This window comes from Notolepis coatsorum, assembly GCF_963971535.1.
Source record: "Notolepis coatsorum genome assembly, chromosome: 1".
NCBI lineage: Eukaryota > Metazoa > Chordata > Actinopteri > Aulopiformes > Paralepididae > Notolepis > Notolepis coatsorum.
The window spans coordinates 23,045,775-23,103,274 of record NC_140165.1 but is presented as its reverse complement, the minus strand read 5'-3'; the positions used below and the strand labels follow the sequence as shown (position 1 = coordinate 23,103,274).

At 48.4% G+C, this 57,500-nt stretch overlaps 1 protein-coding gene across 1 annotated transcript; it reads left to right on the top strand.

The window, feature by feature from the left end:
* Window positions 1-5,767: 5,767 nt before the first annotated feature.
* LOC311226900 (uncharacterized protein) lies at window positions 5,768-36,859 on the top strand (the record flags this gene model as incomplete). The annotated part of the gene is made up of 4 exons (XM_084312365.1): window positions 5,768-5,795; window positions 28,965-29,801; window positions 30,844-31,649; window positions 36,782-36,859. The coding sequence occupies 4 exons, from the start codon at window positions 5,768-5,770 to the stop codon at window positions 36,857-36,859; spliced, it is 1,749 nt and encodes a 582-aa protein (XP_084168491.1).
* Window positions 36,860-57,500: the final 20,641 nt, after the last annotated feature.

Sequence of the window (57,500 nt, the reverse complement as noted above, 5' to 3'; positions counted from 1 at the left end):
TCGTCAAGGACGCCACAGCGTTAGCGATCTGTTGTTGAGCATGTTTTTCCATTGGGTTTATCTTATCGGGGGGGAAACCCTTGTGAGCACGGGGAGAACATGCAAACTCCACACAGAAAGGCCTGGGAGATACCCCACCTGGGTACCTGGCATCATGGAAACCTGGTCCCCAAGCGGGAATCGAACCCTGGACCTTCTTGCTGTGAGGCGACAGTGTTAACCACTACCCCACTGTGCCTTGAGTCGGATCAGTGATTACAGGTGTTTTCTAGCATCAGATGTTGTTTGTAGGGTTAGGGCTGTTTGTAGGCCTGTTTGAAATGTGAGACGGAGGTTATTGCTCTGATGTGGAATGGGATCTCATTGCAAATGTTGGTGTATGTGTAACGGTTGTCACATCGTCACCTTAAACTTCGATGCCCGAGGGAGTTTCGAACCCGGGTCTCCCACGTTGCGGGCAACAGCACAGACCGCTATAGTACCAAGAGGTGAATTCACTGCTTTGTAACGTGTCTATCTGTCTTTTGAGGATGAGAGTGAGTTTAACCCATAGTACCGCTACTCACCCCAGCCATTCGTGACTGCGCTTCACGATAGCATCTGTTACACTCAGCCTCCTTAAACTCACTCCACTCCACCCAAGGCATCCGGGTCAGTCGGCACCATTGTAACGGTTGTGACAACGTCACCTCAAACGTCAATGCCCGAGGGAGTTTCGAACCTGGGTCTCCCACGCCGCGTGCAACATCACAGACCGTTATACCAAGAGGTGAATTCACTGCTTTGTAACGTGTCTTTCTGTCTTTTGAGGATGAGAGTGAGTTTAACCCATAGTACCGCTACTCACCCCAGCCCTTCGTGACTGCGCTTCACGATACCATCCGTTACATATGTGTGGAAAAATTATCTTAGTCCATAATTATTTTTATAAGCTGGTACTGGAATGAGTGCCTCATTTGTGAATCACAAAATGAAGAATCTCTTTCATTGTGTTGCCATTAGGGGGCGCCAAACCCCTTTGCAGGGAAATTCCTCAAGCAACAGAGGTAATTATTAAGTGGTATGGCATCATGGAACTACTACACTGTACTACGCAGTAATACATCTACTACAGGGTATAACAAAGTAGTACATGGTACTACATGATACAGGGTATTACGTGGTACTATTGTACTACATTGTACTGTAGGGTAAGATACTACAGGACACTGTAAGGTATTACATGGTACTACATTGTACTGTAGGGCAGGATACTACAGGATACTGTACGGTATTACATGGTACTACATTGTACTGTAGGGTACTACGAACATTGTACTGTAGGGTACAACAAACTTCCCACCACAGTTAGGACAGCCAAAACCCGTCCAATCTTTCGCGGTCGACTAAAAACACACTTCTTCAATCATTATAGGCATTTTTTTTTTTTTTAATAAATCAAAATTCTCTAACCGTAACTAACCTTACTGTCATGCCCTTGTCCTAATATACTAACATACAGTGTAGCACTCAACACTTTGATGAACATTGTTACTCAGCTGATAGAGTTGTACCCGTCCTGCTGTCTTGTTGTACAAAACTTGTAAGTCGCTTTGGATAAAAGCGTCAGCTACTGTAAATGACTAAATGTTAATGTAGGGTAGGATACTACAGGATACTGTAAGGTATTACATGGTACTACATTGTACTGTAAGGTAGGGTAGGCCTACTACAGGATACTACAAGGTATTATGGGTCAGGGATGCTAATTGCTAGGCAACAGCTTGGTTTTATAGGGTCAGTCAAAAATGGACAGAGAGCAGCATAAGAGGGAGTCTGGAGTTAAAAGGGCACTTCACCAAAAAACACTGCAGATTTATTTTGCACATAACGTGCATAGTGTGCAAAACTGTTTAGAGTTTTTGGATGTGCGTGAGATTACGTGCAAAAATAAAATCGGCATAATTCTTTGACGAAGTAGCCCCTTTAACACAATTCAAGGGTTAAGATGATTCGTGTCCTGTTCTCTCTCTCTTCCTTGATGTTACGAGGGGAAGTAAAGGAGCTGCTTTCTGGGTGTAGCTGATAACAACCTCATAACATACCTGAGTCACACCTTTGTTCCTGTTTTGTAGTTTCCTACTGTGGCCTCATGCTCGAGCTCACCAGTATTCTACAGTATTTCATCTTTTTTTGTATCCACTTTTTCTCCTCTTTTTCTATTTGTCTCCTATCCCAATTTTGCTGTGCCAATTCTCCCCTCCCCTGTCTTGAACGTTGCTCACATATGCCCCCCACAGGCCGGTCGTAGGGAGGATAGAAGCCTTACATCACATCATGTCCCCTCCGATACATGTGGAGGCAGCCTGTCACATCTTTTCACCTGCCAGCGCGGACTCTCATTTGGCGAGGTGTAACGTGTGGGAGGCTCACACTACCCCCGCCATTTCCTGTCTCTGCTGTGCAGGCGTCCCCCAACCGACCTGTAGGAGTCGCTGTCCACAACGTCCAGATCACCACCCATCGACTTCCACCCGCCAATTCTGCCAATTGAGTTAGTATGACGACCGGCCCAAGCTGGAGGCAACGCCGACAGCCGGAGTCGAACCCGGTGTCTCTTGCGTTGGTGACGAGCGCAATGTCTGCTGCGCCACCCAGCCGCCCAGTATTTCATCTTTTGAACTTCTTAAATGAACACTTGAATGAATTGTAGGCCTATTATATCCTTTGGAGACTCTCATTTAGATTAGATGAAAATATATTGTTATTATACAGCACAAGTACAGTACAACAAAAATAAGTTTTGCAGCACAAATTTAACAGTAACGTGCAATAGTAATATACAATGTACAGGTGATTAAACTGGTTGTAAGATCTATAAAAGAGTACTACTGAGTGTAGTGCTAATCAGATGTATGTACAGAGTTGTAATATTAATATGTACAGTAACCCTACCCCCCCCCCCCCTATAGTTGTGATTGTTTTGAAGCTCAAAACGCTACATGCAACTGGGCAAAACAGCATTCTACCATGAGTAACGTGGGTTTTGGGATGTTATGTAAGAACCCGAACCTGTTTGTGTGGACTAGATGCTAAGTGCTGACGGGAACGAGGAGAGAAGGGCTGACACAGCGTTTCAGACACTTTTAACAGGCACATGTTGACGTTTTATGATCACAGTCATTAGCTTTTCTCTCCGTGTTTCTCTTCTCTTGATCTTCTCCGTCTTCTGTCTGCCTTCCAGCCCTTTCCTGGACACACACACACACACACACACACACACACACACACACACACACACACACACACACACACACACACACACACACACACACACACACACACACACACACATACACACACACACACACACACACACACACACACACACACACACACACACGCACACACACACACACACACACACACACACACACACACACACACACACACACACACACACACACACACACACACACACACACACACACACAGAACACACACACACAGAATACAACACACACACACAGAGAGAACACAACAGACACACAAACACGCTGCACAAACGCAAACACGCGTTACACGGGCCAGGAATCGTACCTCATTCTCGGAAAAAACTATCCCGAGGTTACTGGCGCACGCACACGTGTGTACGGTAGACGCATCTGTGGACTTGACCCCTATTGAAATCACATGTCAGTGAACGGAGGAACCGCACGACAATTACCGGCAACTCGCGTGGATCTTCTGACGAGTTTCCGCGTCAGAACGGATGGCGAGGAAGAGGGTGTTCCAGATACGGGAAGGTATTTCCATGGAAAAGAAGTAATCTGTGTCCGTGGACCATATGACCGTCGGATCAGTGGAAAGTTGCAGCATGGAACTCAGAAATGAGCTTTAACAGCCGTCTGGCTCCGTAGTATTGTTCCTTTAACTTGTCAAAGCAGGTGAGATGTCTTTTTCTTTTCTCGCGCGGGGGGCGGGTGCTCACTGAAACATAGAATAGACATTTACTATTTGCTGCTTGCCGGGGGCCCACCTGTAGAAGGTTCACAACCCCATTTTAAAGATTCCCGAACCCTTAGTTTTAAAGGAATGCGCCAACGTTATGGGACAAGAAGATAGATACCAATGTCCTCTCTGTGTGTTTAGTAGAAAGGAAAGCTATCTGGCTGCAAGCGAGCCTATAGCTTAGCACAAATGAATGCAAAGCTGATACGGACCACTAGCCTAGCTTAAATCAAATCAAAGCAAATGTATTTGTAAAGCCTGCAATCACACGTTAATGTCCTCATGGGCTGGACAAGTATTCTCTAAACAAGTCAAGAAGAAACATCACAATAAATCAAGAACAAAAAAAAACATTATGAAATCCAAAACAACACTCTCATAAATCTCTGGGAGAGGTGTTTAATTAGTTAGTTTAATTAGCCTAGCCACTGAATGCACATAATTGGTATCTGTGTTCTTGTCTGACTCTGGAGAAGACGGTGAGGGCATTTCCCATAACAATATTTACTGTAGAAGTCTCCCATTTAACATACATTCTGCATCATCTGTCCTCCATCACGTCAATGGACCTTTTCAAACATGACAACATTCTAAATGGGCAAAAGAGTTTTTTTTTGTGTTTGCTAATACAATAGCTGACAGGAAACCTGGGCTAACCCGCTAGCTCTTACCTAGCATTGTAATTCCATTGAAGAAATTGGCTATCTAAGTCTATTTATCTCTCAAAAGACTCACCTCCCCCTCCCAGATGTCCATGTTCCAAGGATTCAAACAGGCGACCTCCCCATCACAAGCCTGCTTCCCTGACCTCTAGGCTACCACTGCCCTGTAGCTGATCACTGTACTGTGTCACTTACATCACTCCCCCTGCACATGTAGCCGGTGTGATCTTGTTGCGTTGTGTTTAGTCGATTCGACCCCTGTTAAGGGATCGCCCAGAGTGGGAGTTGAACCCCGATCTCCCGCGTCGCGGGCGGCATCACAGACCACTATACCAAGAAGTGAATTCACTTCTTGCTTCCGGGTCTGGATGCCTCTGGGGAGTGAGTTTACTTGCAGTACCGCTTACCATCCACAGCCACTGAACTACTTGTACCATCGTGACTGTGGATATACTGCGGTACCTCCGTTACACACACACACACACACACACCCACACACACACACACACCCACACACACACACACACACACACACACACACGCACGCACGCACACACACACACACACGCACGCACGCACGCACACACACACACACACACACACACACACACACACACACACACACACACACACACACACACACACACACACACACACACACACACACACACACACACACACACACACACACACACACACACACATTTTAGGTGATTGCTGTCTCAGGTCTCGTCGCTGTGTTGTTATATTGTTGTGGAGCTGTCGGGCCCTGTTTGAAGCACGCCATTTGGCCCGGAATCAACAGCCTCGGAATCAACCCCTCCCCCCAATGTGAATGGCTTAAGTTCTATTGAATTATGTTGAATTTAATTGGATTCTTCTATTCAGCGTATCCGATGGCCGTGGGGCTTCCCCTCAGTCATGTTGGGGAGGGAGGTCGCCATATGAGAAGAGTGAGTGCTGTTATATTGTGTTCCTCACGGGGCACTACGCCATCTGACCATAGGCGTAGATTTAGGGGGGGGGGGGGGGGGGGGGGGGGGGGGTTGTAGGGGACATGTCCCCCACAATATTGAGAAGAGGAAAAGTTGTCCCCCTCAAAAATTATAGCTAATATGAAAGACGACTCCCTCCCCGAAAGAGGTACAAAATAAGGGGGTGAAAACATCTCTATATCCTTCTCACCTGTACCTATGTTCTACAATTTCAGGCGGCCCTACAGAGGGCCGTACCATTGCAACGTGCAGACGTGCCTCTCGTCAATTTCCTGGGACCCCCTGCTTAAAGTCCCCCCCCCCCCCCATGTTGAAAGCTTATACAGGGGCTCATACAGAACCAAGCATTTCACCGTAAAGTACATGTATTTTATTGTGACAACTAATAAACAAACTTGAAACTTGAAACTTGAAACTTGAACGTACGCCCTTGCTGTCTAGACTATATCTTCTATGTTCTCACAGCGCCACCCAGAGGCTCCCGGGTCGAATCTGTAACAAGGTGCCTGATCCCCATCACTCACCCTGTGAACCCGGTTGCAGTGATGAGTAAAGTGTTGTGTTTTCTGAATTCACCTCTACTGCGAGCGCTTGTTGTGAGCCTGCAGGTCTACTGTGCAGATATATAGGAACTACTTTATCTGCGACCAGCAGCTCTAGAGCTTGCTCCGCTGGTTGGTTGGTTAGTTGGTTGGCCCCAGTCTCCACTTACTGGCGGCCACAGTTTTCACCCTAGGAGGCTGGCATGGAGGTTTAGTGTTTGTGTGTGTGTGTGTGTGTGTGTGTGTGTGTGTGTGTGTGTGTGTGTGTGTGTGTGTGTGTGTGTGTGTGTGTGTGTGTGTGTGTGTGTGTGTGTGTGTGTGTGTGTGTGTGTGTGTGTGTGTGTGTGTGTGTGTGTGTGTGTGTGTGTGTGTGTGTGTGTGTGTGTGTGTGTGTGTGTGTGTGAATTGTGGATTCACGCGTGTTAACCATTTCACTACCACACTACCAAATGGTTAACCCTTTGACTGCGACAATCAACTCGGCAGTCAACTCCACCAAAGTGCGAAAAAAGAGGGAACCAGAGACCCCTAAAAACGCACAGCACAGGCGGGACCACGTGTGACACATCACCCCGTGGCACACAGCCACACACCCCAGCTAACCCACCGAAAGGCGGGACGCAGGGGAGGTCCCAGACGTCAGAACCGCCAGGGAGACAGAACCCCCAGTCATGTCCATGAGGTAAAACCTAACGAAGGGACCCGGGGAGGACCAGGAGGCCGCAGCACAGATGTCCTCCACCGAGGCCCCCCCTAAAAAGGCGAGTGGAGTGCGCCCTGACACCCCCAGGAGGGGCCAGCCCAGCCAACGTGTAGCAAAGGGCAATGCCCTCGCACAACCAATGTGACAGGTGCTGCTTGGACAGTGCCTTACCAGCGCGAGGGCCACCGTAACAAACAAAAAGTTGATCGGCAGCCCTGAGATCCCGAGTCCGACTGAGGTAAACCCTCAAGCACGGACAGGACATGACAGGTGAAGGCTCGCCTCTAACTCACCAGCGTGAGGAGGCGGATGAAACGCCTAAATCACAATATCCCTGGAGCGAAAAGAGCTCCGGATATTCTTTGGCACGAAGACTGGATTAGGCCTCAGAGTTGCACCGCTATTGGCAAGAATAGACAAGCACTCAGGCCGCACCGAGAGAGCACACAGCTCACCCACGCGCTTAACGGAGGTGATGGCCAGTAGGAACGCAGTCTTGAAGACAGCTGCTCCAACAACGCCTGCTCATGAGGCTCAAACGGGGTCTCAGACAACCGGCCGAGGACCAGTTGGAGGTCCCACTCGGAGACAGAGAACGTTCCACCGGCTTGAGACGCCGAGCGCCAAGCAGGAACGTCCCACGGAGGGTGGCTGAACAACGTTCCGCCCCCACACTCGACCATACGCCACTCCCCAGCGTAAGCCGCGGTAGAGGACGGAGCGCGCGCGTACCGGATAGCGTCAACCACAGAATGGTCAAGACGCATCCCCACCAGATTCACACTGACAGCAGCCAAGCCTAGAGGCTGCCGCAGAACAGGAAGGCAGAACAGAGTTCCGCGTGCCTGAGAGAGTGCCCGCGGTGACCACGGAACAGGCCACGGTGGGGCCAGACAGAGCTGAATCAGGGCCGGGGACCACACAGCTGAGCCCCGGCCCGGCACAACCAGGACCATGTCCCGCGCTCCCAACGTACCCGCCCCAACAGCTGAGCTATCAGGTGTAAGGGGGGGAAAGCGTACAGAATCCTGGACGGCCACGGAATCGGTCCCAGACCTGCCCGACTATGTCTGTACGTAATCCCCACTCGTCAGGGTGAGGACCGTCCCGCGACATCACACCTGCGCCCACATTCACCCTGCCGGGGATGTGGAGAGCCCTCAGGCTGCGCAGATGGAGAAACGCCCATAGCCAGCTCGACTGCCGCCCGGTGCAGACGGGGGGAGCGTACTCCTCCCTGTCTGTCGATATACGATGCTGATGTCGTGTTGCCCGTCCTGATCAAAACAGGACCAGAAGGACTGCCTTCAATTCCAACACATTGAATGTAGCACAGACCGGGCAGCATGGTCTTGCCAGCTGCCCCCTACTGCGTTGGCCCGACACGTCCCCCCCCCCCAGTGAGGGAGGCGTCGGTGAAGACCGTGACATGTGACAGCCTGCTGCCCATGGGTGAGGGTGAGGTCCCCCAGTACGGACATGGGAACCTTAGCCGCTTCCACTTGCCTCTCACCAGGTCTATTTCCATACTGGAAAACCACCTCTGCATCCTCCTCATGAAGAGGAGGCCAAGAGGGACCACAGAGTGAGCAGATGCCATCATACCGAGCAGGCGCATCATGGACAGCGCCATAACCGTCCTAGGACGGAACCTCCCGAGCGTGCCGAGAACACCCACTCGCCGCCGCTCTGAGAGGGATGCCCATATAGACCTTGAGCTTAGAATAAGAACTCCACCCGTTGACTGGGAAGAGGAGTACTCTACTTACAGTCTACAGCAAAACCCAGGCTGGTGAGGAATTCCACCACCTGCCTGGTATGAGACCTGACAATCTACCCTGACCGGCCAAGGACCAGAACGTCGTCCAGGGCAGAATACACTTCGTAACCCCCGACGACGCAGAGGCCCCAGTGCGGTCTCCACGCACTTGGTGAAGATGCGGGGAGCCAGAGAATAGCCGCATACACTAAACCCTGCAAAGTAAGCGTAGGTAAGCCCTAGGATGGAAGATCGGGATGAGAATACGCATCCTACAGGTCTATGGAGGAGAACCAGGCCCCCACCTGACAGCGTTCAACAGGTGGGAGACGGTCAAAATGCTGAACCTTCCATGGGACAGGTCCAGCATGGGTCTGACACCCCCCCTCCCGATTTCTCTGGCACCAGAGAATACCGGGAGGAAACGCCATGCATCACATCCTCCTTTGGGACCACGACGATGGCTTGCTTCGCCCACATAGATTGGATCTTGTTGGCCAGAGCTGTCACTGCTGGTGACCCTGACAATAGGGTCTGTACCAAACCTGAAAACGGGTGGGGTTGTGTAAACACAAGTCCCCGCCTCAGCGTTCTCTCCATCCACCTCGACATATGGCACTGCTGTAGCCATATGTGATGATAATCCCAAGCGCACCCGCCGCCACTTGGCGCTGGTCCGCCAGAAACCATAGATAGGCGGCCCGGTCGGGAGTGGGAGGCACTGACATGATACCCGGCCTGGCGAAGGCGAGGTCGGGGGAACCCGCGCTGTTTGCCTCAAGAGGTCTCGAGCCCCCCTGCTGACAACCTTTGTAGTTGACAGACGTAACACCAGGCTCACCAAACACAGACGCAGAACGTGTGGCGTGGGAGCCGCTTGACAGCACAACATTCTCACGGACAGACCCAGTTTCAGCCATCCACTGGGTGTCAGCCCCTGTCCCCATGAGAAGCGAAACGTGGGGCCGCTTGCGCTTCATTGAAGGCACGCAACCCGCAACCAAAGGAAACAAATCAGAGCCCTTATCCCACTGGTGTTGGGGGGAATGAGGGACCGGAGAGCGAGCTGGACACAGCTAGACGGCGACGGTTTTTTAGGGCGTGCTCATCTAATGTAGCCGATCCCTCGGCCTTGCGGTCACCTGTTGACGTTGTGCCCAGGGGACCTCAGGCGGGGGAAACATGGCCGCTGGTTGAGGGCCTCGCACCACAGCCGCTGGCGAGGCCGTGCTCTCACCTCTGGCTGCGCGGTGTGAGGCGGTGTGGGGCCTAGGTCAAATACTGCCCGCGCTCCTGCAGAAAGACCAAAGTCCCTCTGCGGAGAGGGGAGCCCTGAGGAGGGAAAAAACATCTCACCCCCTCAAAGGGAGACTGATCCAACCAAGATGTCTGTAAACAAGCATCCTAGCCCTCCCTGCGGTTATAGCTTGCGGCTAGGTCAAAGCTAATAACGTCAAAACCTTGCGCGATGTTTCGAAGTCGGCTGGCCTTCAAGGCCCCGCCACAGACACCATTTTTGACAGAAAAAACAGCAATTCGAACAATGTTACTAGTCGCTGCTAATTCTATACCGTGGCGGTATAGGCTTAACAGCCCACCTTCCGGGCCGACTCACCTCATGGCGTCGGCCGGGCAGGGCACCGTTCCAACATGCTTCACAAGCACGGAGCACCAGTGGTGGTTGCAACAAAAAACGACTACTAGTGAAGCACTGCCTCACTAGTAGGAATGCAGCAACCTCCACTGTGGTGTGCACCCATGAAGGGGTAAATGAATAAATGAACGAAAACTCCACCAACACACTGTAGAATGGGCTAGCCTACACACAATGTCAAGGGGATGCAGACCAGAGAAACACCAGTCCTGCACACAATTCATAGATTCACAAAAAGCACACCAGCCCTAGGCCTCAGCCCATCCACCCATGAAAAGGTAAACAAGCCCCCGTCAAAACTCCCAACAGTAGACACCGATTGACCGTCAGCATGAATGGTTAACAGGAGGGAAGACAGCTCTCGGCGGGGAATCAAAGGAACAGTAACCCAGCATCGTAGCATTAGCATTAGCCGCGCGCTCCAGGATAGACGGGAAAACGACAACGTTTACCCAGATATCCTGCCCCTTGCGCCAATACACAACTCGGTTGTCTCACGGGACAACGAGCAGTATCACAAATGCCAGCATTGATGCCTAGTGGCGCAGGCCCTACCTGTGCGCGACCTAGCACGACAGCTAGCCGCCGCGCGACGTCCCTCGATCCGCTGTCAGAAGACGAGGAAACCCCAGGACAGGCCCGATGCGCTGTTAGAATGTGCAGAGAAGATTCCAGCGGCTGGCAAATCTCCGGCGAAAACCCAACATTGTTCAATTTCCTTCTGCATTTCATAACTACTAGTTCATGGAGTGCACTGCAGCGTCCATTATGGAAACAAAAAAGAGGAAGGGTGAGTGTGACCATGTCCGGTGTCTTATAGGGGGACACTGGAGCGGGGCCTGGTCAAGTGCATGGGTGCATTGTTTTCGTTAATGAAGTACAGTAGGTACTGGAGATAAAGATATATCTCATATGTCCTTCTGTAGTGTGGTAGTGAAAGGTTAACCTTCTGTAGTGTGGTAGTGAGAGGTTAACAGTCTGTAGTGTGGTAGTGAAAGGTTAACAGTCTGTACTGTGGTAGTGAAAGGTTAACCTTCTGTAGTGTGGTAGTGAAAAGTTAACCTTCTGTAGTGTGGTAGTGAACGGTTAACAGTCTGTAGTGTGGTAGTGAAAGGTTAACCTTCTGTAGTGTGGTAGTGAAAGGTTAACCTTCTGTAGTGTGGTAGTGAAAGGGTTAACCATGTGTTGTGTGGTAGTGAAAGGTTAACCTTCTGTAGTGTAGTAATGAAAGGTTAACAGTCTGTAGTGTGGTAGTGAAAGGCTAACAGTCTGTAGTGTGGTAGTGAAAGGTTAACAGTCTGTAGTGTGGTAGTGAAAGGTTAACAGTCTGTAGTGTGGTAGTGAAAGGTTAACAGTCTGTAGTGTGGTAGTGAAAGGTTAACAGTCTGTAGTGTGGTAGTGAAAGGCTAACAGTCTGTAGTGTGGTAGTGAAAGGTTAACAGTCTGTAGTGTGGTAGTGAAAGGTTAACAGTCTGTAGTGTGGTAGTGAAAGGTTAACAGTCTGTAGTGTGGTAGTGAAAGGTTAACAGTCTGTAGTGTGGTAGTGAAAGGTTAATCTTCTGTAGTGTGGTAGTGAAAGGGTTAACCATTTGTTGTGTGGTAGTGAAAGGTTAACCGTCTGTAGTGTGGTAGTGAAAGGTTAACCGTCTGTAGTGTGGTAGTGAAAGGTTAACAGTCTGTAGTGTGGTAGTGAAAGGTTAACAGTATGTTGTGTGGTAGTGAAAGGCTAACAGTCTGTAGTGTGGTAGTGAAAGGTTAAAAGTCTGTATTGTGGTAGTGAAAGGCTAACAGTCTGTAATGTGGTAGTGAAAGGTTAACAGTCTGTAGTGTGGTAGTGAAAGGCTAACAGTCTGTAGTGTGGTAGTGAAAGGTTAAAAGTCTGTATTGTGGTAGTGAAAGGCTAACAGTCTGTAGTGTGGTAGTGAAAGGTTAACAGTCTGTAGTGTGGTAGTGAAAGGTTAACCGTCTGTAGTGTGGTAGTGAAAGGTTAATAGTCTGTATTGTGGTAGTGAAAGGTTAACAGTCTGTATTGTGGTAGTGAAAGGTTAACAGTCTGTATTGTGGTAGTGAAAGGTTAATAGTCTGTAGTGTGGTAGTGAAAGGTTAACCGTCTGTAGTGTGGTAGTGAAAGGTTAATAGTCTGTATTGTGGTAGTGAAAGGCTAACAGTCTGTAGTGTGGTAGTGAAAGGTTAACAGTCTGTAGTGTGGTAGTGAAAGGTTAACCGTCTGTAGTGTGGTAGTGAAAGGTTAATAGTCTGTATTGTGGTAGTGAAAGGTTAACAGTCTGTATTGTGGTAGTGAAAGGTTAACAGTCTGTATTGTGGTAGTGAAAGGTTAATAGTCTGTAGTGTGGTAGTGAAAGGTTAACCGTCTGTAGTGTGGTAGTGAAAGGTTAATAGTCTGTATTGTGGTAGTGAAAGGCTAACAGTCTGTATTGTGGTAGTGAAAGGTAGTGAAAGGTTAACAGTCTGTATTGTGGTAGTGGAAGGCTAACAGTCTGTAGTGTGGTAGTGAAAGGTTAACAGTCTGTAGTGTGGTAGTGAAAGGTTAACCGTCTGTAGTGTGGTAGTGAAAGGTTAATAGTCTGTATTGTGGTAGTGAAAGGTAGTGAAAGGTTAACAGTCTGTATTGTGGTAGTGGAAGGCTAACAGTCTGTAGTGTGGTAGTGAAAGGTTAACCGTCTGTAGTGTGGTAGTGAAAGGGTTAACCATTTGTCGTGTGGTAGTGAAAGGGTTAACCATTTGTAGTGTGGCTCACTGTCGTGGCACTTTGTGTGCGATCGGTTCCAACTATGCTGAGAGAACGCTTCGCATCTATGACAATGTAGTGTCCTGGTTAATCTGTCTGGGAGCACTGCGAGGAGCGGAACGACTCTGTTTAGATGTTCAATCTCTTTGGGCCAAACTGACTCACCGCCGGGTGCTGAGACAACGCCTTGGAGCAGAGTCCCGTGGCTCCAGAGTTTTGGCCTCGAAATGCAAACAGGGGCCAAAAAGGACACCACAAGAAGATTATTGTATTGTCAATGTACACAAGGCAATAGTCTCGTCTTTTCACACATCCCTCCTACTGTACTTACACATACACACAGTCCCCCACACATGCATTTCATCAGAGAGGTCAGAGCACAGGGTCGCCTGCAATGCAGTGCCCCTGCCCTGGACCAGTGCCTTGCTCAAGGGCAGGATGGTGGGCACGTAGATGTAATAACCAGCCACCCTTCAGTCACCAGTCGGAATACGCCCTCCTGTCGGGAGACGGGTATCGAACCAGCAACCTCTTTACCTCTAGGCCATTCTGCGGCTACCCATTTCCAACACAAGACCACGGTCCTCCAGAATTTCTGATCATGATTCATGCTGTCACTTGGCTGTTAGGGGGCTGCGGGGAGGCGTTATGGAACACGTACGTCAGATAGGAGGGACGTTGACCCCAACAAATATTAAATAAATGCTGCGCTTTACCGGGGGGCGGCACGGTAGTGGTTAACCGGGTCGTCTCACAGCTAAGGTCCTGGGTTCGATTCCCGCTTGGGGACCAGGTTGCCGTGTTGCCAGTTACCCAGGTCTCGGGCCTCTCTGTGTGGAGTTTGCATGTTCTCCCCCTGGCTCGCAAGGGTTTCCCCTCCCGATAAGATAAACCCAATGGAAAAACATGCACAACAGATCGCTAACGCTGTCGCGTCCCTGACGAAGATGGACAGGAGCACTTGGATTGGTCCCCGGGTGATAGGAAGTGCAGAGAACATTTCATCAGCGACTCAGTGCATGTGTGTTTGTGTGTGTGTGTTCCTGTGGGTCGCCCATCGCATTTGTGTGTTAAATCTGCATGACAAATAAAGACTTCTTCTCTTCTCTTCTTCTTCATAAGGGGGACGTTGACCCAAAAAAGAAGCACTGCGCTTCACCTACAGATTAAAAACACCATTAAAAAGGTCTTTCCGGGGGCGATGCGATCTGGACACTGACTACACCCCGCCTCATCTCCACATGTCCACAGACGCCGTCCCCCACGGCAACCCAACGTGGACACAACAAAGACAAGGACAGCCACGGAAAATCCCCATTCGTTGCGAATCTCAAAAGGGGGGGTGCGGACTATCTCACGGTATAAAAAGTTTAATTCGTCAAGCCGGCAAAAACAATGTGTGCATTGCCAGGGCAACGGCTCAGCGGGGGGGGTACCCGGGGCCCCGTCGTGGACCGTTTGTTTGGAGGGGTGAGAGATTGTGGACAGCCGGTGTCGAGACTCCCGGGCGAAGAACCAGCTGATCGCAAGCTGTGAATCATCATTCCCTTCACACTGGTTAGGTATTCCCCTTACTGGGAGCTGGGATACAGGCCCATGGTTGTGTTTCCTATGGGTGTGTGTGTGTGTGTGTGTGTGTGTGTGTGTGTGTGTGTGTGTGTGTGTGTGTGTGTGTGTGTGTGTGTGTGTGTGTGTGTGTGTGTGTGTGTGTGTGCGTGCGTGTGTGTGTGTGTGTGTGTGTGTGTGTGTGTGTGTGTGTGTGTGTGTGTGTGTGTGTGTGTGTGTGTGTGTGCGTGTGTGTGTGTGTGTGTGTGTGTGTGTGTGTGTGTGTTTCCTATGGGTGTGTGTGTGTGTGTGTGTGTGTGTGTGTGTGTGTGTGTGTGTGTGTGTGTGCGTGTGTGTGCAAGACAGAGAGAGAGGTCCATGACCATGAGATATGATATGTAACCCTATGTATGATTGTATGATTGTGTGTATGTGTGTTATTGTGTGTGTGTACGCACATATACTGTACATGTGTGTGTGTGTGTGTGTGTGTGTGTGCATGTGTTAGAGAGAGAGAGAGAGAGAGATAAAGAGAGAGAGAGAGAGAGAGAGAGAGAGAGAGAGAGAGAGAGAGAGAGAGAGAGAGAGAGAGAGAGAGAGAGAGAGAGAGAGAGAGAGAGAGAGAGAGAGAGAGAGAGAGAGAGAGAGAGAGAGAGAGAGAGAGAAGAGAGAGAGAGAGAGAGTATGTCGTGAGTGTGTAACACAGGGATGTCTGATGCCTCGTGTATGAAAACGAAGCCCCTTGGAAACGTTCCTAATAACACAATAATATTTGGCCACCGTCCTGACGTGACAATCTATCACCAGCAGCTTTTTTGCACAGAAGCCAGTGTGAGGTCCCTTCCAGTTTGCCGATAAACAGATGTTTTTTCCGCCTGTTTGCAGAGTAAACATGCGTACGCTGCTCTATGAAATACACAGCCTTTTCACGTGACTTAAAGGCCCAATCCGGGGGCCGTATATCAACCTGGAATGTTTCCACTTTGCATTCTTGAAGAGTTTGATCTATACAGTAGATGGTGAAAAGATCTGTTTTGCTCCAAATATTACCAACATAAACACATATTTTACTCTCACAAATTACGGCAAATCAAATAAACTCTTATTTACCTGTTGTCTTGTTTCGATCCTTTAGAGAATCTTCCAACCTCATTGTCGGGTCACCTGTGAGAAACACACCTGCCATACACTATGGGCTAGATCCACAAACAATGGATTGCACGGAGCAAGTTGCACCTTTACTTACAATTCATTATGAATTGAAAATGGGGGACCCTGATGTAAACAAGACGAAAGTCTTTCTCTGGTCTGCATCCCCTTAACAATTGTGTGTATTGAGCCGTACTGTATTGTACCCATTCTGCAATCTGTTAATACAATTTTCATTCAATCAATCACCGTGCAGACTGATTGATTGAATGAAAATCTAGTTTTTGTGTGTGTGTGTGTGTTTACACACGTGTGTGTGTGTGAAATTGTACAGTTATATTTAATATTGACTATTTGAAGTTATAAAACAGAAAAAGCTGCTCCAGTCCAACTGACATATGACATATGACTGACATACAGACGTAACCCGTTGACCATATTCACACGGTGGCCATTTCGCTCTTATGTCATGCTCAGGCTCGGACTCCTTTCCATCCTATTCGCGGTGGAAAGAAATCCCGACCTGAGCGTGACATGGCCACCATGTGAATATGGTCAATAGAGACATTTCATGGAAGCCAGCATTTCCTCAATGGAATGCTGTGTAACACAATCTCAATAGAGACCTCGCGATCGACCTCAATAGATCGAAACGGAGAGAGACCTCTCAGGAGAACCAGAACTGCAGCATCCTCACAGTGGAGCGTCATGGAATAAGACTTCGAGAGAGAGAGACCCAACAGATCTAAAATGGAGACCTCTCAGGGAAGGCTGGCGTGGGGTATCCCCGCGGAGGGGGAGACTTTGGCGGCTGTTTCTTGTTTCTTTGCCCCAGCTATATGGCTGCTCCATCTGCGAGAAGATCTATGTAAAATCAGTGCCATAAAACATCCACTTTTCGCAGTCGCACCACCAACACTCTGGAACAAGCTCCCACTCAACTTGAAATCTGCAAGCACTCTACGGACCTTTAAGGCCTTGCTCAAAACCCACCTCAGAACAATCCATGAGCTAGTTTTGTATTCTAGTATGACTGGTGTAATATGTCTGTCGGTTCTCTATCTGCTTTGTTGGCCTGCATGTATTTTTTTCTGTTTTCGTCTTTTTTGTTTCTCTTCCTTTCTTTACAGGGTAAGTCGAAGCTTGAAAGGCTAGTGAAATCAGCGATGAAGGTGACCGGAAATACCAAGTATCCGTCACTCCAATCTATCTTCGAGAAAGTAGTGGTCAGCCAGGCACAGAGAATCTTACAGGACCCTTCTCATAGTCTTTATCCCGAATATGAAGTTCTTCCCTCAGGGAGACGGTTCAGAGCAAGTAGGTATAAGAGCAACGCTACAAGCTCTCCTTCCTTCCTACATCCATCGCTCTCCTAAATAATACTAGAGGTTGATTTCTTTCCAAGTCTTAATCTGTTGTAATTTAATTAGGGCAGGGTGCAATATGAAGCTTCTTGAAGCTTTTGAAATGAGTTTACCTACGTATGTATTATGGTTGCACGTCTCTATGTATTGTCATATTTTTCTGAGTCCTTTCTACTAACTGAGTGAATGAATGATTGTTATATATCTTTCTTCTTGTTTACACGGTCATTGCAGAATGATGCAGCACTGTTGTTCCAAGTACATTTTCACCTCGGGACAATAAGTTTATTCTTATCTTATCTTATCCTAGATACATTTTGAAACAACCGTCGAGAGGTTTCCCGGGTTGAGGGATTTAGTTTCAGCTAGATGAGCTACCGCGTGTAAAACCGACGCCATGACATCTGCGATCGTCGACGTTGTGCTTCCTGTCTGTCCAAGTGGAACCAACGATCGCTTAGATGCTCTGATAAAAGGTCAGAAGGTGTGGTACCGACGAATGGTATAAGCTAGATCTGTGGTTCTCAAGGTGAGTCCCGGGGAACTCCGGGGGTTCTTGGGCGTGTTGTCGGGGATCCCCGCGAAATGGGGACTAGTTTAACCCTTCAGGTGTATGTTATTTGTAATAAATTACACTTTATTTGTATAGCGGGGCGTTGGGCGTATTGTATTGTATATTGGGGGTGACAGTGGCTCAGGAGGTAGAGCAGTCGTCTGGTAATCCGGAGGTTCTCGGTTCGATTCCCGCTCCTCCGGGCAGCGTGTCGAAGTGTACTTGAGCAAGACACTTAACCCCTAATTGCTCCCGATGAGCAGGTTGGCACCTTGCATGGTTGCCTCTGCCGTCGGTGTGTGAATGTGTGAGTGAATGGGTAAAATGTGAGGAAACAAATTGTAAAGCGCTTTGGATAAAAGTGGAAAAAAAAGAGAGAAAAAAATTCAGCCATTTATAGCACCTTTCATACAGAAATTGCAGCTCAAAGTGCTGTATGTAGCTTTTAATGACCAGTCGATGCCTTAAAAGGTTTGAGAACTGCACAAGCTGCGGGAGAGATCCATCTGATCCAATCTAAGTCTAAACGTCTGGGGGGTTTTGCTTTAGGAAACCAAGAGATTCATTTGCCTTTTGCCCCCATAAATAACATTGTCACGGTTCAGGAATTCAGGTTTTGATTCTTGGAACGATCTGGTGTTTATGTCGACGCCCAGAGAGAGAGAGAGAGACAGAGACAGAGACAGAGAGAGAGAGAGAGAGAGAGAGAGAGAGAGAGAGAGAGAGAGAGAGAGAGAGAGAGAGAGAGAGAGAGAGAGAGAGAGAGAGAGAGAGAGAGAGAGAGAGAGAATGCCTGAAGAACCCAACCCCCACTGCTGTCCTATCCTTCATATTGAACTGGCAAAGTTAATCTCTGTTCTCAATTACGGTAAATTGAAATTGAATTGGTAAAACAAGAAGGGAAAAAGAAAAGGAAAATAATCTCTCTCTCTCTCTCTCTCTCTTTACAAAGCCTGTCTGACCCGAAGGTTTAGCACATTGTGCTGGTGAAGTGTATACTCTGCACGGGTCGGACATGGGCCTCCTCCTGCACCTCACACAGTGAAGGATGTAAACAAAATTCCCCAGTTCTGAGGGCATTCGCCTTAAATTAATAATGTCTGTGCAATATTCTTGCTATTTGTGCGCTGGACACTGTTTGTATTACATGTGTTGAGCAGCCTGAAAGGAAGTATAGAAAGTCACGCCTCACTGCTGACATCGACACATATCACAACCTCTTGTTAACATTCTCCAAAACCATTACTAATGCCAAAGCTTCTTTCTTTCACCATAGGATCGAGGCCTCTGCCAAGAATCTTCGCAAACTGCATGCTACCATGTCCTCCCTCCTCACTCCCCCCCCACCCCCCCCTTCATCATCTTTCTCTGCCGAAGACTTTGCGATCTTCTTTGAGGAAAAAGTGGAGAACATCCGCAGCTCCTTCTCCCAACCCCACCCATTCCAATGCTGAATCGAGAACCTCATCCTTCACTCTGTCATCTTTCTCTCTCATTACAGAAGCCGAGACCCTGACACTGGTAACGTCGAACCGTCCGACTACATGCCAGCTGGACCGGCTACCTTCCCCACTCCTCCAGACCATAGCACCAGACATCCTCCCATTCCTAACTGCAACCATCAACTCCTCACTCAACTCGGGGTGGTCCCCACCTCCCTAAAACAAGCCAGAGTCACGCCCCTCATAAAAAAACCATCCCTGAACCCTACCGTCATAGGCAACTACCGTCCTGTCTCTCTTCTCTCCTTCCTTTCTAAAACACTTGAACGTGCTGTATCCAACCAACTTACTGCTTATCTCTTACAGAATGACCTCCTAGACCCTAATCAGTCAGGCTTCAGAACTGGTCACTCCACAGAGACAGCCCTCATTGCGGTCACAGAGGCACTTCACTTAGCAAAAGCGAAAGGCCTCTCCTCTGTCCTGATTCTCCTAGATCTATCTGCAGCCTTCGACACAGTCAACCACCAGATCCTCCTCGCGGCCCTCGCAGGAATGGGAGTGGCTGGCTATGCGCTGACATGGTTGTCATCATACCTCAATGACCGCTCCTACCAAGTGTCATGGAGAGGGACCCTGTCGGCCACCCGCCCCCTGCGGACGGGTGTCCCCCAGGGCTCGGTTTTAGGACCCCTTCTCTTCTCCCTCTACACTAAATCACTGGGTAACATTATCACGTCTCATGGCTTCTCCTACCACTGTTATGCCGACGATACTCAACTCTTCCTCTCCTTCCCTCCCTCAGATATCCACGTCTCTGAGCGGATCTCGGCCTGTCTGTCCGACATCTCCGCCTGGATGACGACCAACCACCTCAAACTGAACCTAAGCAAAACAGAATTGCTCCACCTGCCGGCCAAATCCTCCCCCCTGACCGACCTTTCCATCACAGTCGAGAATGCAGCTGTGACCGCGTCCCCCGACCGCCAAGAACCTTGGTGTTGTCCTCGACGACCAGTTGAACTTCTCTGCTCACATCGCAGCGACAACCAGAACCTGCCGATTCCTCCTGAGCAACGTCAGAAGGATCCGCCCCTTCCTGACAAAAGAATCCACCCAACTCCTCGTCCAATCAACAGTCATCTCCCGCCTCGACTACTGCAACGCACTGCTCGCTGGCCTCCCGGCCACTGCCACTAAGCCTCTTCAACTCATTCAGAACGCAGCGGCCCGCCTGATCTCAAACCTACCGAAGTCGGCCCATGTCACCCCACTTCTTAGGGACCTGCACTGGCTCCCCATTGCTGCACGAATCCGCTTCAAGGCCCTCGACCTAGCATACCGTGCGCAAAGGGAACTGCTCCCGCCTACCTCCGGTCAATGGTCTCTAACTACACACCCTCAAGACCCCTACGCTCTGCTTCTTCTGGCCGCCTCAGACCTACTCCTATCCAAGCTCCGGGAGGGTCATCAAAGAGAAGTCGCCTATTCTCAGTCCTTGCCCCACAATGGTGGAATGAACTACCCACCCCAGTTAGGACAGCCGAAACACGTCCAATCTTTCGCCGTCGACTAAAGACGCACTTCTTCAACCATTATCTGAATAAAAAAAAAAAAAAAAAAAAAAAAAATAATAATAATATCTAACCCTAACTAACCATACTGTCATGCACTTGTCCTAATAAACTAACCTACACTGTAGCACTCAACACTTTGGCGAACATTGTTACTCAGCTGATAGAGTTGTGCCCTTCCTGATGGCTTGTCGTACAGAACTTGTAAGTCGCTTTGGATAAAAGCGTCAGCTAAATGACTAAATGTAAATGTAAATGATGTGTTACATTTGTGTTGATGTGGCTGTATGCAGTGCATGAAGCTACATGTTTACAGGATGATGTGACAGGATGAGGATGATGTGACAGGAAGGAGTGACAGGATGATGTGACAGGAAGTGACAGGATGATGTGACAGGATGATGTGACAGGATGATGTGACAGGAAGGAGTGACAGGATGATGTGACAGGAAGGCGTTATTTCTAACCTAGCAGCATTTCTGGCAAGACGCTCTCTGATTGGCCGACGCCTGTTTCTACACTGGTTAAGCTTAGGCACTCTTTCGAAGTAGGTTAAGGTTAGAGTTTGTCTTAGAGCGTGACGGCAAGTTCTTTCGACGGTTAAGCTTAGGCACTCTTTCGAAGTTGGTTAAGGTTAGAGTTTGTCTTAGAGCATGGCGATAGAACGCCAGGTAGTTTGCAGGCTGTTTGACGTGGAAATGGGAAAAGACACAGCTCGTCACGCGATTGGGCAAACGCGTCAGTGGCCAATCAGAGAGCGTCAGTCAGTGCCAATCAGAGAGCGTCTGCCAGAAATGCGGCTAGGTTTAGAAATAACGCAACAGGAAGGAGTGACAGGATGATGTGACAGGGGTACACAGACGGATGTCTTAAATGTCCCATATTTCACACCTTTCCAGTGTTTTATTTGAAGCCATGACACCCGTAAGAAGATATTTCTGTGGTTTTAAGCACCAAAAATCATCTCAATATAATTTTACATCTCCCCTTTATAGGCTATGTGTCCACTAAAAGCCTTTTTTTCAAGGCGGACCGCTTTGAAAAGCAAAAATATGCATGCCCAGACAGTGGCGGCTTGTCCACTAGGGGCGCTGGAGCGCCGCCCCCCCTGGTTGAGAGCATTGAGAAAGTAGGAGAAGAAGAACTTGTTTTTTTTTATTTTAGATATTTTGAAGGCTTGAAGCCCTAAAAATAAACTAAACATGTTTAAAATGAATAATAATTACTATTGAAATGCACAATAACGTTAATATAGCAAGTATAAATCATTGTTTTTTGCATGCTATTCTATCTCCTCCCCCCCGTTTGTGATTGACGTCAGTCTATTAGAAACTACCTCCGAATCCGGGGCGCTTTACAAAACACATTGACGCATTGATTGATTGGCAAGCGGCCAATCGTAATGAATCTAGTAAATACATTTTAGCCTCTCAATGGTCATAAATATGATCTGGGGGGCGGGCTTTGGGGGGCTGTCGGGTCGCGGTTCCAGGCGCTCCAAGCAAGCACTCTGTGCTCACGCCCCCCTCCACACTCTGTGTTCACTCGTCAGTCGTCACCTGGTAGCTGGATGCAGCTAACGACGGTATGGACTTTTTACTGGAGTTTCTTTTTGAGTGGATTTAAAAGAAGTGGATTATGGCTTGTTCAACAACAATAACAACACAACAAGCCTTGTTGTGGACTGGACAGCTGAGAGAGAGAGACCTGGGCGTGCGTGTTTGTGTAGGGCTATTTAAAACGTGGCTGCATTGACTGACTGTGATCATATAATCATATATTGATTGATGGCAATGGTGATAGTTGTACTCTACCTTGACTACCTACTTAAATATTCGCCAATGCGTGCCTCTGTACATGTTTGCAAAATGTTTGGTATAGCGCCCCCCCTGGAGAAGAATTCACCAGCCGCCACTGTGCCCAGAGAGTTTCCAGAGCGTCTCGCAACTCCCGTGGCTCCGCCACTTGCTCGATGTTGATTGGTCGGTCGAAAAAAGTTACATTGATGAGCGGACGCTCCTCTCCAAAAGTTGAACTATTTTCAACTTTATGCACTGGGAGCTCTCCGCCCAAAAAGGCTAGCCGCCGAGAGCGCTAAAACATGAGGCGCGGCGCTGGGAAAAGGAGCGCGCCTGTCGCGTCTGTAGCATAGAAATGAATGACAGAAAGGAGCTGACAACTCATAAAAAGCTGGCTGTTGATACGGGCCCTTAAGCTAAGCTTCTCTCTGGAGACCTACCATGAACAGGCTGATTTGTGTCTGAAAGGCCCATTATATCACACTGTACCTCATCATTCTCTTCAGTCTTGTACCTCAAATGAGTTTGATTGATTGATTGATTGAAAACTTTATTAACAGATTGCAGAATGGGTACAATACAGTACAGCTCAATACACACAATTGTTAAGAGGATGCAGACCTGAGAAAGACTTTCGTCTTGTTTACATCAGGGTCCCCCATTTTCAATTCATCAGGACATATATGACATACATGACATACAGATAGTCAGTACTGCTACATCTATACATTTATGACATACCAGATTTGCAAATACAGTACTGTTTGTGATACAGAAGGAGTCAAGAAAAGGGAGTATATACATTTGACGTAGAAACTGTACATTGGAGGAGGTTGGGTGGGGGGGGGGGTTGGGTACATTGGGATATTGACAACCATACTGGGTAATTTACATTGGAGGTGGTTGGGGGGGGGGGGGGGTAGACACACTGTATAAACAAGCAAAACTGTACATTGAGGGGGGGGGGAGGAGACACTGTACAAACAAACAAAATTGTACATTGGACTATTGACAAAACCATACTAGGTAAATGACTGTACATTGGAGGGGGTTGGGTTAGGATATTTACAGGGGCCAGTTTTGAATTGCAGTCTCCCGTAGGTGTCCCTTGAGAGAGGTTTTGAAAGTGGGTAGTGATCCACATTCCTTTACAGCTTTGGGTAGGGCGTTCCACATTGATGTGGCATAATTGCGAAACGTGTTTAGTCCCTTATTTGAGCCGAATCTGGGTTTAACATGATTTGTGGAGCTCCCTCTGGTGTTGTGATCGTGGTATTCACTGACCTTTGGGAAGTATTTTGACATGTACATGGGCACCTTGGTCGTGTAGTGTATCTTGTAGACCAGGCCCATTGCAAGTTGCTGTACTCTGTCGTCAGTTTGTCTTCATCCATAGAAAAAACAACCAAGGATGAGTTTGGGAAGGGGCAGAAGGAAGCACAGCTCATCTAGTCCCGCCCCTTTCTTACAATATCATAACATTTCAAATACAACTCTCTGCATAACTCTCTGCATATCTGCATTTCCACTTGTCCATTCCGTAAAGCTACCCCACAAGCTCAAATGCAATTAAATTAAATGAGTGAAAAGAGCGGTGCGGACAGTAGGACATTTTAAGTTAAGCGTCACCCTTAAATCACAGTACATCACAGTGCACCAATACAGTGATTCCTATAAAGATCCACACGCTGATTAAAGATCACCACACTGAACAACATGGCCGTTTCCACGCAAAACATTGTATATGCTATTTTTTTTTTTTTTATTATCTTTTTCCCCCTCCATTTTCCTCCGATTTTCTCCCATCCCAATGTTAGTCGTATGCCAATTCCCAGTCCCTTCCTGGTCGCTGCGCACTTACCCCCCACAGTCAGATCATCTGGGAGAGTGGAGGCTACCACGTGCTTCCTCCGACACACGTCCAGCCAATCACCGCTTCTTTTCACCTGGCAGCGCGGATTCTCATCGAGAGGGCGTAGCGTGTGGGAGGACCACACTATCCCCCTCAAGTCCTATCCGCGCTTAGCAGGCGCCCCGACCGAACTGTAGGAGTCGCTGTTTACAACGACCCGGACCCACCCCGCCAGCTTCTCCCACCCTCTAATACAGCCAATTGTATTAGTGCAGACGGCCAGCCAAGCTGGTGACAACCCCGGAGCTGTGAGCTGGATTCGAACAGGCAAATCCAGCTCACAGCTCCGGGGTTGGTGACGAACGCAATCTCCGCTCGGCCACCTAACCGCAGGACATCCCTACTATTTACCATGTTAGCACAAGGGATTTATCATATAATATCTTCTGCGATGTGAGTGGTGTAGCTTGTGGCCAGACAGCCGTTGTGTGGTAAGTTGATTTGTGCGCTAAAGCAGGAGGAGGAAGAAAACAGACAGGTTGCCACAAGGTAGAAATACAGCTGTAGAAAATCAAAGGCGAAGCACCTGTTAAAACGAAAACGATCGATCAAGGGGGTACTTGGCAGAAAGATTTACTAAGAAGAGAACCACTGGCCTAGAGGTAGAGAGAAGGCTGACTAGTAAACGTAATGTTGGTGGTTTGAACCCTGGTGTTGACAGGAGGGTGTATTCCAGTAGCGAGCAAGTAACTGAAGGGTGGCTGGTGTTAAATCTATGTTGCCCAGTGCCTACCATCTCTGCCACAGTGCCCTTGAGCAAAGCACTAAACCCCCAAAGCGATATTCCAGGGGCGCTGCACTGCAGACAACCTGCACTCTGACCTCTCTGCAGAAAGGGATTGTGTGTAACTAAGAGGGAATTTAATTTCCACGGTTCATAGGAAATGCTATGAAATTCACTGTGCAACTTTTCTCAACTTTTCTCTTTTCTCATGAGAATACATTACTTCTCCACTTCCCTCTCCTCTCCTCTCGTCTCCTCTCCTCTCGTCTCCTCTCCTCTCCTCTCCTCTCCTCTCCTCTCCTCTCCTCTCCTCTCCTCTCCTCTCCTCTCCTCTCCTCTCCTCTCCTCTCCTCTCCTCTCCTCCCCTCCACTCTCCTCTCCTCTCTCCCCTCCCCTCCCCTCTCCTCTCCTCTCCTCTCCTCTCCTCTCCTCTCCTCTCCTCTCCTCTCCTCTCCTCTCCTCTCCTCTCCTCTCCTCTCCTCTCCTCTCCTCTCCTCTCCTAACCCTATCAAAACATCAGTCAAAGTGTATATTTTCAGCACTATGTTTGGTTACCAAGTGTTATTAGCTAAATATGAGCTTATAAAAATATCTGCGCATTGCACCGGAAAACGGACGATTTTGTTGGCCATGTTGTTCAGTGTGATACTAAATCCAGATTTAACTCTGCCATTGGAAAGAGGAGAGTTGGGCCGATCCATGGATGTATGACATGGCCATAATACGGTCATTTATAGGCCTGATATTCTATATTCAGATTTCAAATTGCATGTGTCCTGATGGCAAAATTCTGTACTATATCAACAAAAAAACCTGTAAATCATCTGCCCTTTATTCATTTGCTTAGATTTTTTGTATACTTGATCTCAAGAAGGTGCTGAATGAGCTCAGTGGCACGTCTGGTCAATGTTAGCATGGTGTTAAAAAAAAATTATAATTGATATTCTCCTTTGGTTCATTACAATTTACTCAAGCATAGAAACTGACACAATATTTCTGACACTTGGAATACATCCCTGAGGTCCATAGATACAAAGAACATGCAAATGGAAATGCAAGTGGAGCAATCTTCCATTTACTTGGGTATGTACTTTTAGGCAGATTTTCTGGAAATATGGCTATGGCTTAAGAGGTTGAAGTGGCTTAAGAGGTTGAAGTGGCTTAAGAGGTTGAAGTGTTTTTTTTGTTTTGTTCTGTGTTCCTCCCCTATCTAACGCCCCCACCTCCCCCTCCCCCAATGACATAACGTCACACCAGACAACACGTACATAGTTTTCATTGCATTCACTGTGTTCGGTGGCTAAAAAAAGTTTCTTTACATTGATTACGCTCATTAAAATAGCTTATCTTAAATCCACAAATCAAAATTTTTTTTTTATTATTTCGATTAATTTCGATTCGAATCGATTCTAACATTTTCAAATCGATGCAGTTGAATCGTCACATTAGAATCGATGCATTTTGATTAATCAATGCATCGTTACACCCCTACTAACCAGTGCTACTTTAGTTTTTTTGGTCGTCAAACCATTTCCGAGCCATGGAATCCCTCTTTACTTAATGTTTCTGATTGGTGCTGAAAGGACAATACCCAAGTCCCTGCTGAGAAAACCCAGTAGAACGATCTGTTAAAACTCCAACACACACTAAAACAATGCACTCACACACACACACACACACACGCATGGCCATGTATGAGGGGCCGTTTAGGCTTTATAACCCTGTGCATACACACACATACTGCATTATGACCTCGCACACACACACATTCACAAACACACACAGATATACACACACATGCATGAGCGCATACATGCATGCATGCATGCACACAGACACACACGTGTGAGCACACACATTGTACACACATACTCATCCTCTCACACACACACACATTCACAAGCACACACGCAGACGTACGCACGCACGCATGAGCGCATGTGTGCATGCACGCACACACACGTACTATACGCACGTACACAATCTCTCTCACACACACACACACACACACACACACGCACGCACGCACGCACGCACACACACACACACACACACGCACGCACACACACACACACACACACACACACACACACACACACACACACACACACACACACACACACACACACACACACACACACACACACACACACACACATACCACCAGACTACAAGAATAACTATCCTCAGGGCAGATCCTGCCCCCGCCCCCCCCTAAGACCAGCACAGCGGTGAGGAAAAAGAACACATCTTGTGTTTGGACACGAGGAGATGATTTACGCCGAGCGTCACATCTGCCAGCGCGCGGAGCGAGAGCCGACACGGCCCGTGATTCCCGTTTAGACAGAGCGCAGCGACCGCAGCGGGGTCCAGCCGCGACGTTCCTCCTCGGTTACGTAAGCTCCGCGCGGCGGCCAGAACCAGATTGATGACCCGTCCGTCCGTCCGTCCGTACCCCGTGGCGGGTTCCATGGGGGAGGGGGAGAGAAAGAGCGCCGGCGGGGGCCAAACCACACACTTCGGCGGAATTAATAGTCACAGGAGTCGGTGGCAGGGCCCGGGTCTAACGCCGTACGGTGTGTGACGCCACGACACCATGACGTTTATGTGTAAACAGTGATCACAACGTCTGGCTGGTAAACCCTTTCAGGTCTATAATAATAATAATAATAATAATAATAATAATAATAATAATAATAATAATAATAATAATAATAATAATAATAATAATAATAATAATAATAATAATAATAATAATAATAATAGTTTCAAGTTCAAGTTTCTTTAATAGTTGTCATACAGAAGTACAGAATACTTTTATACAAAATGCTTTTTTTTTTTTTTTTTACTTTTTTTTTTAGCGTTTATCGCTTTTCCTGGTCAAACATGACCGACAGATACAGTGAGGGTGAAACGGGAGAGAGAGCAGGAGAAGACATTTGGCAAACGACGGCGGGTCCAGGAATCTAACCCGGGTCAGCCGATCCGCGACGCAGCGCGGTACATGGTGTGCTACTGGAGCGCCCCACAAAATGCTTCTTACTGTTACGCTCCAGAGACTGTGCTAGACAAGATAAGTATGAAATAAAATAGTATAGCATGTAAAATAGAAGTAAAAATAGAGGTCACAGTGTTCAGTATAAGATTTGTTTATTAAGATTTGTTTATTAAGGACAATGCAAATTAATGAACATCATTTACATGTGTATGCATAACATCACAGCATGATAAGGACGTAAATATGCCGGGAATAGCACAGGGCTAATTTCCACCCGTAGTCCTAACATAAAATAAAACAAACACAAAACGGACCATACAACGTTCATTCATAAAAATGGGTAGGAGGGGTTGGGAGGGGGGAGGGGAAACACTGTACAACTGTATGTAACCCCAGGTTCAGATTCATAATTATCAGTTACATAAATAGTTCCTGTTTATCTCTGCTACCACTTCCTGTTTTACCATGAGGTCCCACTTCCTGTATATAGCGTATGATGTCATGATTTGAAGGTTCTGGAACCTTTGTGATGTCATCCTATGATGTCATATAGAACATTCCGGAACCTCTTGGTTTCCTATATATTCAGCCAGCTCTCAAGCAGCCAGCCTCTTTCTCATCAACCACTGGACCCGCAACATCACCCAGACGGACCGGACTAACCAACCGACTGGAAGCCGCAAATCTCCACCAGCACCCCGGAGCAGTCCAGACCACCCCTCACCAAGCGTGCTCGGCTGGATAGATACCCGATGGCGAGCCAACCCCGGAACATTTGATAAGACTAATGGCAGCCTGATGTGAATACCCATGAGGCTCACCTAGTGCTCAACTATTGCTACACCACTAGTCCGCCTGCCGGACATCGAGGAGGTGAAGGACAAGAGCATCAAGAAGGGAACCAACGCCTTCAGGGTCTACAGGATGCTGTGTTCCACCGAGAGGCCCAGCAGGAGAGGCAAGAAGAAATCCGATAAAGATGGAAGAAGTAAAGGAAATAAAGAAGCAGCTCCTCCCTCTCCAGATGGGGGCGGGGCCGTAGCCCAGACCGCCCCCCTGAACTACACCAGACAGGAAATGATCAAAGAGGAACTGATCAAAGTGGAACTGATCAAAGAGGAACTGATCGAGCAGGACGTTATGAGGGAGGACATGGTGATTGACAGCACCTCAGCCAATCGGAGCTCAGTTGATGAAAACCTGCTGCCAATCGTCTATCACACCATCGAGGTGACCACTGAGAACGAAGAACAGACCGTTAGCTCCTCCCACCCATACCCTCTCCAGATATCTCCTGTTTCATCCTACTGTGATAGTGACACAGACAGTTTGCACAGCGACCCTGAGGACTCCAAAGAGGCCCTCCGAGCGATGTTGAGGCGGGACCTGGGCTCCCCGGTGCTCCGGATGCCCTCCTGCTCGCTGCCCGGCATGGCCACCTTCTTCACGTCGGCCAAGCCCAACTTCCGGGTCACCAGCATGCGCGACCCCTCGCCCCTCATCAGCTACCAGGACCAGGACAGCTGGATGGTGGGCTACGTGCGGGACTCTCAGCCCCTCCTCCTCCTCGCCGCCGCCAGCGCCACCACGGGCCGCGCCCACTCCCAGAGCCCAGAGCGGCGCGCCAGCGTTATCATGAAGACTTCCGACGTCGTGGTGGAAACACGACTCTTTCCAGTGTCCACTGGCGAGCAAGACCCCTCAGACGGAGTCATTATTCCGGAGGGAGCGCCAGATACAGCGGATTGGAAAAATCCCTTACCTGCTATGGATCCGGAAGAGGACAACCTACCCGACCAGACCTTACCAGTTATGAGTTCAGAGGAGAACAATACTAACATGAATGAACTGGAGAACGAACACGATGGACCGAGAAGGTCGACAAGACATAGGGAACCTCCCAAAACCCTGACTTATCACCGACTAGGAAACCCACTAGTGACGATATTCAATATTACAGAGTCTAAGCTCAGTAATGACAGACTCGTTAGGTGACTCTTGACTCCCCAGAACCCCATAGGATTGTGATAATGTAGTCCTGGGATAATATGCACAGGGACGTGCATTAGGATAGAAGGGGAGAATGTAACCTCGGGTTCAGATTCATAACTAGCGTAGGAACATAAATAGTTAATGTTAGTAGGTAAGAACTTTCTAGACAGTAAAACATTCTAGGCCCAGACTCCCCAAAACCCCATAGGATTGTGATAATGTAGTCCTGGGATAATATGCACAGGGACGTGCATTAGGATAGAAGGGGAGAATGTAACCCCAGGTTCAGATTCATAATTATCAGTTACATAAATAGTTCCTGTTTATCTCTGCTACCACTTCCTGTTTTACCATGAGGTCCCACTTCCTGTATATAGCGTATGATGTCATGATTTGAAGGTTCTGGAACCTTTGTGATGTCATCCTATGATGTCATATAGAACATTCCGGAACCTCTTGGTTTCCTATATATTCAGCCAGCTCTCAAGCAGCCAGCCTCTTTCTCCTCAACCACTGGACCCGCAACATCACCCAGACGGACCGGACTAACCAACCGACTGGAAGCCGCAAGTCTCCACCAGCACCCCGGAGCAGTCCAGACCACCCCTCACCAAGCGTGCTCAGCTGGATAGATACCCGATGGCGAGCCAACCCCGGAACATTTGATAAGACTAATGGCAGCCTGCTGTGAATACCCATGAGGCTCACCTAGTGCTCAACTATTGCTACACCACTAGTCCGCCTGCCGGACATCGAGGAGGTGAAGGACAAGAGCATCAAGAAGGGAACCAACGCCTTCAGGGTCTACAGGATGCTGTGTTCCACCGAGAGGCCCAGCAGGAGAGGCAAGAAGAAATCCGATAAAGATGGAAGAAGTAAAGGAAATAAAGAAGCAGCTCCTCCCTCTCCAGATGGGGGCGGGGCCGTAGCCCAGACCGCCCCCCTGAACTACACCAGACAGGAAATGATCAAAGAGGAACTGATCAAAGTGGAACTGATCAAAGAGGAACTGATCGAGCAGGACGTTATGAGGGAGGACATGGTGATTGACAGCACCTCAGCCAATCGGAGCTCAGTTGATGAAAACCTGCTGCCAATCGTCTATCACACCATCGAGGTGACCACTGAGAACGAAGAACAGACCGTTAGCTCCTCCCACCCATACCCTCTCCAGATATCTCCTGTTTCATCCTACTGTGATAGTGACACAGACAGTTTGCACAGCGACCCTGAGGACTCCAAAGAGGCCCTCCGAGCGATGTTGAGGCGGGACCTGGGCTCCCCGGTGCTCCGGATGCCCTCCTGCTCGCTGCCCGGCATGGCCACCTTCTTCACGTCGGCCAAGCCCAACTTCCGGGTCACCAGCATGCGCGACCCCTCGCCCCTCATCAGCTACCAGGACCAGGACAGCTGGATGGTGGGCTACGTGCGGGACTCTCAGCCCCTCCTCCTCCTCGCCGCCGCCAGCGCCACCACGGGCCGCGCCCACTCCCAGAGCCCAGAGCGGCGCGCCAGCGTTATCATGAAGACTTCCGACGTCGTGGTGGAAACACGACTCTTTCCAGTGTCCACTGGCGAGCAAGACCCCTCAGACGGAGTCATTATTCCGGAGGGAGCGCCAGATACAGCGGATTGGAAAAATCCCTTACCTGCTATGGATCCGGAAGAGGACAACCTACCCGACCAGACCTTACCAGTTATGAGTTCAGAGGAGAACAATACTAACATGAATGAACTGGAGAACGAACACGATGGACCGAGAAGGTCGACAAGACATAGGGAACCTCCCAAAACCCTGACTTATCACCGACTAGGAAACCCACTAGTGACGATATTCAATATTACAGAGTCTAAGCTCAGTAATGACAGACTCGTTAGGTGACTCTTGACTCCCCAGAACCCCATAGGATTGTGATAATGTAGTCCTGGGATAATATGCACAGGGACGTGCATTAGGATAGAAGGGGAGAATGTAACCTCGGGTTCAGATTCATAACTAGCGTAGGAACATAAATAGTTAATGTTAGTAGGTAAGAACTTTCTAGACAGTAAAACATTCTAGGCCCAGACTCCCCAAAACCCCATAGGATTGTGATAATGTAGTCCTGGGATAATATGCACAGGGACGTGCATTAGGATAGAAGGGGAGAATGTAACCCCAGGTTCAGATTCATAATTATCAGTTACATAAATAGTTCCTGTTTATCTCTGCTACCACTTCCTGTTTTACCATGAGGTCCCACTTCCTGTATATAGCGTATGATGTCATGATTTGAAGGTTCTGGAACCTTTGTGATGTCATCCTATGATGTCATATAGAACATTCCGGAACCTCTTGGTTTCCTATATATTCAGCCAGCTCTCAAGCAGCCAGCCTCTTTCTCCTCAACCACTGGACCCGCAACATCACCCAGACGGACCGGACTAACCAACCGACTGGAAGCCGCAAGTCTCCACCAGCACCCCGGAGCAGTCCAGACCACCCCTCACCAAGCGTGCTCAGCTGGATAGATACCCGATGGCGAGCCAACCCCGGAACATTTGATAAGACTAATGGCAGCCTGCTGTGAATACCCATGAGGCTCACCTAGTGCTCAACTATTGCTACACCACTAGTCCGGTAGGATTGAACTGAACGAGACTACAAGGACTTCCAAGGGAGGCAATCCCGTTCACCTTATGTTGTGATATTGTATTTTGTATTTGAATTGATTTAACTGGATATATGGATATAGATATTCTGCCATTGTATGATGTTATAATAGAACCTTCTAGAACATAGAACCTTCTAGAACCGGTTGTGGTGATGTCATAATAGACCTCGATTATCGCCGAATCACTTCCTGGTTTAAAGAGTTAACGGGCCAATTCACCTAATAAGGTATTTGCATTCCCTGATAAACTAATATAGAGTTACCGATGATAACCTCAGAGACGTCTGAATGAACCCCAATGTGTTGATCCAATCGACCTAGGCCTTGATATCGACCTAACCCTCCCGCAAGGAAAGGTTACTGACCTAATCTAAAAGGGATACTTCCAAGCATAAGTTGTACTTTACGTACGTATATATTATTACTGTTTATCTAGCGCGCTTTTAATTAAAACACCGGTTATTGTTATAATTCTGCCTCTGGTCTACAATTCTTTTAATTGTGTATATTACTCCTTGTCGCATTCGAACCTAGAACTGTGCCCGTGGCAAACAGCTGTTACTGGTATTAACACAAGTGCTACATGTACAAGCAAAAATGTACATTAGAATATTGACAAAACCATACTAGGTAATTTACTGTACATTGGAGGGGGTTGGGTTAGGACATTTACAGAGGCCAGTTTCGAATTGCAGTCTCCCGTAGGTGTTCTTTGAGAGTGGTTTTGAAAGTGGGTAGTGATTCACATTCCTTTACAGCTTTGGGTAGGGCGTTCCACATTGACGTGGCATAATTGCGAAACGTGTTTAGTCCCTTGTTTGAGCCGAATCTGGGTTTAACATGATTTGTGGAGCTCCCTCTGGTGTTGTGATCGTGGTATTCACTGACCTTTGGGAAGTATTTTGACATGTACATGGGTACCTTGGTCGTGTAGTGTATCTTGTAGACCAGGCCCATTGCAAGTTGCTGTACTCTGTCGTCTACTCTAAGCCATCCTAGGTTGTCAAAGTGGGCAGGGGTGAGGTGGGTTCTAGGAGTAAGGTCAAGCAGTAGTCTGACCAGTTTGTTTTGAGATGTTTGTAATTTTGTTTTTAGCGCCTTTGAGGTGCTTTGGTACCATGAGGTGCAAGCATAGTCGTAGTACCCTTGAATGAGTGCTCCTACCTGAGTCTTCAGGGTATTCTTGTTTACCAGAGAGGAGATCCGGTACAAGAATCGAGTTCGTTGGTTGACTTTTTTTATTACATTGGATGCCATTTTGTCACAGGAAAGATTTGCCTCTAGGATGGAACCCAGGTAGGTAATTTCATCTTTCCTTGTGACAATATTGTCACCCACTGTAACTGAGAAGCTTCATGGCACCAAACATTCCAGGAGCTATCTGTCTATATCCTCTGTCCGTGGTGCTGGATGGATGTATATAAAAAAAAAACATCAACCTCAACAACAAAAGCTGGAGGTGGAGAGCGAGGGAGAGTCTCAGATGATCTGAGGGAGGCTGTTCCAAAGTTGGGGTGCAGCTCGTCTACCATCTCACATGTGAATTGGGAACATCTTAGATTAGACTAGATGCTTGTCATCATTACACAGCCAAGTCGCTTTGGATAAAAGCGCAGCGCTAAACGACTAAATGTAAAAGTAAATGTACAGTACAACGACCAGAGAGCATCTAACCAGAGAGCAAAATGTAACAGTAAAGTGCAATAGCGATATATAATGCACACATGATTAAACTGTATTATATATAAATTAGTACTACTGAGTCAGATGTTAATCAGATGTTATAGTATTATGCTAACTAGTGGGGAAGGGACATATATATATAGTATATACAGGTATCTAAAAAAGATTATATGCAGATATATTCAGACAGATGTGGATAAATATATATGGTAAATATGACTATATATAGTATACAGCATTATTGTACATGCTACTGTATCATATGGGTACTATAGTTTGAGGTAGGTAGGTCGTTTGAGGAATGTAGACGTAGGTACAGGGTTCAGACAATTTAGAAGGTGATTCAGAACATGTGATTTCTCATGTCAGAACATGGATTGTTTCAGTCAATTCAATCCGTTTATTTTAAATTAAACTGACGCCAGCCCTATAGTGGTAAACCTGAGCATACAGTCCAGGGATGTTTTGGCACCCTCCCTCTCTCTCTCTCTCTCTCTCTCTCTCTCTCTCTCTCTCTCTCTCTCTCTCTCTCTCTCTCTCTCTCTCACTTTCTCCCTCTCTGCCTCTCTCTCTCTCCCTCCCTCACTAATTTCCTCCCTCTTTCTCTCTGACCTTAGAATCGCGGGACAATTGAGGTCATGGGACGGTAGACGACCCGAATGCCAGGCCTCCCAGCTGTGAGTCATTTTCACGCTGAGGGAAAAGTCTTGACCGCTCAGGTACAGTAAATCACTTACAAGAGGTCTCGCGCCAAGACAGCCGGAGGAGAAGAAAAAAAGAAAAGGAAAAAAAGAAAGAAAGAAAAAAGAATCCTTACAAAAAGTGATAGATTTTGTGAGTAGAAATCCATAAAAACACTCGGCGTGAGCTCGCTCTGTGTTCTCCTGCCGTGCCTCTAAAAGACTAGAAGACAGGAGGATTCCTTTGTATCTGGCGAACGAGGGAGCCGCGATAAATCACGGTGATGGATGTTCATGCGAGAGTTGAGTCCCCCCCAGCACCCTCCTCCCCCAGCCCGCCTCTCCGCGAGCTGCACGGTGTTGAGGCAAAGTTCTGTGTCATAATGACCTTTTGTGGAGGGGAGGGGAGGGGGGGGGGGGGGGGTTGCTATCAGCGGAGGTGATGGGTCATTTGTTTTCTGGGGTCGTTTCGGATGGAATATGGATCACTGCAGGCTTTGCACTGGCAGATAAAGAGTTGTAGAATATCTGTCTCTCTCTTTCTCTCTGTCTCTCCTACCCTCTCTCTCGTTCTCTCTCCCTCTCCCTCTCTCTATATGTTAAAAGTCTTCATCAGACTTAAAGGATATGGTGTCATTTGAAAACGTTTTCCTATCGTCAACAAAACGACCAAAAGACCAAAACCAACAATGTGTTTCTCCTACGTACTTATGGTCAGTCAAGCCAAGACCAGATTCTAGCTCACTTCCAGATGTCATAGAACTTCCGATGTGTTCCAAAGAAACGCTAAAACGAGTCACGGAGCCGTGCTCTTTGTTGGTATAATTCATCGCTGCAGTGAACGCGAGCATCGTAGTTACTTTACGACGTGACAGCGATCACCTCGGAAGTAGTTCCGGTTCAGGCAGACTTGAGATGATCGCTATGTGTTGACATCCGTGCCTTCATCACCTCCTGCCTTGACTACTGTAATGAAGTCCTGTCTGGGGCGCCCAGCAACACCCTGGACAGGCTCCGATATGTGCAGAACTCAAGGGTTCTCACTGAGCCCTGGCAGCTCATCACCGCCACCCTCATCCATATCCACTGGTTTCCGGTTAAAGGAACACGCCAACATTTTGGGAAATTAGCTTACCGTCTTCTCCAGAGAGAGACAAGAAGATAGATACCAGTTTCCTCTCTGTGCGTTCAGTAGAAAGCTATCTGGCAGCACGTTAGCCTAGCTTAGCACAATAAATGGAAGCGGACAGTGCCGGTTAGCCTTCTGGAGAGGTGTTAGTTGGACAATGCCTAGGCTAACCGGCCTTCATTGTGCTAAGCTAGGCTAATGTGCAGCCAGATAGCTTTCTACTGAACGCACATAGATGAAACTGGTATCTATCTTATTGTCTCTCTCTGGAGAAGACGGTAAGCTAATTTCCCAAAATGTTGGCCTGTTCCTTTAATTCCCTTATAATATCATCGTCCTTACCTACAAATCTCTCCATGCCCTAGCCCCCCAATACCTATCTGACCTCCTCCACACCTACACCCCTTCCCGTGGCTGTGATCCTCAGACACGCATCTGCTCTCCATCCCCCACATCCGCCAACCAACCTTTGGGGACAGAGCCTTCAGCGTGGCGGCCCCCCACCCTCTGGAACTCTCTCCCGACTTAGATCCGCTCTGCCAAATCACTGGACTCCTTCAAGACGGCCCTGAATACCCACCTGTTCACGAAGGTCTACGGCCTCTAGTCGTCTTTTATTGTTATTATTACTATTTATTTAGTTTATTCCTTGTGCAGCTTTCTTTGTTGCCTTGAAAAAGCGTCCTTTGGTTTCTTGAAAGGCGCTATATAAATTCAAGCTATTATTATTATTATTATTATTATTATTATTATTATTATTATTATTATTATTATTATTATTATTATTATTATTATTATTATTATTATTATTATTATTATTATTATTATTATTATTATTATTATTATTATTACTACTGTATATCAACAAAAAGTTATAACTTGGATTGCAGTGGAACACAGGAACATCCCGCTTTTCCTTCTCTACCACTGCACAGAAATCAGAAATTTTCTTAAAAAATTGGTTACCAATGGTTACAGGCGGCCATGTTGGAAGAACGAGAACGTTAGGTTATGACTATAACCAAGTTATGTTAGTATAGCGACGCTCGGCATCGCTCTCTGCACTATCTCGCATATGTGCACGCGCACTGAATAAAGACCACAAATGTACCTTTAATCCCAATATTCGTCTGACCACACCCCTATCAGCTTACCCATATAAGCAGGGGTGGGGCCACCCACTCGCCTCCTTCCCAAGCTTTCGCCACAAGGCGAGGTCAAAGGCTGCAGCGGCGTCGGATGCCGAGCGTCGCTATACTAACAGAACTTGGTTATAGTCATAACCTAACGTTCTGTTTCGTATTCGCTCTCGCTCGGCATCGCTCTCTGCACAAGGGAGGCCGAGCGAGAGCCAACGGCCGACAAATACACCCCGCTGACATCCCCCCACAACCATCAGAACAGGGAGGGCCGAGCCCCCCCGACCCCCCCTAATGGAGGGCACCCCCCCTATTAGGGGCTTCACGGGAGGGCGACGGACCCGACCGTGCGAAGAGGCACTCAAGCAACTCAACGCACAGGGTGAGCAGACCGTGGCTTGACCCCACGACTACACACACGCACAACCCGCATGCCACCCGGGAACGATCGGAGGAACAACCTCGTTACTGCCCCCAGAATCACGGGGTCAAGGGCAAACCCAACCCCGTGGCAAGGCCGTAGCAGCGGAGCGCGAAGGAAGACCCAGACCCACCAAAAGGACTGGACTCCCTGGAATGGGGGCCCGGAGAAGTCCATGATGCCAGCATCAAGACCCCACCAGGTGGGCACGTAGTGCCCCGCCCCCCACATCGCCAGCGTATTCGGACAAAGGCCCCTCAGCCGAGCGGGCCCCGTCCCCCCAATAGTACACCGCCTGGCACACTGACCCTGCAACAGGCAGTCAGCATGGCCGTAAGCACACAAAAAAGTTTAACCAACGGAAGCAGGCAGCGCACCGGGGAAAAACCAGGCAACAGGCTATTAACCCTAGCCTGGAGACTGCGGACGAGACAGGCGCCAGAGGGGACAGCTGAACACAGCCGCCCCGGCGGAAGGAGCGTAAGCTGGCGGTGTTGCATGACCAAGCCTCCATTTAAAAAAACCCACCCAGAGGGGTCGAGGCAGAGAAGGCTGACACGATTAGCAGACGTCATGAACGTGCAGGGGCACCCTCAATGGTGAACCCGGGAGTTGACACTGCTCCAACACACCAGGGAATCAACCACCTTGGTGTTACCCAATGCGGTGGTTGTTCCTATAACCCCTCAAGAAAAAACTCCAAAACACACCTGCGGGTATACACCGGCTATACCGCAGTACAAGGGTTTCAGTTTCCAAAAAAGGGTTAACCCAGGCCTACGGGTCGACGAAACATTACTTCGGACCGGGCCTGGCGGTACGGGAAGCACAGGGTCACCAGAGGAGGTCAAAAACCACCCCCACAGGCCCCTCTTCGCCATGCGTGAGAGAGGAGCGAAAAAGAATGGAGAACCAGCCCCTAAGCACACCGTACTTGGTATTCCCAGGCGGTCTCCCAACCAAGTACTAACCAGGACCAACCTGTGTAGCGGCCGAGATCCGACGAGATCGAGCGTGTACAGAATGGCATGGCCGTAAGCCATTACGACAGTGCTGAGTAAAAACGTACCCAACCAGGGTCTCCATAGCGCTTAACCCTGTGACACCCGGACCGACCTGGCATTTTTCCCCCTGAAAAAAGCCCAAGTCCCTCAGGGTACCAGAACAGCAGATCTGCATCCCCGGAGGACAACGGGTTCAACTGATCCGGACCAGCGTGACCAGAACCAGTCCCGTGCCCTAACCACGCCGACATGCCTACTCCAGGAGAAAGGGCAGATATGCGTGTCGATCTTAACATGAAAAGAAGGCGCCACCCAGACGTTCGGGCGAACCGCGCCTGGTGGCCCACCCCAAGGGCGTGAGACCCCTCTACATATGTTCAGATCCATTCCGTCATCATCCCCCAGACATGAACGAGAATCCGTCGAAAACCAACCCAGGTCGTGGGATTTGGTCGTCGGAAGAGGAAAAAACCCCATCTCAGTTGCTTTATAAAAACGCCGTTTTAACCACAAGCAACCAAGGCGTGCCAGTCAGTCGCCTGTTTACAGCGAGCTAGCCCTATACGTGCGTCGGGACACACCCCCATCAATGAACAGGCTATTTAGACCTGTCATTGAATCCCCAAGGCGCCCAGGGGAACGACAAGAGGGGTGTGACACTCCCTAACTCCACACTTTTTGAATAGAAAAGAAGGAAGCATCAACAGTATGTATCCCAGTCTACACAGCCGGGGGTAAAAAAATTTCACATTTTTACATCCCACCACCCTCCCATAGGAAGGAGACAGGGATCCCCAGAGAGACTTCCCACGCGAGCTGTACAGATTGAAAAGAATATATTGCACCTTGAGCCATGTAAAAAATTGGTTTTAGGGCTCTCCGGGGAAGAGGCACTGAACCCATACACACTCAATAATCGAATTGAATCGAATACATATACAATAGAATAGGACACCTTCTAGAGGGTCCACTCACTTTGACAATCTGAGGAGGAAGGCTCTGTACTCTGATGGAGTCTCCCTCACATGGAAGAAGGAGTCCGAACTCACAGAAGGCCCGAATAGGCGTTTGGTGAGGAGGAGCCCTGACCATCCCCCTGAAACAGATCCATCACATGGACCTGAACAGCACACGGAAGTCCTACCAACAGAGACGCGCACGGTGACGTACTCTATGGCGGGGGAATTCCTGCGGTGCACACGCCCAATATACCAGGCCGTGAAACCCCCCCCCCCCCCCCCCCCCCCCCCGTAACGTGCCGAACCGCCACGTGACGGGAACCTTGAAGGACAGGGGGTGTACCCCTGACCGACAGAAACAAGGAGGAGAGGAAAGGTTACCAGTTCACCCCTTTACGACCCCACACCCATGATACGATGTAATGACAAAAAGAGAATATGACACAGTCATAGTCAGCTCTATGAAGCGTTTGACAGCTCCACACAGCGCATGAGCTAACCTGCTATCTGATTTTTACTAAGGAAAAAACACAGAATAGAGAGGGCTCTAAGAGCCCCGGTCCAACATACACATGTGCTTCTGTGGCCAGTCCAACCCAGTTGTAGGTCACATGACACACACAACCCACCATCACCTACAAAAAATGGCAAAAACACTCTACAGAGGAACGCCGTTTTTCATAATGAGAGAATACATAATTCTCGATTAGTATCGGCCACAGGCCTTGCTAAGCACACACGACAGCGACCAAACAATCTTTTTTAGGAAAATAAAGTTTCTCCAGCAGTTTTAGCACAACCTCAGCAATCAAGCTAAGGGTTACATCGCATCCCTACCACACAAAAGACACAATGTAGTGCAACATGTCTGATAGGAGGATGAAAAAGTCCCCAGGGAACCGGGGGGAAACACAATCCTCTTATTTTACCCTTAATACGGCCAGTTAAAACAGGAAAACCTGTTAATATGTGAACACTGTTCATTGTCATCACAGGCTGAGAAAAGAACATTATTTTACTCACTTGTCACTAAGCATAGCTTCATAGGTTAGTTACCTTAGTTGTGAGTACACGGTACATATAAACACCATGATGTTTCTCACACAACAACCAGATCATTTTCACATCTGTAACAACAACCCGATTTGCACGGAGAAGCTAACTGCCAGTGACAAAAATAGTTCACACATAACTCGCGTCGTATCCTAAATGCATTGCAGCAACACACGTTTTGGGAAAACATCGTTATTCACAAAACATTTAGAAAAGTAAAACCAGAAGACGTGTTATAAGGTCTGGTCAAACCTTGTCCTACCCGGAACGTAGATCAGCGAAGTGCAGTCAAGATACCGTAGGAACACAGCCGCTCCTGTGTTGTTCGAACTGGGCAGCGTCGCCGCTCCAACCCGCACTACTAGCAGCAAGCTAACGTTACCTAGTGATCACGACATGCTAGCGCCGCAGCTAACAGCTGACTGGCTAACAGTAGGCCCAACCTAAGTAGGCCATGCAGCGATCCCAGCAGGCTAACGCAGCAGCTAACAGCTGACTGGCTAACCGTAAGCTAAGCAGCTATCACCTGAACATGTATACAATGACATAACACTCACCCAGACAGGCCGCCGTTCTGAACCTCTCCTCACTTTTTAAGAGAAAAGAGAAACAAGATGTCAACACTGCTTTACAACGGTGATTTTACCAACACCCGACGGAATCAGCACAATACCAAACTGGCCTGTGTAGCTGACTTGAACATGGATCTGCCGCTATCGCACATCCATGCACATATCTCCTCGTGAAGGAATACTCTCATTTGGATATGAAAGAAGGGGCTTAACACGGGACAGAGAGATACCCACTCGTCCAGAACACACAGGGATCACCAGTGTTAATGGTCGCGGCCCACTAGTTAAACTAAAATGGCTTCAGACCAAGGCCTTCTGTCGTCTAGGAGACTGAACAAAGGACCCTAGCCTGGGGCCGGTTTTCATAAACATTGTCAAGTAGCCCCCATAGCACTAACAGACAAGTGAAGCCTGCCAGCAAACATAACTCACCAGAACCAGGAACCCACCGCGTCTCACAACCGCGGCGCGTCTTACAGCCCAGCTGTGCCTTTACCGCAACCAGCACACAGCAAGGACTGCAGTTGGAAAAGCATGTAGCGGCACGAACTCCCAATACGAAAACCGGTGGAGGATTTTTAGAATGATCATCATCTTCCAGACACTCCAGTACGAAGACAATATCCGTATTTTCTCGAAAATAGTGAGAGAGAAAATAAAGATATGATGTCAACGTATCCTTGTTTCCCAAAGCTGCTCCTAATCCTTTCTTCCAGCATGGTGTCAAGTGTGGGGATCTACCGAGGCACTTCTTCCTTGTGGTGAAAGCGAGAAGGAGGCGAGTGGGTGGCCCCACCCCTGCTTATATGGGTAAGCTGATAGGGGTGTGGTCAGACGAATATTGGGATTAAAGGTACATTTGTGGTCTTTATTCAGTGCGCGTGCACATATGCGAGATAGTGCAGAGAGCGATGCCTAGCGAGAGCGAATACGAAACAGAACTACGCCAACATTCTGTGCGAGGCCTCTATTCAAGAGAAAACAGGCAAGTCACCAAAATCGGATATGTAAGGTTTTTTCGTATCCAACACCAGCAATACTGGTATATTAGTATATAACAAAATATTATATAATTATAGTATATTACATCCACTGAGTAAATGGATTGAGAGGAGCATCAGGAAACCAATTTGCTACAACAGGTGGATTCTCCATTATCATTAAAGCTGACAAACGTGTCTCTCCCCTCTCTGTGTCTGAGGTAATTGTGTGTCCTAGAACTCAGTGGTATTTTAGAAGACTCTGCAAGACGTCTCCCACACTCCTTCGCAGAGAGCTGGACGGCATTCTGTCGTCAAACATCTTTGCCGTCTATACTATATATTATTTTATATATAACATATTGAGTAAATCATATTGTAATATTGTTTTCCCCCTCCATATTCTCCTGTCTATTTTACAAATAAGAACAGAAAATTAGATAATTATGAAATTATTTTATTTTATTCCACACATGTTTATTCACTGTTTCCATATAGAACCAACGATGAATGCAGCAGTATGGTTTCGTTACACAGAAAAGATTCAAGACTTTTCTGATGACTACCTCACTGCCTAACTCCTAAATGTTCATACAAGCTTAATATTCCGTTCATAGTGATACTCTGTATACACCCAATTCAAACTTATCACCGCATTTTCTTAACAAACCGATTTGGTCGCAGGTGTCCAGATTTGGTACAGTCACTGTATAATGAGCTGTTTTGCAGGCGTAGAGGGCATCTCCCACACTGTTCTGACAGTTGTCATAGCCCACACTAAGACATAGTCTCTCTACCAGTGTGACAGCTGGGACTGTAGCAGAGAGAGAGAGAGAGAGAGAGAGAGAGAGAGAGAGAGAGAGAGAGAGAGAGAGAGAGAGAGAGAGAGAGAGAGAGAGAGAGAGAGAGAGAGAGAGAGAGAGAGAGAGAGAGAGAGAGAGGTGTAACGACCCCAGGCCCAGCCCTTGGTGGGCCTGTTATGATAAAGACATTGGACATTCCCTACCTCCTGACAGTGGTCTCCTACCTGGTCTCCTACCTCCCTCTAGTGGCCAGATGAGCCAGATGGTGCAGGCGGCCATTTTGGTCTGGTTAAGTGTAATAGAGTTAATTTCCACTTGTTTGTTACCTTGGGTCATCCCTGCCTTTGTTTGATGTCATCCCCCTGTCTGGTTGTTGTGTGTCTTATTGCCTTTTGTGTCCAGGTTTGATTATTCCTTTTGTGGTCTGATTTTGTATTCTTTGTTTTTGCCTGGCTGTGCCAGGTGTGGCTCATCATCGTTAGTCTGTGTATATTAGTGTGTTTCTCTCTCTCCTTGTCGTGGCGTCATTTCCTCCAGTACCTCGGTGTTCCCCTGCTCGTCGTGTCTCCTGTCTTCTTCCTTGCCTTGCTGTTTTTGTCTTGAGAGTTGTAAGTAGATTAGTATTCCATCTTTGTTCATCTTTGTTTTCTTGTGTCTTCAGTTTCGTTTTTGTATTAGCGCCAGCTCAGCTGAGCCATTTATGTTTCTTTTTGTAACATGTCGTCTTCTAAGTAAAGTCTATATATACACGTTACCCTGACGTCACTGCCTCCTCTATTCCTGTCCGCAAACTGAGTTCTTATCGCCTTCCCTCACTACCGCACCACTCGTAACAGGTAGGTAGGTAAGTATAGGTAGGTAGGTAGGTAGGTAGGTAGGTAGGTAGGTAGGTAGGTAGGTAGGTAGGTAGGTAGGTAGGTAGGTAGGTATGTAGGTAGGTAGGTAGGTAGGTAGGTAGGTAGGTAGGTAGGTCGGTCGGTCGGTCGGTCGGTCGGTCGGTCGGTCGGTCGGTCGGTCGGTCGGTCGGTCGGTCGGTCGGTCGGTCGGTCGGTCGGTCGGTCGGTCGGTCGGTCGGTCGGTCGGTCGGTCGGTCGGTCGGTCGGTCGGTCGGTCGGTCGGTCGGTCGGTCGGTCGGTCGGTCGGTCGGTCGGTCGGTCGGTCGGTCGATAGATAGATAGATAGATAGATAGATAGATAGATAGATAGATAGATAGATAGATAGATAGATAGATAGATAGATAGATAGATAGATAGATAGATAGATAGATAGATAGATAGATAGATAGATAGATAGATAGATAGATAGATAGATAGATAGATAGATAGATAGATAGATAGATAGATAGATAGATAGATAGATAGATAGATAGATAGATAGATAGATAGATAGATAGATAGATAGATAGATAGATAGATAGATAGATAGATAGATAGATAGATAGATAGATAGATAGATAGATAGATAGATAGATAGATAGATAGATAGATAGCTCGGGGTGTGTTACGGTGTGTGTTCTACATTGCATGTTAGGGTTTGTAACCGACCCCAAGCGCAACGGCACAGAGAGAGTTGTTTCAGAGTTAGCCAAAGCGAGGGCGTATTTATTCTCAGAGTCACAAGATAGAATTAGGTTGAGCAACAGAACAAACGGGGAATCTGGCATGTGAAGAATGTTGCGGCTCTGCAGATTCCCCCAGTAGGTGGTGGTGAGGAATTCGCTTGTGACGTCTGAGCCGCTCTGCAGTTCCTCCCAGCATACACTCCAGGTGGAAACGGAGGGAGAGAGAGAAATCCCAGTTAGCCCAGCGCACAACAGAAACAGAGAGGTGACTGATCCAAATAAATATCCAAGTGACTTGATCTTCGGTGTGATACACACAGTTAGCAGAGTCCAGAGAAAAAACAATAAGGTAATCCAAGGTGTAAATCCAACAACAAAAATTAGGTGAGAACAGTATAACAAAAATGGGATCTCTTCGGTGTTTCACAAACACACAAAAAACGGGTGATCCAAAAAGAACTGTTTCCAAAAACTCACCAGAGCGCAACGCGTAAAGCGGGCAGATAAACGAGGCGCAGCTTCGTACGGGGAATCAGGTTCTCCACAGGGATACTTCACGAAAGTCCTGGGAAGCAACAGACAGGGAACAGCGACGGGAAAGACAGGCAGATGCAGGGAATATTCAAAACGATCCAACATCGATACTAGGGGAATCAGGGTATATTAAGCCACAGGGCGCTGATGACAAGCTGTGACAGCTGCGGGATGAAATTGAACATTGCTCCAGAAGCGTGTGGTGGGAAGAGCACCAATCAACACGGCATCTTACAGGAAAGAAGCGTGTGGCGGGGAATGCAATTAATTAACAAAATACCTTAAAGGAACGGAGCATGTGGGTGGGGAGTGGACCAAACCTCACAGTACCCCCCCCCTCCACGGGAGCCACCCGGCGACCAGGCCGACCCGGCTCGTCCGGATGGGCACGATGGAAGTCGGTGATCAGGCCGGGATCCACGATGAGCTGGCGGGAGACCCAGCTCCGTTCCTCCGGACCGTACCCCTCCCAGTACTGGAACCCCCGACCCCGCCGACGAACGCCCATCAACCGGCGGACCTGCCACTGGGGGTGACCGTCCACCATCTTGGGAGGAGGTGGTTCCGGAGCAGGAGGCATCAGGGGACTGAGAGAGACAGGCTTAACCCGGGACACATGGAAAACGGGGTGAATGTGCATGGACGCAGGAAGATTAAGACGCACCGCCGCCGGACTGAGTACCTTCAGAACCTCGAAAGGTCCGACGAACCGGGGGTTAAGTTTCTTGGCCGAGGACCGAAGTGGGAGGTCCCTCGCGTAAAGCCACACCCTCTGCCCAGGGTGGTACGTCGGCGCAGAAACCCGGCGCCGGTCAGCCCCACGACAGGCGCGCTCTGATGACCGGAGCAGCGCGGTCCTGGCGATCTCCCAGACCCGACGGCACCGGTCGAGGTGGTCCTGTACGGAGGGAACTGCCACCTCCATCTCCTGTGCAGGGAAAAGAGGGGGTTGGTAGCCCAGGGATACCTCAAAGGGTGAGAGGCCGGTGGCGGAACTCACCATGGAGTTGATGGAGTACTCGACCCAGGGAAGGAAACGGCTCCAAGAAGCTGGTCTCTCGGCAGCTACACACCGAAGAGCAGACTCCACACTCTGGTTCATCCTCTCCGTTTGTCCGTTAGTCTGGGGATGATAACCAGAGGAAAGACTGACCGTTGCCCCCAATCCCTTGCAAAAAGCCCGCCATACCTGGGAAGTGAACTGGGGCCCCCGGTCCGAGACGACGTCCTGGGGAAAACCATGGAGGCGAAACACGTGGCGTGTCAGGAGGTCCGCCGTCTCGGCCGCCGAGGGAAGCTTGGGAAGGGCCACGAGGTGAACCCCCTTGCTGAACCGATCCACCACGGTCAGAAGGCACGTGTTCCCCTGGGAGGAGGGAAGACCCGTGACGAAGTCCAGCGCCACATGTGACCAAGGACGGTTCGGAATGGGAAGCGGCTGTAATAGCCCGGAGGGTGCCAGGTGGGAGGCCTTGCTGCGGGCGCAGACTGCGCAGGCCAGTACGAACTCCTTGACGTCGTTCCTCATGGTGGGCCACCAGAATCGACGAGCCAGGAAGGAGAACGTGCGATGAACGCCCGGGTGGCAGGCGTACCGGCTGGTATGGCCCCACTGGAGGACCCGGGACCGGACCGAGTCGGGGACGAAGAGACGATGAACCGGTACATTGCCTGGAGCGTGATGGAAGCGTAGGGCACGACTTACCACCCCCTCGATGCCCAAGGTGACGACTCCTACCACCCTGGCCTCTGGGAGGATGGGAGTCGGGTCCTCAGTGGTTGGAGCCCCCTTGGAGTGTAACCGGGACAGGGAGTCGGCCTTCGTGTTGCGGGAACCAGGGCGAAACGTCAGCGAGAAGTCGAACCGACTGAGGAAGCTGGCCCATCTTGCCTGCCGGCCATTGAGGCGCTTGGAAGCACGGATGTACGTCAGGTTCTTGTGGTCCGTCCAAATGGTAAACGGCTTCTCGGCCCCCTCTAGCCAATGACGCCACTCCTCCAAGGCAGCCACAACCGCCAGCAGCTCCAGATTGCCGATGTCATAGTTCCTCTCGGCAGGGAGGAACCGACGCGAGTAGAAGGCGCACGGATGTACCTTCTGGTCCGTTGCCGACCGCTGGGATAAGATAGCTCCCAGTCCAGTATCCGAGGCGTCCACCTCAACGATGAACTGTCTCTTGGGGTCTGGATGGAGCAAGATCGGGGCGGAAGTGAACCTCTTCTTGAGGGAGCGGAACGCAGCACACGCCGCTGGGGACCAGTCGAACGACAGGGCGGGAGAGGTCAGTCTGGTAAGCGGTTCCGCCACTTGACTGTAGTTCCGGATGAACCTTCGGTAGAAGTTGGCGAACCCGAGGAAGCTCTGTAACTCCTTCCGAGAGGTGGGTTCCGGCCATTCCTCCACGGCCTGGATCTTGCGAGGATCAGCTCGGGTCAAGCCCTTCTCCACGATGAAGCCCAGGTAATCGACGGAGTCGGAGTGGAATCGGCACTTCTCCGCCTTGACAAAGAGCCGATTGTGGAGGAGGCGCTCCAGCACACGGCGGACATGCTGGATGTGTTCCTCGAGGGTCTTGGAGAAGATGAGGATGTCGTCTAGGTATACTACCACAAACTCCTCCAGCATGTCACGAAGGACGTCGTTCATGAGCGCCTGGAATACCGCCGGAGCGTTGGTGAGGCCGAACGGCATCACCAGGTACTCGTAGTGGCCCCTGGGAGTCTTGAAGGCGGTCTTCCATTCATTGCCCTCTCGGATACGGACTAGATGGTAGGCACTCCGGAGGTCCAGCTTGGTAAAGACGGTAGCCTGGGTGAGAGGCTCGAAGGTGGAGTTCATGAGAGGTAGAGGATACTTGTTCTTAATGGTGATCTCGTTGAGCTGGCGATAGTCGATGCAGGGTCGAAGGTCTCCGTCCTTCTTCCCAACAAAGAAGAAACCGGCCGCCACAGGAGAGGAGGAAGGCCGAATGAGTCCTGCTTCCAAGGACTCAGAGATGTATTGATCCATCGCTGCCTTCTCCGGGACGGTCAGACTGTAGAGGCGGCTGCCGGGAAGGGGAGCCCCTGAGCGGAGGTCGATGGCACAGTCGTAAGGCCGGTGAGGCGGAAGGGCCTGAGCCCTGGACTTACTGAAAACCTCCATGAGGTCGTGGTACTCGGGGGGTATGGTCGAGAGGTCCGGAGGCGGCTCACCAACGGATCTCCGGGGCGGGGGACAGGACGCCGCCTGAAGACACTGGGCATGACAGGAGGAGCTCCAACCCTTGATGGTACCGGAGGAGCAGGCGATGTGTGGCTCGTGCAGTGCGAGCCAGGGCCGGCCCAGGACTACTGGGACAAGAGGGGATCTGGTGATAAGGAACTGGAGTCTCTCAACGTGGTTACCAGCAATGGTGAGCAGGACAGGGCAGGTGCGTTGAGTGATGTCAGCCAGGCGGTGTTGGTCCAATGCGAATACCTCCAATGGCCTCACTAGGTCCTCAAGTGGAATGTTGGCCCGGGTAGCAAACTCGAAGTCTAGGAAACTCTCGCCAGCCCCCGAGTCAATGAGTGCCTCCACCGTGGCCCGTTGGTCCGCCCAGGCCAGGGTGACGCTCATCAGATGGCCAGGTGGTGCACGGCTCTGGGAACGAGAAAAACGGCTCACCAGGATCTCCCGGGGTCCCGGCGAGCCTGGTCTTTTGGCCGGGTGGGGCAGTTGGCGATACGGTGTCCCTCCCGACCGCAGTAGAGGCAAAGGCTGGACCTGAACCTCGCCTCCCGTTCAGCTTGGCTAAGATGAGAACGTCCCAGCTGCATGGGTTCCTCCTCGGGTACCGAACGGGAGGGAAAAAAGCCACCAGTCGTGTTGGGAGCAGGGCGACCAGCAGTACCGTCACGAGTACGGGGGGTCCGGAGTACCTCTGGAGGTCCCTGTCGGGTTCTCTCACGTCTTCTCTCCTGGAGGCGTCCGTCGATGCGAATGGCGAGGCTGAACAGGTCCTCGAGGGACTCAGGTTCCTCACGGGTCGTGAGCTGGTCCCTGACTGCGTCGTTGAGCCCCCTCATGAAGGTAAGACGAAGTGCTTGATCGTTCCAACCGCTCTCCGTAGCCGCCAGTCTGAACTCCAGCACGTAGTCGGTAACCCCGCCGCTGCCCTGCCGGAAGGTACCCAACCGGGCTCCAGGGTCCTGACCACGGGCTGGATGGTGGAAAACCCTGCGGAGCTCAGCCACGAAGTCTGGGTAGGAGAAACAGAAGTCTGCCTCCATTGCCCAGGAGGCAGTGACCCACTGGGCTGCCCGGCCTGAGAGCAAGTTAGTCATGTAGGCCACTCGGGCTCCCCTTGAAGTGAAACGACTGGGTTGATGACGAAAAACCAACTCACATTGCATGATGAATGTGGCACAATCCTCGAAGTTACCGTCGAACAGCCGTGGTTCGGAGAGACGGGGCTCCCGAGGTGCGGGATCGGGAGGCGCGGGCCCTGCCAGGGCTGCGGGTGATGCTCCGGCCAAGGCTCCTGAAGGAAGTGGGGTTACAAGCAAGGTGTTAACGGTTTCACTCAGCGTGTGTAAGTGGAGGAGAATACTAGACTGCTGGCTAGCCAGAGAGCCCAGGGACCCCTGAATAGGCAGGACCTGCTCTCGGAGTTCCTGTACAGCAGCCGCAGCCGCATCTAGCAGTAGGCTGTGGCCCTTGGTTAACTCTATCTGGCCTGCCAATGCTGTTCTGACTCTCTCTGTGTCGGCTGGGGTCGTCATGGTTGGATCGTAATGTTAGGGTTTGTAACCGACCCCAAGCGCAACGGCACAGAGAGAGTTGTTTCAGAGTTAGCCAAAGCAAGGGCGTATTTATTCTCAGAGTCACAAGATAGAATTAGGTTGAGCAACAGAACAAACGGGGAATCTGGCATGTGAAGAATGTTGCGGCTCTGCAGATTCCCCCAGTAGGTGGTGGTGAGGAATTATCTTGTGACGTCTGAGCCGCTCTGCAGATCCTCCCAGCGTACACTCCAGGTGGAAACGGAGGGAGAGAGAGAAATCCCAGTTAGCCCAGCGCACAACAGAAACAGAGAGGTGACTGATCCAAATAAATATCCAAGTGACTTGATCTTCGGTGTGATACACACAGTTAGCAGAGTCCAGAGAAAAAACAATAAGGTAATCCAAGGTATAAATCCAACAACAAAAATTAGGTGAGAACAGTATAACAAAAACGGGATCTCTTCGGTGTTTCACAAACACACAAAAAACGGGTGATCCAAAAAGAACTGTTTCCAAAAACTCACCAGAGCGCAACGCGTAAAGCGGGCAGATAAACGAGGCGCAGCTTCGTACGGGGAATCAGGTTCTCCACAGGGATACTTCACGAAAGTCCTGGGAAGCAACAGACAGGGAACAGCGATGGGAAAGACAGGCAGATGCAGGGAATATTCAAAACGATCCAACATCGATACTAGGGGAATCAGGGTATATAAAGCCACAGGGCGCTGATGACAAGCTGTGACAGCTGCGGGATGAAATTGAACATTGCTCCAGAAGCGTGTGGTGGGAAGAGCACCAATCAACACGCCATCTTACAGGAAAGAAGCGTGTGGCGGGGAATGCAATTAATTAACAAAATACCTTAAAGGAACGGAGCGTGTGGGTGGGGAGCGGACCAAACCTCACATTGCAGAACGGAGATGACTGGATGCAGGTGTAGGTTTTCAAACAAAGGGATACTCTTTTATTTGAGTAGATGCATGAACAAACATATAATTGAGAATAAACAAAAGGGGAGAAATCTCTGTCTCCTAAAGGCGTTAAATAATAATAAACATAAAGCAAACTAAACACTAAACAGGGAAAAATAAAGGGGAGAAAGCAACATCTCCAAAACGGGATAAACTAAAATGAACACACGACAAACGAGGGTGCTGCATAATATACACGAAGCAAGGTACACTTTCTGTCGCAAATTCATACAGCAATCAAAATTACACGACAACTACGCTGTAAGAACTGTGATTGGGGTTAATTCATATTTATTAAATAATTATTAGTAACCGATACGTAATAAAAAAGACTACATGTATGTGCTGTTTGAAATTGAATTGAGCTGAATTCAATTAATTGTAACCATTTATGAATTGCATTTTACACAGTTTTGGTTGAATAAAATTAGCTGATAGTTTAAAAATTACCAGATGATGCTCAGTTTTTACAGTGTTTTTAAGAGCACATAGTGAACACACTTATACTCCATGGAGAGGAGCGATAAGGCTTACACAGGTGTGGTGCTACTCCCGGACAGTTTGGTGATCGACTGACATGGTTTGTACGACACAGGGGAGAATATGAAGGGAGACTAACAAGACACCAGATAACAATGAGTGTAATTAACACAGGTAGACATGGCAATTACCCACCAGGGAACGCCAGAGGCTCGCTCACTGAGCAGAGCGAACCCCCAACGTTACAGGGGTGGGCTTATTATACATGATATACCAAGTGTTTAGTCCCCATGCTGGAATAAACCCACAAAGCTGCTTGACCCTGTTCAAGCTGCTGCGGTCAGGCAAGCACCTCCATATACACGCAACAAGAACAGAGAGACTCAGGCTCAGCTTCTTCCCTCAGGCCATCAGAACAATGAACTGATCTCTCCAAACACAAGCACACATGAACACACACATACACACAACACAACATTCTGCACTCGGACACACACAAACGCACCGTAGGTCACTTTAAACACACAAGAAAAGGACACTTTAAAGGAAGGAAAAGGACACTTCAAAAAAATGTCACTTGTTGTGATTGTTGTATAGTTAGTAGCAAGTATAGCATAGGGACATAGAAGAAAAACTGCACATTGTATAGGAGTGTACATAGGATCCAGTGCCGTTAAGCGATTTATTAACATGTCTATTTTACCATGTCTATTCTAGTTATCTTTTTATTATTATTACTATTGTTTTATTGCACAATCGAAGCGGGCATGGCCAACCGCATTTCACTATATGCCCTGGTATGTATGTGATGAATACAACTCTTGAAAAGAGCCATGGCTATAGGGGTGCTTTTTCTGAGACAGTGGGATGCTGGTGGCTCAGCAGGCTGGGGCGTGTGACACGCGATTGTAGGGTTGTGGGTTTTAATCCTATCCTCTACCTTTATTGCCTTCCCTTCTCTCTGTCTTTTCTGTCACTCACCACTGTATTATCTAATAGAGCAGAAATTCCTTTCAAATATTGACCATTCCTTTCCTAGTGAAATCACTTCACACACACACAGCACTCATCCAGATCCTACAGCCAAACAGGCCTGTGTCTGCGCTGGAAAATGAAACACTTCCTTTACTGGTCCCAGTTGGCCTTCGGTGGTCACTTTGAGTTACTAATTGATCCAACACATAATCGTCAGTTCGATTTCCTGTCCCGGGGCGGAAAACACAGTTCCACACATTCTCATCTGGGAGCCGCCCTGTACAACCAGTCTGACACCGTTTGCCGTGTGAGCAGCCCCCGCTTGAGCAGTTTGGGTTTGCTAAGTGCCTTGCTCAAGATCACTTCAGCGGGTTGGTACTATCGAGGGACACACACACACACACACACACACACACACACACACACACACACACACACACACACACACACACACACACACACACACACACACACACACACACACACACACACACACACACACACACACACACACACACACACACACACACACACACACGGTCAGCGGAGGCAACCAGCGAGGCAGTTCAACAGAGGTTCAGGGTCTTTGCTCGAAGGACACACACGGGGAGGATGCGGGATTGAACCAGGAACCTTCAGATTTACCAGACAACCTCCTGAGCCCCCCTCCCCTTGTATGTTAATATGAAACTGCCTGAAGAATACACACAGACATCACAGATGGGGTTTGTCAAGGCGGCGCACGGGTTGACTTCATGTATACAGTATCTCTGTCTGCCTCTCGCCTCCTCGGACGCAGCTGCGATGTCGGGAGGTGAGTCGGGTTGAATAGTGTTTTGTTTTTTTCGTCCCAGAGGGAAGAGGGCAGAGAGAGAGCGGCGTTCGTGTGTGATTAAGGAAACGTGAGCTGACTCTCTCCACACTCCAGTTTCTAGGAATTCCTTACAGCTGCCATGTTCCAAGCGAATGTTACATGTGGCCCCGGTTCAATCGAACCAGTGTGTTTTTTTCCTTGAAGCCAAATATTATGTATTCATACCGTATGGGGGATTTCGGTCAAAATGTTTCTACCATGCGTCCATTAAGGAAAAGCATTACCTTATGTACACACATGCAATCATTGTGTAAGTAAAGGTATTCACTTTTTTCCGTTTTTTTTTGTCTTTTCTGGCGGGAATGATAAAAGATCCTTTTAGCCACTATGGTCACAGCAGACAGAACATTTACTCATGGAAATGAATTTGCGGGCAGGCAGACAATGTATTACAGGAATCCGATTCGCTGTTGACGGACTGATGAACATTCGGCAGGGGTCAATGTTTCCGCGGGCGACAGACACAGGCCTCAGTGTGGCACCTGGAGGCTGGCGTCCTGGGGGTCCCTCCAGAATAACGGGGACGAGGTTAAAGTTCACTAGTGGTTGAGCCCAATGAGAGAATATATAAGAGTGACTTTTCTAATCACAGGTTTCCCTTTCTTCAACGTTAACTCCCCACCAGCGAATGCCTTCACAAGATGAGGGGGGTTCCCTGAGACCCGGTCTTATCCAGCGGGGGTCCACAGCCTAATGGTTAAAGGTTTAAAGGTTTGAGAACCACTGCTATAGAAAATGTACAGATTTCTGGTGATTGGTTTTAAGACTTATAAACTAGAATGAAATCAGCATACAGTATTGTAACACAAAACTAGTCATAACTGGGTGACGGATTCTTTTTGTGTGACTCCTGATGGCTGAATACAGGACAAGATATATCATTTAAGTGTCCCTTGAGTGTTGAGCAGCGCACATAATGCAGTAATTAATGGTTGAGCCCAGTGGCAGTGGGGGTTGGGGGGGTTACAATTGTCCGCCCCCTTTTTGTCTTAGGTCTCCGAGGACCCTTTTCTACTTGCACTAGACATCGATCTATGTCCTTACTGAAGAGGCGCCCTAAAAAGACACTTTGTCAAAAAAAGTTACTGCGACGTGTCCTGAGCAAATACCATGCCTAGGCACCCCACGACCACCCGACAGGCCGTACTCCTATGCAGTTTGGAACTCCTATAGCAGGGGTAGCCAACCAGTCAGAGACTAAGAGCCACAAAAATGACTGTGGTACCACAAAGAGTTTCAGTCACGGCACCCTTCATAAGTACCCTTATGAATACCATCGGTAGCAAAATTACAACATCACTTTTAGCTATTTAAAAAAATGTCTGTAAATGTTTAAGCACATGTACATAGTCAATGGTCCTGTTGTTCAGCCTCACGATGCTATTGGATAGTAAATGTGTTTATAGGTCCCACCTTCTGAGGTATTCTTTTAACAGGGTTAAAATCCCAATGGCACCCCAGTCTAAAATAAGAAGTTCAAGTTTCAAGTTTGCTTTTATTTGTCACGTATAAAGTGCATGTACATTACAGTGAAATTCTTGGTTCTGTATGAGCCTGTATGATAAAAATGTAAACAAAAAAGAAAAAAATGTTAGGCTGGGCTGGACTGAGCTGAGAGCAGATGGGAGACAGGGGCAGCTTGTGTTATTTCTTGTCAAGGCTAGAACTCACTCATTCACTCACTCTCTCTCTCTCTCTCTCTCTCTCTCTCTCTCTCTCTCTCTCTCTCTCTCTCTCTCTCTCTCTCTCTCTCTCTCTCTCTCTCTTTCTCTCTCTCTCTCTACCCATGCCTGTCTCACACTCACACACACACACGCACGCACACACACACACACACACACACACACACATATGCACGCACACACACACACACACACACACGCACACACACACACACACACACACACACACACACACACACACACACACACACATACACACACACACACACACACACACACACACACACACACACACACACACACACACACACACACACACACACACACACACACACACACACACACACACACACACACACACACACACACACACACACACACACACACACACACACACACACACACACACACACACACACACTCTCTCTCTTTTGCTCTCTTTTACTCCACACATAAAAATATAACAATTTACAATAGCCTACCACACAGTAACAGTATGTAACAAGTGTTTTTGTCTTAGCCGTCACTCCTCAGTGGGACTTCTGGCACTCCTTGCTTGCCACAATCCTCTTCGGATTCGGCTTGTATTCAGTTGTGGCCACTCGAAGCAGTTCCTTCACATGTGTGTCAGTCAAAAGAGATCTGTGCTTGGATTTCACAAGTTTCAGGGTAGAAAACAATAAATGAATAAAGGGCAGATGATTTATAGGGGGTTTTGTAGATACAGTAATGAATTTTGCCATCTGGACACATGCAATTTTAACTATTAATATTGAATATCAGGCCTATAAATGACCATATTATATGGCCATGTCATACATCTATGGATCAGGCCAAATCTCATCTTTCCAATGGCAAGAGTTCAATCTGGATTTAGTACCACCAGGCGCCCGTCACAGGGCAGCAAATAACGTGAATTAAATCTACTGTAAGTACAGTTAAATTTGTATAATGTCCATTGCTATGCCATTTTTCATCAAATTGCAACACGTTTTTTTTCCTAGACGTTCACAGAAAGGTAAAGAAACAAACTATGTTCTATTTTATGGCAATAACATTCTGGTTTGTTCGACCCATGAGATATAATCACGAAAATAACTTTAACTTTAAAAAAGAATCTTCACGTCAAGCAGCTCCAGCTTACTGTAGTTTGGCGTCCTTTCCTCGCATCTAATTCATCAGGTTTCCGCCGGGATGCGCCAAGATATTTATACACTCATATTTCGCCTAAACACTTAAAACCATTGGTAAACAAACATAGTGCTGAAAATATACACTTTGACTGCTGTTTTGGGGTTAGGTTAGGGTCTTTACTCTTGCCTTGGCTACATTTGAAAAATAAATCAGTGTGACCCAAATTAGCAAGCATGCTACAACACACAACGTTTGACTAACTAAATTCACTCACTAAAATTACTCTTCAGAGATATTTACCATTAGCATGTTAATTTTAGCCAAATCAGATTAGGTGCATAACCATATCATCCTCATTCTTACCTGTAAAAGGTGCGATATGAATGAAGCGGTCAATGGTCTCTAACTACACACCCTCAAGACCCCTACGCTCTGCATCTTCTGGCCGCCTCAGACCTACTCCTATCCAAGCTCCGGGAGGGTCATCAAAGAGAAGTCGCCTATTCTCAGTCCTTGCCCCACAATGGTGGAATGAACTACCCACCCCAGTTAGGACAGCCGAAACACGTCCAATCTTTCGCCGTCGACTAAAGACGCACTTCTTCAACCATTATCTGAATTAAAAAAATTAAATAAAAAAGAATCTAACCCTAACTAACCATACTGTCATGCACTTGTCCTAATAAACTAACCTACACTGTAGCACTCAACACTTTGATGAACATTGTTACTCAGCTGATAGAGTTGTGCCCTTCCTGATGGCTTGTCGTACAGAACTTGTAAGTCGCTTTGGATAAAAGCGTCAGCTAAATGACTAAATGTAAATGTAATGTAAATGTAAGCAGTAGTTGAATGAAGGTGTTGCTGGGTTCAAGTCCAAGTTCGTAATGGATGAGCAAGGCGCAAAACGCTCCCCTACAGGTTGTAAGTAAGACGGAAGTGACATCACCAAATAAACGTTACCTTTATGTGTTCATAAAAAAAAAGTATACTTTTTAAAATTAATGTATGAATGGAAGAGCCGCACATTGACGGGCAAAGAGCCACATGCGGCTCGCGAGTCGCGGGTTGGCCACCCCTGTCCTGTCCTATAGTTTAAAGAAAGTGCCCTTTTATGCCCCTTGAAAAAGTCTCTATGCGCCATTGTTCAGTGTATGTAATAAAATCCAGTGAGAGACACCTTTTCCAGAATACTTACTTCACTTCTTCACAAGTAAAACAGCAGGAGAGACCGCTTTGTTTGTATCATATGTTTGTCATCTGGCCTCTAACCGATAATAAAACCCATTGCATCGTACTTTATCGACCACATGTAAAAGTCCCCATAGACATCCGCACGTGGGTTAATCTATAAAA